The sequence below is a fragment of the Camellia sinensis genome, chromosome 12 (assembly GCF_055761805.1).
Source record: "Camellia sinensis isolate YWXY chromosome 12, ASM5576180v1, whole genome shotgun sequence".
Taxonomy (NCBI): Eukaryota; Viridiplantae; Streptophyta; class Magnoliopsida; order Ericales; family Theaceae; genus Camellia; species Camellia sinensis.
The window spans coordinates 74,738,137-74,810,225 of NC_138972.1; the positions used below are offsets into that span (position 1 = coordinate 74,738,137).

At 36.5% G+C, this 72,089-nt stretch overlaps 3 protein-coding genes and 1 long non-coding RNA gene across 4 annotated transcripts; 3 read left to right on the forward strand and 1 right to left on the reverse strand.

Annotated features, from left to right (window-relative positions):
* Positions 1 to 3,937: 3,937 nt before the first annotated feature.
* Positions 3,938 to 16,026, forward strand: LOC114266773 (conserved oligomeric Golgi complex component-related / COG complex component-like protein). The gene is made up of 13 exons (XM_028207692.2): positions 3,938 to 4,171; positions 5,926 to 6,168; positions 6,271 to 6,423; positions 7,755 to 7,903; positions 8,033 to 8,110; positions 8,221 to 8,314; positions 8,440 to 8,514; positions 8,654 to 8,950; positions 10,627 to 10,694; positions 13,171 to 13,225; positions 13,426 to 13,564; positions 15,153 to 15,337; positions 15,427 to 16,026. Exons 2-13 carry the CDS (start codon positions 6,037 to 6,039, stop codon positions 15,721 to 15,723), a joined length of 1,722 nt encoding a protein of 573 aa, XP_028063493.2. The 5' UTR covers positions 3,938 to 4,171; positions 5,926 to 6,036; the 3' UTR covers positions 15,724 to 16,026.
* A 1,928-nt stretch (positions 16,027 to 17,954) lies between these two features.
* LOC114266774 (HSP20-like chaperones superfamily protein) lies at positions 17,955 to 36,440 on the forward strand. Its single transcript, XM_028207693.2, has 6 exons — positions 17,955 to 18,496; positions 32,775 to 32,958; positions 33,310 to 33,472; positions 35,404 to 35,432; positions 35,523 to 35,568; positions 36,099 to 36,440. The coding sequence occupies exons 1-6, from the start codon at positions 18,492 to 18,494 to the stop codon at positions 36,131 to 36,133; spliced, it is 462 nt and encodes a 153-aa protein (XP_028063494.2). The 5' UTR covers positions 17,955 to 18,491; the 3' UTR covers positions 36,134 to 36,440.
* Positions 36,441 to 38,350: 1,910 nt separating this feature from the next.
* LOC114266775 (ArgH (DUF639)) lies at positions 38,351 to 46,094 on the reverse strand. The gene is made up of 10 exons (XM_028207694.2): positions 45,990 to 46,094; positions 44,426 to 44,654; positions 43,448 to 43,549; positions 43,025 to 43,194; positions 42,062 to 42,195; positions 41,753 to 41,930; positions 40,620 to 41,178; positions 39,908 to 40,020; positions 39,520 to 39,763; positions 38,351 to 38,798 (listed from the first exon to the last, which is right to left on the reverse strand). Exons 1-10 carry the CDS (start codon positions 46,046 to 46,048, stop codon positions 38,571 to 38,573), a joined length of 2,016 nt encoding a protein of 671 aa, XP_028063495.2. The 5' UTR covers positions 46,049 to 46,094; the 3' UTR covers positions 38,351 to 38,570.
* Positions 43,415 to 50,278, forward strand: LOC114266776 (uncharacterized). Its single transcript, XR_003630766.2, has 3 exons — positions 43,415 to 43,512; positions 48,779 to 48,862; positions 49,868 to 50,278. It is a non-coding gene; the product is annotated as an uncharacterized LOC114266776 (long non-coding RNA).
* Positions 50,279 to 72,089: the final 21,811 nt, after the last annotated feature.

Here is a 72,089-nt window from a genome sequence, read left to right on the forward strand (position 1 = left end):
GAGCGTCGATTCCCCCGCTCGAGCGGACATCATAAATTCTGAGTTTTCCATAATGGTTTCTTGAGTTCAATTTTGACATTTCAACCACATTTCTTGCATATTATGGTTCCAACTTCAAATATATTTATGCTATCATGATACAAACACCCATTTACATCAATATGGAGCTCAATTTCATAAATCAAACACATGCATGTCCCAATTGACACCAAACTCATTCCCAACATGCAAATTCATGCAATCAAGGCTCTTATAATTTGTACATGCATGTGATGTATCACTCTTATTCTCAACTTAGATGATGCAAATGGTGTTCATTCTCATGAAACTCAACAAAAACATGTTTGCATGTACGATTTAACACTCATATTTCCATATTCAACTTAATACATGCTTGATTATGCAAAATCATGGTGATCCTATACATGCATGTGCATTTCAACTTCAAATTCATCAATTAGAGCACAACTCTTGTTCTTGATCACAAATTAATCTTTAATTCACAAAATCACAAGTTTAAACTCATGAATTCATAATCAATCACTTACCTAGAAGCTCAATCTTTCCGATTTATGGTTAATTCTTGAGCTAGGCTTCAAATTTCCAAGCCTTCAAGATCAAATCTTCAATCTCCTATACTCTCTCTCTCTCTCTAACTGACCCTATCTTCTTTCTCTCAAGGCACAAAATCTGATTTTGAGTCCAAGTCCCTCAATTAAGTGCATAGTGACTCTTTACATAAATTCCCACTAGCATCAATTTAATAATAACAAATAATAAGGCATTAATTCACCAATTTAATCGACTTGATCTGGTCCGAATCAATTTTTCAATTAAACTTCATCGTAGGTTCTAAAAATTACGCTAATCACAATATCGTAGTCAATTTCGGGTTCTGTGACCGATAAGGCCTTCAATTTAATTTCCAAAACAGATAATCAAATAGATATTTCTATGGTGAACAGATAGAAATTCAAAACCACATGTTTTCACATAAAAGCACACCAAATAATATTAAACACATATTCATACTCACTTTAAGGACCAATTAACATAATACAGAACAGAGGTCTTACACCACGGGTTGATTTGATCCATAGTTTTAAATTTGTAATTTCCTTTCAAGACCACCCCACCCCACCATAGTTAATACATATATTTCTTTTACCTCCAATATTACCTCCAATGAAATATCAAAAGAAAAATAAGTGTGCGAGATATCTAATATGTGAAATTTGTTATAAATTAGTGTTTATATATATGAAAAGTATTATGTAAAATCAGTTAGTTTATATATATGAAAAATATTATGCAAATTAGTATTATATTATATAGATGTTTGATAATAGTTAAAATTACTCTTCAATCAACTAACAAGTTAAAACTGTCCAAACAACAGTTTAATTACGAATAATAAAATTTTCAATCTGCTATCCATGATTTTGTTATATTTTATTCTCAAATCGCGCTGCACACATCTTTAACTAAGGATGCATAAAATACCCAATAAACCAAAGAACTTAACCAATCCAACCTCTTTGGACTGGGTTAGTTTGGCTTTGAGTACATTGGTTCGATTATAGATTTTCAAATCATCAACCCAATAAGTTTTGGTTGATTTGGTAAGAATCAACTCAAGAACCGAACCTATATATACATATATATATATATGTATATCTTATAAAATTCTATTTATGTTGACAATGCCTTATCTAATTGGATTATTATAATGGACTTGATTTCATATCAGCCAAATGAAAGTTAATGAAGTATTGAAAGGTTGAATTGGATTTTACAGTAGATGATTTTATTTTTTTTACTATATTACTCGATTTAATTTGTATTTGTTGTGTTTAAACTTTAGTTGAACGTTATATATTATTCATAGTTATTGGTTTCCATTAAATAATACATTATATTTTATTTGTGTTATGTTTAAACTCAAGCCTACCCAAGTTACAATTGATTGTATTGATTTATTCTAGTACATAATTGGTTTAGTCTTGGTTTCAAAGATTTAGAACCAATCATAATTAGACTAGTTCTAAATTTAGCCCAAACCAATTTAATCCACGCAACCCTTTACCTTTTAACTACCACTCATCTCTTATCACCACCGATCAGCATGGTCGCTTCCACCTCTAGCCGTCATCATTGGTAACTTTATTTGGTTATTATTAGTGGTAACTTTCTCCAACCACTTTTTAGTGGATAACAATTCATCTGATTATTGTCGATCACTTTTTACTGACCGCAATAATCTCTTATAAAAATCACTTTTTGGTTACTAGTTCACACTGTCAACAATCCATTTTTATTGTCACTTTCTTGTTTTCTATTTATACAAAATGACAAACGAAAAAATTGATTGAATGAAACAAAAATATAAATTATAAAATCATTATCAAATGAGCCAAAATATTAAAATTATTTCACTTAAAATGGTTAATGACATTATTAATTTTTTGCCGATAAATTTAAATTTGCACTTAATTATTATACTTATGTCATTTCACTATTAATTTTAATAATTAACACTTTAAACTATTTATTTATTTATTTTTGCAAAAAAAGTTAAAAAAAACTTTATGTGGCTTTATGAAATTGATTTTTGATCTCACTATTCATCAACTTTCCTTTATTTGTTTTGTTTTTTGAGTTGTAGTGATTTTTTTTAAAAATATTTTAGTCAAAATTAGATTTTTTTAATTCACCTAAATTACAATCATTATAAAGTAAAATGTTTGTGAAAAAAAAAAAAGTTAACTAAAACAAAAAAATACAAAAAATGTATTCATTTATTTATTTATTTTGTCTTTTATGATTTTTTTTCTTTATTTTTTTTTATAAATATTTTACTTTTGGATAAATTACAAACACATACATTGAAATTTATTTAAAATATGAATTGTCGAATATAGTTCTAAATATTACAAATATCCCATAGTTATAATTTTTTATTTAAAAAAAATTGAAAGATTTATTTATTTATTTATAGCTACTCTCATATACAATAGTAAAATCATCAAAATTATTAATTAAAATATATTTTTGACATCATTAAAAACTGTTAATTGATTTAACGATTTATTAATAAAATGGATTGTTTTTTATGTCATTATAAATTTGAAAGAACGAACTGCAATTTTTAAATTATAAGAAACAATTTATATTTTAAACAAATTTAAGGGAGTGTATTTGTAATTGGGCTTGGTTTATCTAAAATTGTTATCTCAACTTGAGAGAGTATATGGGCTTGGTAGACCCATTTTGAAATCAATTTAGGCGATCTAAATTGTTCACTTTTTTGGATTTGCTGAGTAAAATATTCATGTAAAAAATTAAAATGATTAGATATCAGTAGCTATATTGACAAATGTAATTTAAATAAATGGACGACAAATGTAATTTCAAGAATAATCATCTATTTTTTGTAATATAAATTTGATTCAAACATATAGTTACCGATGTCTAATCATTTTTACTTTTTGCATTAATATTTTACTCAATGATTCTTAAAAAGTGAAAAATTTAGAGTATTAAAACAAGACATGTAAGGAGCTCTATGGACCCTTCAAGTTCTCTCACGTTGAGATGTTAACATGAGAGAAGCATGACACTTTGTAATTTACCCTTTACTTTTGAAGTGCATTAGATAGATGTTTGGGACACTAAGGGGTTGTTTGGGATAACCTAAATAAGTACACTTTTTGTCTTTTTACGAAAAGATGTGTAGAAAAGTAGAGGGGTGATGTGATAGAAAAAAGATAAAAAGATGAATTATTTTGATGTTGCTAAACTTGACCTAATTTTTGGTTAAAATAATTAAAAAATCAAAATACCTAATTACGTTACGCTCTATTTTTTTATAGTCTTTTTGCAAAAAAATAAGAAGTGAACTAAAATAGTCGCATCACAGACCAACCCAAGGGAAAAAAAAAAGAAAAAAAGAAAAAAAAAAGGGAAGAATAAATATGGGGGCCAAATTGAAATTTTATAAAATGCATTGGGACCGAATTGCAAAAAAAAAACACTTACAGTCCATGTCTCCCCAGTTGCACTTCCGATTCTGGGATCCACAACCCCATTCCCTCAACACCATTCTGTTGATTGTGCAAAACCTCAACTGATTAGTGAACGACGGCGATCTCACGGCGATCTTCGGTCTCCGGTGAGTGCTCTCTCTCTGTCTCTCTCCGCGACGACAAACTAATTTGCAATCCATGAGATTTTATGAATCATCTCTTCAATTTACAAATGGATCTAATTCAATGTATGTATATGCATATGTTATATTTGTGTATTTATGTGGTTGAATTCAGTTTCTTACATAATACTCAATTGAATATTTCAAAATTTACGCATCAATTTCAAATAAGCTTGATTTTTCATTAATTTTCTGACTTGTTACATATTTGTAATTCTGTACAAATTGGGTTTAGGGCTTGAATTGGGTTTAGGGTTTGGGTTTCTATTCTGTTTGTTAGAGGGCTATGGGCTGTGGGGTTGATTCATAATTTCACTAAAATCATTTTCTTAACTCTTGCTTCCAAGTTTGGTTTAGTAGAGCTGAGATTTGAAGAGTTCTTTATTTCTTGCACATTTTGGATTGTCTATTTTGGGTTTGAAGTGAGGTATTGAAAGGTCTTGAGATATTTTGAGTTTTCACTTTTAGATTTGGTGAAGTTGAGGCAAACAATTGGGGACCTGTATATAGAAATAATTATTTTCTACTAAAATTCATTTCTTGATGGGTTTGTTCATAATGTTCATATGAAGGTTGTGTGTTTAGAAATCAATGACATCATTGGATATGGTATTGTGGAAGAGAGTAGAAGAACAAATATATTTACAAGGATTGAGGACAAAATGGAAAGCATTGCGGGAGAACTATATGAAGAAATAGCTATTTTTTTTATAAAAAAAAAAATTGTACTTTTTAACTAGTTCTTTTATCTAAAACTGCTGGAGATGGGTTTGGTTTTCTCTGTTGCTTTTCCCTTGCTAGAGATCTGATTGCATAAAAAAAAAAATTCAGAGACCGGAGAGAGAGAGAGACAGAGACAGATCGGATTGCCTAAAAAAAAAAAAAGATCGGGGAGAGAGACAGAGACAGATCTGTTTTCCTAAAAAAAAGAAAAATCAGGGATCCGAGAGAGAGAGAGTCGTCACGGGGAAAGAGCTGGAGAGCGATGGGTTTGGTTTTCTCTGTTGCAAGTGAAATATGAATGTCCTGCTTCTTTGTTTGTTTGTTTGCTTGTTTTGTTTTTGTTTGTTTGTTTTTTTTCCCTTGTGTGTTTTATGCACTTAGAGGGGATTCACCAAAGTTATCGTCGAAACGGATGTGGAGCAAGTAGCCCAATTGCTAAAGGAAGGCCCAGGCGACAACTTCCCATTCCGGGGACTAGTGGAGGATGCAAGAATCATTCTGAGAGGATGCGAGTGTGAAGTTAATCATGTCATGCGGGAAGGAAATACTTGTGCTGATGCGTTGGCGAAGCCAGGGGCAGAATAACATTAAGATTTACTAGTAGTTAACAAGCCTCTGGCTGAGATTCGCAGCCACTTGGTTGCAGATATGCTAGGTGTTGGAAGGGTGAGGGAGTAGCCCACCTTCCCTGTTTTTTCTTTCTGATGTATCGAAAAAAAATATGAATGTGCTTTTTGACATTCTCAAAAGACACTTCAGTTGGGGACTTTCGGGGACCCTAATTTGGGGGATGCAGCGGGACTGTTTTTATATTTTAAGTTTTTTTTAATGATTTCTATATGTCTTAATATGTTTTCAGTAAGTTTAGTATATAATGTTGGTAATTATGTATGGAAGCAAACTTTGTGTGGGTAATAGGCTAATAGCAAATAAAAAAAATTGTAGGTATTTATCATTTCATCCACAATTTTTTTTTGGTGTGATCATGTATATAGGGAGTCATTCTAGGAGTTTGCCTAGTCCCCCAAAGAACTCAGGGCCGGCCCTGTGTGCGGATCTGTATCTTTCTCTGTGCATAGGTCCAGAAGGTTCATTTCAGCATTCAGATGGCAATCATGGATTCAGAAGTTCCCACAGATGAGACGGAAACTGTTGCTGGTTTCATCCCACTTGCTTCCGTCTCCCAACAACCTTATGTTTCTGAACTGCTCTCGTTCACTCTCGATCGTCTGCATAAGGTCTTTGCATCTCTTCTTACACATACATCTGTACACACACACACACACATATATATATATGTAATACACTTATCTGTTTGTTTTTGTAATAAATATTTACAGGAGCCAGAGCTTCTACGGGTTGATGCAGAGAGAATTCGGCGGCAAATGCAAGAAGTGGCAGTTGGAAACTACCGTGCATTCATTTCAGCGGCAGATGCATTGCTTGAGATTCGAGAGGAGGTTTCTTCTATCGACAACCATCTCGAATCCCTGGTAATTTTACACATCTTGGTAAAATTGGGCCGTTTCTTTGGTTTAATTTCGAATGCAGCATAATTGTCTTTTTAGTGGAGTTCAAGAAAGGCTTAAAATGTAAGAATTTAGAAATCTGCTTAATACCCATTTCAGCAATTTGATTGTGTTGCTTCCGATACCAGTTTTTTTACAAGGCTTATTGTTGTTAAACAATATAGGTTGTTTTGATTTTATGAACTGCATTAGTATGCATTGGCTGACTAATACCTAATTCAGCAATGCAGTTGCTTTGCTTTCCATACCACTTTTTGCTTGGCTTATTGTTTGTATACACATGAGTGTGCATTGTGACAATAAAGTTTAATAACCAATTAGTGTGAGAATATGTGAAGGATAAAACTAGTGTTTTCTGCTGGCCTAATACACTACGGTCCAATACATCTGTTTCCATTTCTTTTAATCCATTGACATTTCAGTCTCCACCACATCAACCCCACCCCCCATAATAAATAAATACTCCCTCCGTCCCATTTTGTTGGTCCACTATTCCATTTTGGGATGTCCCAAAATGATAGTCCCATTTGAAAAGTTAAAGTAAAAAACATTTGATTTTCCAAAACTACTGCTTTTGAGTAATTATAAATATATTAAAATTTTGAAAAGAGGGTAATTAGTGGAAAAAAAAATATTAAATTTAAATTTAAGTGCAATGATTGCATGCCCCCTTAAAAAGTTGGAATCCCCAAAAGGGGCCGACAAATTGGGATGGTGGGAGTAAATAAATAAAAACACACACACAGCAAAAGGATCTGTTAATGTAATCTGAGGAGATGGTGAATATAGATATGCTATGTTGGTGATTATCTCTTGAGGCAGTAAATTTTCATCCTTGGATGAAACTAGTTATTTTTGCTTCTTGTGATTTTATTTTTTATCCTCTGAGAACTATTGACGGCTGTCAGAACCTTGAAAGAGGAACCGATATTGATTCTAGATCAGAGTTGTTAGATATTGGAAGGCAACCCAACAAGCCTTCCAAATTGGCTTCTAGAGACTAACCTCACCAATTACTTCTATTGGCACATTCCACCCATCCTCAAATTAATCTATTGCCATATAGTGCCTTACAATTTCCAACTTTCATATGCTTCTGAGTTGTTTACTATTTGCATGAATTTCAGCAGTGATGTGAACGAACTGATTTATGGATCTTCTTAGTTTTTTTTTTTTTTTGGTATCAGCTTCTAAATAGAAAATAATAAATATAGGTCATGTTTTATACCATGTAAGTGAGCATTAAGGATTTAATGAATGCATGTATATTGATAGTTAGCTTTCTTTTGTTTCAGATAGCTGAAATTCCAAAGCTAACAACTGGCTGCACTGAGTTCATTGACTCTGCAGAGCAGATTTTGGAGAAGAGGAAGATGAACCAAACATTACTAGCCAATCATAGTACTTTGCTTGACTTGCTTGAAATTCCTCAGCTTATGGACACGTATGTACTTTGTTGTCATTACCATCTGTTTATTTGTATATTTACTTTGGAAGTCCATGCTGTATATATTTTGTATTTTGGATGTGTTTCTTAATATAGAAAGAACACTTGACTGTCATCTCCCTGCAGATGTGTGAGAAATGGAAATTACGATGAAGCTTTGGATTTAGAAGCCTTTGTTTGCAAACTTTCAACAATGCATCCAAAGTTAGTTTTACTCATCTTATTTTGCTGTTTAGGCTAAAGGCAGCTTACTGAGATTTTCTATTTTTTTTTTTTCCATTTTGCTCCCCCTTCCTATCTTGTTTGCCTTCAAGGTTGCCTGTTATTCAAGCACTTGCTGCGGAAGTTAAGCAGACCACCCAATCTCTTCTTTCTCAGCTTCTCCAAAAACTGCAATCAAACATTCAGGTACTTAGGCCAAATCTTATGAAATAATATGCTGATGATGTGCACCTGGTTTGACACGATTCTTCTAGAACTATGATTTCTGAAGTTTCATTTATTTATTTTGCATAAACCCTTATGTATTGCAGTTGCCAGAATGTCTCCGCATTATTGGATATTTACGTCGAATAGGAGTGTTTAGCGAATATGAAATGCGCCTACAGGTGAAGTTTATGAAAGCTGTCTAAATCAGTATTTGGTTTATGTGCATTTTAATCTTCCTTGTGCTTTTTGTTTCTGGTTGACATGTTTATCTGTTTCAAATGTTACCTGTTTCTGACCTGGATTCTTTTTGTGGTACAGTTTTTAAGATGCCGAGAGGCATGGCTTACTGGAATTCTTGATGACTTAGACCAAAGAAATGCTTATGATTACTTAAAAGGGATGGTGAACTGTCATAGAATGCATCTTTTTGATGTTGTTAACCAATACCGAGCCATATTTGCTGATGATACGTCAGGAAGTGAGGAAAACTATGATGGTGGGCTTCTCTTTAGCTGGGCTATGCACCAAATTACCTCTCACCTTAAGACACTCAAGGTCATGCTCCCCAAAATAACTGAAGGCGGGTCCTTGTCGAATATCCTGGATCAATGCATGGTAAGAAATTAAGGATTTACTACTATGTTGTTTTATAATTCCATGTCTTCAGCATTTTTTTATTTTTTTTATGCAAGTTCATAAAATATACGTTGCTTGTCTTTTAGTATTTTCCCCTCAATTATGTCATTGTCATTTTTAACTTTTTAGTTAAAGCCCCTGAATTTTATTTTATTTTTTTAAAAAAGGATCATTTGAAAAGGTCCACTAAAAGCCAAGAAAATTTTGTTTTGTTTTCTTTTATGTTTTTTGTCTTTAGGCCCCGTTTGTTTTGAGAGATAGAATGGAGGGGATTGATAGTGAGGGGATTAATAGTGAGGGGATTGATAGTGAGGGGATTAATAGTGAGGAATTGTTAAATTATTTTTATATAAAATAATAAAACAAATAAAAAAATATAAAAAAATAAACATTATATTTAAAAAAAAATTCCCAATATATAAAAAATAAAAAAATTTCTAATCCCCTCACTATTTTTCTAATACCATCTCTACCTCTTCCTTACCAATCCCCCTTCCTCCTCCTTACTAATACCAAGGGATTACTAGTCCCTTCCCTATCTCTCAAAACAAACACTCCATTCTCAATCCCCTCCTCACTATCAAACCCAATCCCCTCCCCATAACCCTAAACAAACGGGGCCTAGAGGACTTTCTACAAATTTGATTTTAGAAAAAAAAAAACAATTTGTTTAGGAGCTTCTAGTCTAGAAGCCCCTAAAGAGTAAAATGTTTTGACAAATAATCGAAAAGGTTCATTAAAAAAAAAAACACCCCCAGATCAAGAGTTCCTTTTCATTTGAAAAGACATCCGTGGACACACTTCACAAGCTTACATGTTAGTGCAAGAGTTAGCAATTTGATTTAATATGTTTCATGTTTTACAAGCACAATTTCTGATTGCACCTTTTCAAAAAAGTGAATGAAGTAATGGCTGATGGACAAATAATTGTGGGGATTTATTGGAATGTATATACGAGGAAAACATGATATTGGTGTCATTTTAAGATGGATGGATATGCATAAATTAAACTATAAAGAAGTACACCCAGTTTGGTCCCCATTAATGGGGTTTTTGGGAGGGGTAGTTTGGGTACAAACCTTGGCATTATTTGCGCCTAGTGGTTACCCTCAGGTACTCACAACTTTAGCATTAACAACCAGAGTTTTAATAATTTAACCAGTGGCCCGTTTAAATTTTAAATGTTGTTTTAATACAACATTTGTAATTTATTTACATATAATATATTTCCTTTCCTTAGTCTAAAGAGAAAAAGTGAGAAGTGATGCTAATGGCAGATTTATGATGGTTTGCCCTTTTTCTTTTGAGAAGTGAAGTGATGCTAATAGGAATATATTTACTTGGAAGCTAGTTTGGGGAAGGAAGTGGAAACAATTTTGATGCTGATGACTAAATAAACACAAATTGACATGATTGGTTGGCTATAATCAATGTTATTGCGGTTGGATAGCTATTCTGTCTTTTTATAGATATGCCTCAGACTGCCGAAGTGTGTTTGCCCAAAAGCTGAGGACTCTGCTACTCAAAGTTGGACCTTGTCTGGCTGTAGCTTCTTTTTGCTTTCTTTATTTTATCCTGTCTATCGTTGTAGGAGTATTACTCATTGCATTGCATGCTGAATCTACTGATAACATTCTCTCTTGTTTGCTTGACAGTATTGTTCCATGGGGCTTGGTTGGGTTGGATTGGATTTCCGGGGCTTGCTTCCCTCACTTTTTGAAGAGTAATACATATTTAATTTATCTTTAAGATGTTTTTAATCTTATGGTCTATGAAGCATGGAAACTTTTACGATGGAGATGTGTCCATATTAGATACTGATACTTCTTAGATAGTCACAGATATTTATCTGATACTTCCCAAATGCATCCACAATTAGAATTTTCTTTTAAAAAAGAAGTATTGGATACATTCTGGATACCACCTATCTTGAATTTAAGAGGTGGCATTTCTTGTGTAGCATAAAAGCATAATAATTTCCAATACTTTGCATACTCCTTAAAATATAAAAATTGGGAAATAGTGCAATTAAAATTTGTCAAATTTGGTCCAACTTCATGTCCACAAAACATAGGTTTAATATTTTTTATGCGAATAAAAAAAGGGCAACCTAGTGCATTAGGTTCCTGCTAAAGTGGGGTCTGGGGAGAACAACCTTACCCCAGTTTTGGAGATGCTGTTTCCATTACTCAAACTTGCGCCACTAGGGACACTAACAGTTAAAGGAGCAAAATTTCATTTTTTTTCCATCAAAATGTTTCATTTCGTTTTTTTGGGAAACCGTAACAAGGCAGTTGTGGACAAGGTTTTAAAAAGCGGCCGCAACTGTTATGTAACGCTGTTACGTAACAGTTGTGGTAGTTACCGCCACCCGTTATGGGCACTTTTGCAGTGTGATTGAGATTCACAGGTGTATCAGCCGTAACGGCTGCTATAGCGGTCGTAACGGCCGTAACGGCCTGTTACGCACCGTTACGTAACGGTTCCGAATTGCTTCTTTCGAAAAAACACAAAAAAACACAAAAAAAAAAAAAAATGACGTTGAAAATGGGGGAAGAGAGATAGAGAGAGAAGAGGGAAGATGGAAGAACAAGAGATAGAGAAAGAGAATAGGGAAGATGAAGAACATGTTATTGATTTGTTGAAATTGTAAGACCTACGCTATTCTATTCAGCTGCTATCACTCAACTATTTTGTTTGTGTGTGTCTATTTATATATTATTTGAAAATAATAATAATAATAATAATAATAATAATAAGTGTGGTCATTATCTATTTGGCTTGATTAATATATATTTATATATATTTAGGCTTTTATTTATTATTTTACTTTTGTTATTGTTTATCTTATATATAATAGTTAGTGATTGATTTTTTGTATAATATAAAGCCATTAATTATTAAAATAAAATGTAAAAAACTTAGTTTATAGTGATTTAAAAATATGAAATATATTGGATCAAACTTAAAAATTTATAAAAATTGATCAATATTTATCTTAAAACTCAATAAATATGATCATGGAAAAAAAATGTGCATATCGGTAAGTTTTTTTCAAATTGTGTGAAAAATACAAAAATTCACGGTTCCGGATACCGCAACCGTTACGCTACGGCCTTTACACCCCATAACCGCAACCGCGCTACCGCCACCGTTACGGCAACCGCAACCGCTTTTCAGAACCTTGGTTGTGGAGTACCAAAACTCTAATGTTTCCACTGAACCACATAGAAATGCACCATAATACTATGAAACATACCGAAATAACAAGCAGTTTCTACATCTATTAGGAATATCCGACAATAGTAATTTCCATTGGCCTTTATTTTGTCGAAAGAAATGATTTGAGAACAACAAAATCTTATATTCATTAGAAACTATAAGAAACTAGAAAGTAGAATGAGAGAGAGAGAGAGAGAGAGAGAGAGGTTATGTGTAAACAAGATAGTCAGTATGATAGACCACAAGGTGTAAAAGGGATGAGTACCCCTCTAGACTGCAAAGACCTAGAAGAAATGAAAGAAATTAGTATAGTATGCGAGGAACTTTCTTGGCAGAGTTAGTGAGCCGTGTAATAGGCTACCATTTTATGCTTCTTTCCAACCGTACCCCCTCTCCAAGGCTCCAACTGTGAAGAACACCCTCTACGCTACCTTGTTGCACCCAAACGATGCCAAACACATAAAAGATCAATACCTAAAGCTGGTATGCCATAGAGCAATGAGGAAGAAGATGAGTAACCAATTCTGCATTCCCATGGCACAAGCAAAATGTATTTACTTTTTTATATATGTTTTAGTTCAATTTCCAAACATTTTTATATGCTTCCAATTTATTTAGTAATTTTTCTTATGTATTCGAAATATTTCTGAAACTTGTCCTAAATGTTTCTGTTTTCAAGCTAACTGAAACAACATACCTAAAAAAAAATTTGATCCTTCAGCAAGCTTTACTGTTGAGAATATTTGATAGATAATTAAAGACAAATAGTTTGTTACCAAAAAAATATATAAAAATTATATAGATGCATACATACACACATACATACAGGATTTAAATATACACATATATCACCATATACTTAAACGTATCCATATCCTATACTTATTTACAATTTTTTGTATCCTGTATTTGTATCCATGCTTCATAGCTTCTGGTGAATTCCTGCTGTAAATATCTTGATTTGGTCAATTATGCAGGGCTGTTCTCAACTTATTCTCGAAGAACATGAAAACAGCTGTTGAGAATTTTCAGGTATGCTGACAAGTGGTTAAAATCTTTCATTTAGTTGCACAAAATTTTATGCTCTTTTCTTCTTCCGAACTGAGGAAAATATAAATGTTTGGAATTCAGTTTAGCAAATGAAATAGCTTGTAGGCCAGAAAATTTTCTTGTAGCAAGCAGCCTCTTTGTGGTGGTGTGCTTGGTAATTGATATTTCTTACTTCATTCCAGTTAGTCTTGGATTCACATCGGTGGGTCCCATTACCAGCAGTTGGTTTTCCAGCCAATAGTATAGGTGAAAATAGCCGGGAAGACGTGACTCCGCCTTCAAGTCTAATGGAGCATCCACCTCTTGCTGTGTTTGTGAATGGTAAGTTCAACAATATCTTAAACATATAAAATGAACCTGCTGTCTCCATCTCCCTTTCCCTCTCCCTCTCCCATAATATTTCCTTGCTGTCCTACGAACTCTATCATGCAGTTGGAATGTTTTCAAAGTAAAAACTTTGTTGAAGAAATTTGCAGGATGAAAATTTACTAAATTAAGATTGCCACAAAATATATTGTTAAATAATATCCTGGCATAGATTTTGAAATTTCTTTTGCAATATTTGTATTGTGCAAACATGTTTGTTGGGATGTGAAGATGAAGTACAAAGACAAAATAGAGTGAGAAGGCTTCCCAAACTGCAACAGTTGCTGGCTTAGTTGTGTCAAGTAGTAGTGATCTTTTGTTGGAAGTTATTTTAACTTGTCCATCTCCAAGTGAAGTGACCCCAGTAATGGGGAGACGACTAAGGAGAAAAATAGAAGAAAATTCAAAGAGAAACGTCATAACTTGAAAAGTGCTAGAGGGAAATTTTGAGTCCTCTTTGTTGCGAAAGTTGTTTTATATCTTTTATAGGCTTAGTTTTGTGTACTTTGGTGGGAGTAATTTGGTTTTGTTTATTTTTGTGCTCCCTGCAAAGATGTGTGTTGAACTTCATTGTATATCCTTATTTTTTGGTTATAATATTACTTATCCAAAAAAAGAGTTTGTGAGATAACTTTTGGATTAGGTGCTTCCTAAAATTGTTTGTCCTTATTTGTCTAATTCCTTGATGTTGCACCCTTGGACTTGGTTTTAAGTTTCTATTGTCAGTTGCTTGTTGAGGAACATCCATTGCCAAGTTTTAACTTTTGAGACTTCCCAATTCCCCCTTATGCTTGCGAATGGTATTAAACACCAAATTTTAGGTCACTGACACTGCGCTAATGGATGGATTTGGGAAGGTTTAAAACAAGGTGGGTATGGATTTTGGGTGTGGCATCAAAACTGATTCGGGTTCATGACACGATTCAGTGTAGCTATGAAGGTGGCCTCATTCCAAATATAGTCAAATGAAATACATTCGTGTTTCTCAAAAGCAGTTCTATAGGTCTCCTATGTATGAAATTGTGTTAACATTTTCCATCCTTTTTAATTGTGTCATTCTCACCATGTCCATGACAAACCCGAACTGTTGTCTGTATCATTCCATTTCTGACGCCATTTGCAGTTGCCTCTTTCAGGAAATCTTCCTCTCCATTAAAAATATTTTCTTGTTTTTTTATTCAGTAATTAACAGTAGTGTGTTTCCTCCTGGAGTTTAATATCTTGATTCAGTATATATTTGAGTGAGATCAATGCAGTGTGGGCAGTGTGTTCGGAGTGTAAAATTGGGATCAGGGATCGGATGCAAGGGACATGTCAGTTGTCTAGTGTGAGGTAGGGGTGCAGGTTTTTCTCGTCAGGGTAGGGTTAGAAATGTGGGCCATACCCGCCCTGTCCTCATTGTTGTAGGGCTAATTACATTCTTCAATCTTTTTAGTTGATAATTGTTTGTTGCTCATTCTAATAATATTGTGGTTAAATTTGATTTCTGCAACGATTAGTGCTAATAATCTGGTGTCTGTCGCAATCTTTGTCATGCTTGCAGGTGTATCTGCCGCAATGAATGAATTACGTCCCTGTGCCCCAATAAGCTTGAAATACATGCTTGCTCAAGAATTAGCCAAGGGGTTGCAGGCTGTTTCTGATTCTTTACTGAGGTACAATACAACTAGGATGCTCAGAGAGAACGAGTCTGTACTTTTCCTTTCACTTTGTAGAGCATTCATCGAGGTAAATCCCCACTAACTTGTGCTGTTATATCTGTAAATTTTGATTATCCATCAAATTAACGGCCTAGCATTCATATGCATCCTTCTCAGGTTGCTTATCCACATTGTGCTACATGCTTTGGTCGATGTTACCCTGGCGGAGCTGCTCTTATTGCAGATGCCAAGAATTTATTTGATGGCATCGGGCGTCTATTAGCAACTTCTCGGTCAAAGGAATTGCCGAAACCAGTCCAACATACGGTGGAAAAAATTACTTCAGAAAATGGAAACATGCCCGTGGTAGAAAATGGGGTTATGCCTGATGTTGAACAGACGGGGAGTTCCAGCGTGGATGAGAACGAACAGAATATCACTCCCCAAACTGAGGAAAAGCTTGCCGATGCATGATTTGTGAAGCAGCTGTATGTATGAGCCATAGAATTATAGTTTTGCAAAGTCCACTTGTTCTTAATTACAAACTTGTAAGCATGACTGTATCTCATTAGAGGCCTATAATTATAAGATTAAAGGACGATTGTCCATTTTCCAGATGGGATGGGATAATTTTTTTTAATATTTTTCAAGTGATTCAGAGGCAAATTCTTTATGTACCTTGGAGACTGTTGAGGCACACATTTTTTCTATTGAGGTGACAATTAGCTTGTAATAATATTACGTTATAGTGAAATTCAATGAAATGTGGTTGCAAAATGGTGTTAGTGAAGTCATGTAGTTATGGGTTCTAAATATCCACCTTTTTTGTTTTTTGTTGCAGGTTGTTTTTCTTTTTCTTTTCTATTTATTCTTTCTTTTCTATTAATTACACTTTTCAATCAAAATATTGAAAAAATGTGGTCATCATAGTGTTCATGAGAGCAAAAAGGGCCATGAATTGCCATTCTATGCACACCTTCAAATGATTTTGCTATTTTTTTTTTTCTTTTTTAGTTTTTTGACTTGGGATCAATTATCATGCCCCAAACATGCTTTTCTTATTGATTGTAAATTTATAAAAATGCTTTGAGAATAAAAGTGCTTTCTAAAGTGTATACAGGGTGACCAATTGGACTAGTTAATTGGTTTATGCATTTGGAATTAATTCAATTTTTTTTTTTTTTGGATTTGTTCGAAAAATGGATGAGTTCAATTAAAATTCACAAATTTGATTAAACTAATAAAATTCATTTGAAATTTGAAAAGTCGTACTATAAAATAGGAGTTCAGATCCTCTCCTACTCTTCTCTTTGGCCCTTCCTCTGAGAAGTGGGCCAGATTAGGCCACATCACCCCACAGAAAATCTATGACTCGGATTAGCTCAAAAAAAAAATGCCATTTTTTTGGCACTCTGTATCTCCCACGTCCTACCTCTCTCTCTCTCTCCTAATAAAAAAATGAAAAAACTATTTTAATCTTTTTGATTTTATTTTCATAATATAATAATTTTTAATATAAAAATTAATTTTTATAAAATTAATATCATTGAAAATATACCTTTAAAATGAGACTAATATTAAATATATTTAATAATAAAATAAAATAAATAAAAAGTAATTACTATGTTTAGTTTTGTTTGAAATTATTATTTTTTAAATATAAAAAATTAATTTGATGAAATAAACACACAAAAATCATATATTTTTGAAATTCTCAAAAACAATCTTCATTCCAAAAAAAATTATATGAATTTGGATCCCACTAAAAAACTCATGTGTTTTTTAAATTTTGTTTATATTTATTAGGGATTTTTTTTTTCTTTTAAATTTTGTGTCAAAAATTTTTAGCATAAAAGGATTTAAAAAGTAAACCTAAAAAAATTCACTAAAAACTCAAAAATAAAAGTAAAATTTTAGAAAAAAATGATAGAAACAATTTCAAGATTTAAGCCTTATAACAAAATAAATTTTAAAATTTGTGAATTTAAATTCTAATATTTTAATTTCTTTTCAATTTAAACTATCTATCTATTTTCATTAAGTAAAATTGTTAGAAAAAAATATATTTCAATTATTAAATTCAATGAAACAGATATTTTATATATTTTTCGTATAACTAAATTGAGGTTAATGAATTAAAGTACACATTTTTTTGAGAGTTTTACTTAACAAAAATAATCGAATGATTTATATTTAAAACAAATCAAAAGAATTTGTGGTGAGAAAAAATATGAGTCCAGGCCCAAACCTAATCACGTTAGCCTAAAACAAAAATGAGTAACTCCCATTTCTTGAAGCCCATAGAAGACAACTAGCAACAACTGGGCATCCAATCAAGGCTTGTGGGGGACAAGCAAATATAAAAGATAGCCTTCTAAAAGGCAAATTTGTAAAATAAATGAGAGATGTCGGATTAGGTTGACAAACGTAAAAACAGACAAAACTAAGACATAGGCTGGGCATAGTAGAAGGAGGGATTGTTCGAACAAATTGATCCTACAGACGTAACGTTTGACAAGTTGGCCACTAACGTCTAACAGCATCTAGGCCATCCATGCGATAAAGATCTAACGATCAAAGACTAGGCAACCTAGCAAGTTGCCCGACCAAAACCAGGCGTGGGGAGAACCCTTCGATCAAAACACGATCCAATGGATGAAATTTGAGCCAGAATAGTTATAAATGGGTAAGTAAGCAAAGTATAAGGGGACAAGAGAATGACTCTAATTCAATCTAATTCTATTAAATCTTGATCAACTTCTACTTCAAAAATATTTTCTTTTTAAATATTTATGTGTTATGATTGATTAGTGTACTGACTTGTTTATCGAAACGACTTTCTACCTACCCTGATCGGAAGTGATTACTGACGTTTGATTTTTTTTACAAAGTGCAAAGGATTGTGTGCATCATCTCGCATTTCCTGTGAAGATAATCTCATCTTTCACATATTCAAATTTAAATTGACAAAAATAAAATTTACAATTTATTCAAATCCCGATATTTTTAATTTTTGTTTTTGTGTATAATTTTTCAAAATATTTATTTTTAAAAAAGAAAAAAATTCACTAGAAAGACTAATCCCAGACTCTCTCACACCTGGGATTCTATAGTGTAGTATATTGGTGGTAGTATTCAGTTGGGTCTTTTTCTATAGGAGACTGCCCTGTGGAACTGGTGCGAGGGTTTCATATCCGCTCCTCAATAGCAGCGAGCGAATCACCATTCTGATTTCAATAATAATGAGGTAATCTAATCCAATCCAATCAGTCAATCAATCCTTCGTCTTCTCATTTTCACTTCACTCTCTTCCTCTCAATTTCACTATTTGTTTCAGATTTTATTTTATTTTTTGTTTTTGTTTTTGTGTGGGCATCAGCTGATTCTGAAAAAATAAACTTGTCAATATCTATCATCCACTTTTTAAATATATTATTTCAAAAAAAATAAAAAATAAAAATATATGGATTTCTACGATTGCTGTCGGCAGGTCATACAACTCATACCTAGTCTTGATGGAGCTTGAAGTCAATTTTTTCAAATTTCGTCTCCTAATTCAACATAAGCTTTTTGGTGTTTTATTTATTTATTTATTTATTTTAAATGTAAGAATAGTTTTTATTTTTTTAGGATTGAATATAAAGTGTATAGACTACATATCATTTTGGGTATTGGTATATGTACCTCTTTATGGACGTGTAGAGATTCTGATGAAGGTATTACATTTACAATTGAAGTTATTTTGAGTCGGTTGTAGGATGGGTGTGCAATATCTAGAGTGGGTGAGTTGGTGTTCAAGATTTGTGAGATAAGTATTCAAAATTTGTAAATTTGTGTAGGCAAATTATGAAGAGTGGATTAATTAATATATATATATATATATTATCTATATATATACAATGAAAAAGAAAATTACGGTATTCAATTGAGTGCCCTTTCCTTTCTGTGCCGCTGCCACTGGATTTGAGCGGATTGGATGATTCTATTTTGCTAGTTGTCTCTTTTGAAACCAACACATGGTTTAGCAGTTCCAACGACGAAGCCCATTGTAGGGTTTCAACATGGGAATTCATGTCCATTATGTCTTGTTTATTAATGGAACAAATACATGCATACCTACATTGTAGGCATGCAATATATACTATCTATATGTATACATATGTATGCATTCATGTTTCTCATTATTTTACTTTGGGTGAAATATTAATTTTGCCCAAATTCACAGAATTTGTGTCACATATATGATATGACTAATTTGAGAGTTTGACATAGCAATGTAAGAAGACAAATATACCTTATCCTACTAACCTGATCATAACCATTTTCTTTCTTGAAAACCTAACCCTAATCGTAAAAAACCCTAAAAGGACAAACTTAGTCACCCCAGGCACCCTTTCTGCCTCCTCTCACCTTCCCATCCACCTCTTGCCAGCCCTGCCTCCACCCTGTCCCAACTCACTTGCACCCCACCACCCTCTTCACCCCCTTCACAGGGCAAAATGTTTTTGTAAATTTTTTCGGGTTTTTTAGTAATTTTATGTGAACATGAATAGAAAAACAAGAAAATGCAAAGGGATTGGGGACGTAATGGAGAGAGGAAGAGACTATATGTTGAAATTTATGTATATGTATACGGAGAGAGAGGAACCTTAAAGTCTGAATCGGTAAGGGACAAATGGAAAATAGTCAACAATACACAACTTGTGAAAATTCATACAAAAAGTGGGATTTTGTAGAAACATAATCTTGAGAATGTGTTGCCTTTTCAACTTTGCAAGCTTTTGTCAGATCAGCCGACCCTCTTGATTTTTTTCCCAACATGAGCTTGAACCTATCAAAATCATAAAGAGAGGGACCTTAAACGCTGAATAGTAAGGAACAAATGAAAATTAGGACACAATACACAACATTTGAAAATTCATATTAATAGTGGGATTCTTTAAAAACATAATCCTTAGAATGTGTTGCCTTGTCAACTTTGCAAGATCTTGCTAGATCAATACCCTTTTGATTTTTTACGTCATTAGTTTGAACCTATCAAAAATCATTAAGACAAGCCCCTCTTTTTTGGACAATTTGCTTTCTGCCCCAACAGCTATTCTCCCACTTGTTCTTAATACGTGCGACTTCCATTCCTGCAATTAGTGTTTTCTTCTTTGGGATTCTTTTGATGTCGACTGTGATGTCTGTTAGAGAGAGCCTCTTTAAGTTCATTTGGCATCTCACCAGTCAGCTTGTTTCTGATCGATAAGGTCGATGAAAAGCTTCCATAGTCCTTGCCGTCATTGTTGTCAAATTGCAACTTGATCTTTGAATCTTATCGAAGTGTGGAGAATACAACATTTTGTCTGCTTGTTGCTCCTACAACAACTTTCTTTGCTGGGGTTTTCCAAGCAACCTTGAGCTCATTAAGGCTAATGCTCTAGGATTACAATTGCTTAGCTTTCAATTCACGTTTGACCATCAACTGAAATGTGAATAGCCCCGTCTTCCTCTCTTCAAAACAAGGGGTGCTTCTGGTTTTATTGGTGCTTGAAACAATTTTGTCTTTCCCAAATATTACTACATCTCTATGAGTTTTTAGTTTTTATGGGATTAGTTCTTATATTAGGAAGTGTAGGAGTGATATTTGGTAAAGTAGGCAAATGAACCACTTTAGCTTTGCCTTAAGATAAAGCAGCTTGACGTATTGAGCTGTAAGGGATACAAGGGGATGAAGGTTTTGCAATTTTTTTAATAGAAATGTTGAGTTTTCGGTTTAAACAAATAATTTCTTTTTGTAGATTCGTCTATAATTCTATGATTCCTCATAGAAGTTGACAATAACATATGAATAGCAGTAGCCTAAGTAAAATTCACTTTATTTAATAATATATAATTTTTTCATATGTAAATATAAAAAACACACAATGTTTTTGAAATGGAATAAATATCAATATAGCTAAATTGTATATATATATATATATATTTATGAATATAAAATTATGTGTATCAATATAACTAATTAATATATTTTTATTTATTTATTATTTCTTGATATAGAGGTGAAAACAATGATTTATGCATTGTGCAAACAAAAATAAAAGCATAACTATATCGTAGTGATAGTGAATCACATTGAACACTGGTGAATCATAATGAATTGCAGTGAATCACATGATTCACTCAATTTCCAATTCAACAATTTGATTCAAATTGTTTTTGTTGAAACTTGTATAGAATTGTATAAATTGAATCATGAATCGCACAATTTTGGGTTTTGAGTTTCAGTTTTTATTTTTATTTTTAAAGGGTTTTGGTTTGTTACCTAGAAAAAAAGGAGTTTATGGTGGAAATAGATTTAGTGCAGGAAGCATTCATGGGGAATAGTGATGGAGGGTATAAAAGTCATTTTACTGGTAACATTAAAGAGTTTGGGTTGCAATTTAGTCCAAAATCACATGGAAAGTCTTTGGCTATTTTTAAATGATAAAGGGGGCGAAGTGCCACAAAGCCATACCATAGGGGGTAAAATGGAGTTTGCTCTTTTACTTTTTATGTTAAATGATGGCAATTTAATATTAGTCTATAGTGTCAAATAAGGGGCTTTTCCCAAATCAAGCCAAATTAGCATCTTAATTCCCAAACTAGGCCTAGTTTGGACGGAATTCCCAAATTAGGCTAAAGCGCTATTATAAACCACGCTTTCACTGTTTCTAGGACTCTCCCGCGGAAAATTTGTGAAATAGTAAAAGCGTGGTTACAAACCAAGCTTTTAATTAAGAAAGCGTGGTTACAAACCACGCTTTTAAGTAAAAATTTTTTTTTTTTTTTTTCCAGAAAACGTGATTGCAAATCACACTTTTACTGTTGGAATGCAAAAACGTGTTTTCAAAACACGTTTTCCATACAAACCAAACCAACTCACACTCTGACACACACACACACCCACACACACCCACAACACAACACTCACGTACATCCCACAATATAATTGAAACAATATAATTTTTATGTATAATAATAATTAAATATATATAATAATAATTTATAATAATAAATAATAATCAACTATATAATTTTTATAATTTTTGTAAATATAAATCATTTTTAGGTTATGGATGGTTTGATTTATAATACGTATGTAAGGGTAAAAATTTTTATAATCAAAAATAATTTTGCAATTTTTATAATCAAAAATAATTTTGCAATTTTTATAATCAAAAATAATTTATAATACGTATGTATTATTTAAATCTTTACATTTTTTATTTAAAAATTTTTACAGTAAACCCATCTTCACATTTTATAATACGTATGTATTATTCAAAAATAATTTATAATTAATACGTATGTAAATAATTTAATACGTATCTTCACATTTACATTTACAGTAAACCCATCTTCACATTTACATACGTATGGTTTAAGGGTAAAGATTTTGATAAATGACTTAAATGATAAATCAAACCATCCATAACCTAAAAATTTTTACCCTTACATACATATGGTTTAAATAATTTATAAAAATTATTACCATACGTATGTAAAAATTGATTATAAAAATTGCAAAAATTATTTATAAATAATTTATAAAAATTGATTATAATCTTTATAAATAATTTATAAAGATTTAAATAATTTATAAAAATCTTTTGATAAATAATTTTTATAATCAAGCCATATCAACCATACGTATGTAATTTTTATAATAAAAAATAATTTATAATTTATAATAGCAAATTTTTACCCTTACATACGTATGGTTTAAGGGTAAAATTGTTTAGGTTATGGATGGTTTGATTTATCATTTAAGTCATTTATCAAAATCTTTACCCTTAAACCATACGTATATAAGTCATTTATCAAAAGATTTTTAGGTTATGTATGGTTTGATTTTTAGATTTTTAAAAAAAAAAATTAAAATTTGATTTGGTTAAGAAATAAAAAATAAAAAATAAAAAATACTTATCATTTAAGGGTAAAAAATAATTATCATTTTAATTTTTGGGCAGGTTATATACATACGTATGGTTATTTCAATTTAATTTGTAAAAAAATATTTCTAACCACTCGAAAGATAAAAATTATATAAAAATGATTTATATTTACAAAAATTATAAAAATTATATAGTTGATTATTATTTGCTATTATAAATTATTATATATATTTAATTATTATTATATATAAAAATTATATTGTTTCAATTATATTGTGTGATGTGCGTGAGTGTTGTGTTGTGGGTGTGTGTGTGTCAGAGTGTGGGGTGGTTTGGTTTGTTTGCATTTCAACAGTAGAAGCGTGATTTGCAATCACGTTTTCTGAAAAAAAAAATTAAATTTTACTTAAAAGCGTGGTTTGTAACTACGCTTTCTTAATGAAAAGCGTGGTTTGTAACCACGCTTTTATTATTTCACAAATTTTCCGCGGAAGGTTCCTAGAAACAGTGAAAGCGTGGTTTGTAATAGCGCTTTAGCCTAGTTTGGGAATTCCGTCCAAACTAGGCCTAGTTTGGAAATTAAGTTGCTAATTTGGCTTAATTTGGGAAAAGCCCCTATAAAATGGCATATTAAAATTTAAATTGACTTTTGGTTGTACTTTATAGGTAAATGGACAAAGCATGATGATGTGGCATTTTTCGTTTGGTTTGGGGTACACTATATAAGTACACTTTTTATCTTTTTATTTTGAAAGTGCTAGCTATCCCAAATAATTTATCAAATGTTTTACCAAACCACTCACATGGATGTGGGACTCACACAAATCCACATGTGCGTGGGTCCCACACCTGAGAGGTTTGGTAAAATATTTGGTAGATTATTTGGGGTCTCTAGCATTACTTTGAATCACATTATCTCTCTATTTTTTTTGCACATGAGAGCGTCGTTACGCCTGTATCCAGCCATAACCTTCTGGAAGTGGCTCACGTGCATGTATGGACCGGTTTTTCTGTCGTAGAGTATAAACTTGGGCTGGTGGAAGCCCGCAGGGAGCAGTGTGGTCTCTATCTCAAGGGAGAAGGGGGTGGCACTCAGCCTTGCCAAGTCTCTGTCCAAAAGGGCATGTGCAGCTGGACGTGGTGGAGGCATTGTGACTTCCTTACTGGCACGACCTCTACGAGATAACCGTTGCAACGCCGGCACCCTTTGTGCCTCCCGCCAGTGCGCTCGTTCTTCTAAGACGTCCCTCAGGTCCTTTGGATTGGCGGAGTAGGAATATCTTGACGTTTTCGACGGACGTGAAGGATGATAACTGCTGTCTTGCGCGTAAGACTTTTCTGCAGGCGGGTTAGAGGCACCAATCCCATAACTTCTGGTGATGGAGGGGGAGGGTGTCCGCCGCTGGTTCTGGCTACCTGAGCGACGGGGTTGGATGCGCTCACTGTGGTTACCCACTCCAGCAACACCCTTTCCCTTGACCTGCCTCTTCAATGCCTCCATCTTCGCCGCCATCCTTCGAATGATGGTGTCTTGGGCTCTCAGCTTATGCTCCAGGCGCTGAGCGTGTGATTCTTTTCGCCGCCGGTGCCCGTTAGGACTCTGTGAGTGGTCAGTGCTCCCTGTACGCTTGTCTCGCGCATCTTTGGGGAGCCCTCTAGAAGAGGTCTCCAAACCAGCCATGGCAGGGATGGCGGAAAGACTATCTCTTCTCCGAACGGGTTCCGAAGTGATGCCGTCGATGGCGGACAGTGGGACATCGTTGTTGTTCGCCATGGAAGATGATCGGAAGAGCTTAGAGGACAAGGTTTTGTCTATTGGCGATATTCCCACAGACAGCGCCAATTGTACGGGAGCTAAATATCCGATGTTGTCCGTACTCCTCGTGTCCAAGCTGCGCTTCACTTTGATCGACCTGAGAACACAATGGGGGTGAGCTACCCGGTGGTGTGCTGTCGGAAAATCCCTCCGATGATCAAGTTCGCACACTTAGAGAGAGAGAGAGAGAGAGAGAGAGAGAGAAGAGAGGAGACAAAGTGGTAGTTGAATCTGACCAAAGGATGTTCCAGCCCTAAGTATGGAGGCGTAGCTTCGTTTATATAGTTTCTGCCCGCGCTTTTGCGCCCATTCCTCTTGGCACGTGTAGACGTGCTCTCCTCTCACATTTTCCCACGTGTCAGCGCTAATATAGCTAAACACCACCTAACGAAACCGTCAAATGGTTGGCGCGTACGGACAGTGGGATCTCCTCGTGCAGACTCGCAGTGCCACGTAATACTCCCCACCGAGTTACACTTAGCGTAGCGCCATGCTGTCACCTCACGCCCGCGCTACTTGTCCGGTTTTAATCGATGGTTCCGCACCGTGGCTCGACCGAGCTTCTTAGCCACGACCGAGCCCTTTCTCGGTTTATCCTGACGTTTTGAGGACTAATCCCATCCAACCCTGTAGAGCGCGCACCCTGTCCGGACCGGCAATCCAAAGTTGCTCCAAATCAACCGAACTAAATCCTCGGTCCAATGTGCCCCCAATGTCTGACCGAGCAAGGGCTCTTGACTCCGGCCCAAACCGGCTCGGCCCAATATTAGGTCACGAACCTCCCTCTCATAAAGTATTTCAAGTGTAATTTTTTAGAAAATGTATAAGTTTTTTCACAAAAGGTGTAAGTAATTTCACAAAAGGTGTAAATTTTATGAAAGAAAGTATTTCACAAAATGTGTAAGTTTTCACAAAAAAGGCGCAAGTTTTCATAAAAGGTGTAAGTTTTAACAAAATGTGTAAATTTTCACAAAGAAAGTATTTCACAAAAGGTGCATCACAAAAGGTGTAAGTAAATTCACAAAAAAGCGTAAGTTTTCACAAAAGGTGTAAGTTTTCGTGCCTTTTTCTGAAATTACTTCGCCTTTTGTGAAAACTTACGCGTTTTTCTGAAATTACTTACGCCTTTTGTGAAAACTTACGCCTTTTGTCAAAACTTACACCTTTTTGTGACAACTTGCGCCTTACGCCTTTAATTTTATTAATTTTACTTGTAAGTGACCTGCTTAGCAAGGTTACCAATGTGTAAATTTTAACAAAATTTGATATAACCCAAAACATAAAAGGTGTAAGTGCAAAACAAAAAAGGTATAAGTGCCTTGCTTATGGTATGCAAGGCACACTTAAGAAAAATCCAACAAAAATTATTGCAAGTTTGGCTTCCCAGTTCTAATTATAGGTTTGAAACTGTTTTATGTTGGTCGTGCCATGTTAATTCATTTTTGGAGATATTTTCAAAATTATTTTATCTCTGAAAGTGCTTCTATTAGAGATATTTTCAAATTTTACATTTAAGGATTTTTTAAACTTTTTTTGAATGGACATTTTGTAACAATTCATAAACAACTTGAATTGTTATCATAATTTTTTAGAGCAAAAATTCTTATAACAAAAATTAGTACTTTTAACAAAAATTTTATTTAGCCTTCATTTGGAAATAACTTCATTAATTTTGTGATTTTTTAGTTATTTTAACTTGATTAAGAAAGTTTGGTTTTTTGATTTTTGTGTACTTTTGTAATGAGAGAAAATTTGAAATGATTATGACTTAAATGTAATATTTTGTCTCATTAATTTTTTAACCTATTTTATCTTTTAATGTGTTAAATTAATTCCAACTATCTAATCAAAAGAGACTTTATTTATTGATTTTTTTTCAAAATTTCTATTTTTATTTTTTCGGTACTCTAATCAAGATCAGGTGCATGTGCATTGGCCAGCTTTTGAGTCTGCATTGTGATATTACTATTAGTAGTCCACGTGAAGTGAGTCTTCAACAACACCCTTAAAATGAAATGAAGGGTAATGACTATACTGTTGTTGTTGGTGCTTTCTTTGAAATATACATATAATAATTGCATGAAAAAAATGATAAAGGTGCAAATAATATGACATGTGTGCCCACCGACCTTGCTCTTCTTTAGTGAAGTGTAGCATATTTCTCGTTTGGTAATTTTTAATTTTAATTAAAAAGATTTAAAATTATTATAAATTAGCATATCGTTTTTTCTATTTTTTTTTATAAATAATAAAAAACAAAAAACTAAAAAAATATCAAAATAGCTTATTCCGAAACATAATAATAACTCTAATGAATGCAGTTTTGTCTTGGGGGGGGGGGGGGGGGACAAAAAAAAAAAGTTGAAAAACCTACCCACCTTGCAACTAGAGAGAGAGAGATTGGATGTATGGGTGAGGTTAGTGAGAGACAGTATCAACATGCTCTCTCTCTATATATATATATACTAGCTAGCTAGCATTCCTTCCCACATTTTACTTTTGTCCATTGTTCTTCTATCTAATTTATCTATATTTTCTTTTTATAGGTTTTTTTTTTCTTCACATGTATTCAAAATGGTGCACAGTTGGGGACACCCTTTCTCCTCCTGGAATTCCGATGGTTAAAGATTGTTGGAGTGGCCGGATAGATGTAGTTCACAGCCTCGTCTCCAGAAATCAAGTAGGATGACTTGTCACCACCACCATCGTCATTGTGGCCATCATTAGACAAAATTGTAGGGCATTCGATCAACCGATTGGAAGTGCATTTTGCGGATCTTGGTTGGGGTTGACGACTCATCTGATTCAAACCTACGGAATGCTTCTCGATTGTGATTGTGCTTCAGCCTTAGGGTGCATGTTAGCTCTGGATTGCCCCACTTCATACCTTCAAGCTGTAACAATAAAGAAAGTGACAATTGATAGAAAACTTTGCGGAACATAAACTAAAAACCATTAAGGATTCAATTCTATACATGAAAACTATATGAATTTCTACTATACAAAATAAGTGAATACATACCTTGATCCATGATAGTATGAAATTCTCTTGTAAGAAAGAGAAACCTTGAATGGAAGACCTTGATCTTTAAATTCTTTACTTGTCTAAGATCTTCAAACCACTTCTCTCTCTCGAGGCGATGGGAGCCTTCTTGTGGTGACAACTTGAGTTTTGTGATGGAGAGTGTGGCTTGGGACCTTACAAAAGAATCCATTCATTCAATGAACTTCATTAAATAGATTAATGTATCTTATACATTCATGATACATAATGCATCTTCTATATTAATGAATTCATTAGATAGATTAATGTATCTTACATATTCATAATAGATACATAATGCATCTCTAAGATTCATTCATAATGAATCCTTTCACATTCAATGCATTGACATTATCTCCATTAGTCTTCTATACATTATGTATATATAGGTTACACATTTTGTGAAATACTTTCTTTCATAAAATTTACACCTTTTGTGAAATTACTTACACCTTTTGTGAAAAAACTTACACATTTTCTAAAAAATTACACTTGAAATACTTTATGAGAGGGAGGTTCGTGACCTAATATTGGGCCGAGCCGGTTTGGGCCGGAGTCAAGAGCCCTTGCTCGGTCAGACATTGGGCGCACATTGGACCGAGGATTTAGTTCGGTTGATTTGGAGCAACTTTGGATTGCCGGTCCGGACAGGGTGCGCGCTCTACAGGGTTGGATGGGATTAGTCCTCAAAACGTCAGGATAAACCGAGAAAGAGCTCGGTCGTGGCTAAGAAGCTCGCTTGAGCCACGGTGCGGAACCATCGATTAAAACCGGACAAGTAGCGCGGGCGTCGCTAAGTGTAACTCGGTGGGGAGTATTACATGGCGCTATGAGTTTGCACGAGGAGATCCCATTGTCCGTACGCGCCAACCATTTGACGGTTTCGTTAGGTGGTGTTTAGCTATATTAGTGCTGACATGTGGGAAAATGTGAGAGGAGAGCACGTTTACACGTGCCAAGAGGAATGGGTGCAAAAGCGCGGGCAGAAACTATATAAATGAAGCTACGCCTCCATACTTAGGGCTGGAACATCCTTTGGTCAGATTCAACTACCACTTTGTCTCCTCTCTTTTCTCGCTCTCTCTCTCTCTCTCTAAGTGTGCTAACTTGATCATCGGAGGGGTTTTCCGGCAGCACACCGCTGGGTAGCTCACCCCCATTGTGTTCTCAGGTCGATCGGAGTGAAGCGCAGCTTGGACGCGAGGAGTACGGACAACATCGGATATTTAGTTCCCGTACAATTGGCGCTGTCTGTGGGAATATTGCCGATAGACAAAACATTGTCCTCTAAGCTCTTCTGATCATCTTCCATGGCGAACAACGACGATGTCCCACTGTTCGCCATCGACGGCATCACTCCGGAACCCATTCGAAGAAGAGATGGTCTTCTCGCCATCGTTGCCATGGCTGGTTTGGAGACCTCTTCTAGAGGGCTCCCCAAAGATGCGCGAGACAAGCGTGCAAGGAGCACTGACCACTCACAGAGTCCTGACGGGCACCGGCGGCGAAGAGAATCACACGCTCAGCGCCTGGAGCATAAGCTGAGAGCCCAAGACACTATCATTCGAAGGATGGCGGCGAAGATGGAGGCACTGAAGAGGCAGGTCAACGGAAAGGGTGTTGCTGGAGTGGGTAACCACAGTGAGCACATCCAACCCCGTCGCTCAGGTAGCCAGAACCAGCGGCGGACACCCTCTCTCCCCATCACCAGAAGTTATGGGATTGGTGCCTCTAACTCGCCCGCAGAGAAGTCTTACGCGCAAGACAACAGTTATCATCCTTCACGTCCGTCGAAAAGGTCGAGATATTCCTACTCCGCCAGTCCGAAGGACCTGAGGGACGTCTTAGAAGAACGAGCGCGCTGGCGGGAGGCACAAAGGGTGCCGGCGTTGCAACGGTTATCTCGTGGAGGTCGTGCCAGTGAGGAAGTCACAATGCCGTCACCATGTCCAGCTGCACATGCCCCTTTGGACAGAGACTTGGCAAGGCTGAGCGCCACCCCCTTCTCCCTTGAGATAAAGACCACACTGCTTCCTGCGGGCTTCCACCAGCCCAAGTTTACACTCTACGACGGAAAAACCGGTCCATACATGCACGTGAGCCACTTCCGGAAGGTTATGGCTGGATACAGGCGTAACGACGCTCTCATGTGCAAAAAAATAAGTGCATTTTTGACTTAATAAAAAAATAGAGAGGTAATGTGATTCAAAGATTTGTGTGAGTCACACACCCATGTGAGTGGTTTGGTAAAACATTTGGTAAATTATTTGGGATAGCTAGCACTTTCAAAATAAAAAGATAAAAAGTGTACTTATATAGTGTACCCCAAACCAATTGAAAAATGCCACATCATCATGCTTTGTCCATTTACCTATAAAGTACAACCAAAAGTCAATTTAAATTTTAATATGCCATTTGATAAGGGCTTTTCTGAAATTAAGCCAAATTAGCAACTTAATTCCCAAATTAGGCCTAGTTTGGACGGAATTCCCAAACTAGGCTAAAGCGCTATTACAAACCACGCTTTCACTGTTTCTAGGAACCTTCCGCGGAAAATTTGTGAAATAATAAAAGCGTTTCATTAAGAAAGCGTGGTTACAAACCACGCTTTTAAGTAAAATTTAATTTTTTTTTTCAGAAATCGTGATTGCAAATCACGCTTCTACTGTTGAAATGCAAACAAACCAAACCACCCCACACTCTGACACACACACACCCACAACACAACACTCACGCACATCACACAATATAATTGAAACAATATAATAGCCCTGTTTGGTAGAGCTGTGGGAAAGTGCTTATAGCTTATGCCTAAACAACTTATAGCTTATAACTTTCAGCTTAAGCTGATTTCCAGCTTATTCTTAAAGCATCTCCTGCCCCACTCAAAGAATAAGCTGTTTTCTGACTTCCACAAAGCTATAAGTTATAAGTTATAAGCTAAACCAAACACATCAAAATAGCTTAAATTAAGCTGAAAGCTGAAATAAGCTGAAATTAAGCTGTACCAAACAGGGCCAATTTTTATATATAATAATAATTAAATATATATAATAATTTATAATAGCAAATAATAATCAACTATATAATTTTATATAATTTTTATAATTTTTGTAAATATAAATCATTTTTATATAATTTTTATCTTTCGAGTGGTTAGAAATATTTTTTTACAAATTAAATTGAAATAACCATACGTATGTATATAACTTGCCCAAAAATTAAAATGATAATTATTTTTTACCCTTAAATGATAAGTATTTTTTATTATTTTTTTTATTTCTTAACCAAATCAATTTTTAATTTTTTTAAAAAAAAATCTAAAAATCAAACCATACATAACCTAAAAATCTTTTGATAAATGACTTATATATGTATGGTTTAAGGGTAAAGATTTTGATAAATGACTTAAATGATAAATCAAACCATCCATAACCTAAACAATTTTACCCTTAAACCATACGTATGTAAGGGTAAAAATTTGCTATTATAAATTATAAATTATTTTTGATTATAAAAATTACATACGTATGGTTGATATGGCTTGATTATAAAAATTATTTATCAAAAGATTTTTATAAATTATTTAAATCTTTATAAATTATTTATAAAGATTATAATCAATTTTTATAAATTATTTATAAATAATTTTTGCAATTTTTATAATCAATTTTTACATACGTATGGTAATAATTTTTATAAATTAATTAAACCATATGTATGTAAGGGTAAAAATTTTTAGGTTATGGGTGGTTTGATTTATCATTTAAGTCATTTATCAAAATCTTTACCCTTAAACCATACGTATGTAAATGTGAAGATGGGTTTACTGTAAATGTAAATGTGAAGATACGTATTAAATTATTTACATACGTATTAATTATAAATTATTTTTGAATAATACATATGTATTATAAAATGTGAAGATGGGTTTATTGTAAAAATTTTTAAATAAAAAATGTAAAGATTTAAATAATACATACGTATTATAAATTATTATAAATTTTTTTATAATACATACGTATTATAAATTATTTTTGATTATAAAAATTGCAAAAATTATTTTTGATTATAAAAATTTTTACCCTTACATACGTATTATAAATCAAACCATTCATAACCTAAAAATGATTTATATTTACAAAAATTATAAAAATTATATAGTTGATTATTATTTATTATTATAAATTATTATTATATATATTTAATTATTATTATATATAAAAATTGTATTGTTTCAATTATATTGTGGGATGTGCGTGAGTGTTGTGGTGTGGGTGTGTGTGTGTGTCAGAGTGTTGGTTGGTTTGGTTTGGTTTGTATGGAAAACGTGTTTTGAAAACACGTTTTTGCATTTGAACAGTAAAAGCGTGATTTGCAATCATGTTTTCTAAAAATAAAATAAATTTTACTTAAAAGCGTGGTTTGTAACCACGCTTTCTTAATTAAAAGTGTGGTTTGTAACCGCGCTTTTACTATTTCACAAATTTTCCGCGGGAGAGTCCTAGAAACAGTGAAAGCGTGGTTTGTAATAGCGCTTTAGCCTAGTTTGGGAATTCTGTCCAAACTAGGCCTAGTTTGGGAATTAAGTTGCTAATTTGGCTTAATTTGGGAAAAGCCCTGTCAAATAACCTATCATAGTAATTCGTTCAAAGATCCCATTGACTGGCTTTCGAGTTATTTGTAGCTTAAAAACTAGATTAATATTGGATTGGCCACATCTGATTTGACTTGTGCAATGATGCAGTCGACATCCGGAGGTTCTTTGGGCTCAGCGCTCTGACAAAGTTTACCTGACCATTGCTTTACCTGATGCAAAAAATGTTTCTCTGAAATGTGAGCCTCAGGGGTTATTTAGTTTCTCTGCAAAGGGTGTCCAAGGCGAGTCATTTGACTTTAGTCTGGAACTATATGGGAAAATAGTACCTCAGGTGAGCTCCCTAATCACTTTTTATTCTTTAATTTGACATATATGCATTTGTGTGCATGTGTTTTGTCTGTCTGTAGATTAAAGAAACTTAAAGTACTAATAACAATTAAAAAAAAGAAAGAAAAGAAACTTAAAATAATAAATTGATATTTTAAGATTGAATAGAAGTGAGATGCTCTACCCATTGTTAATATTCTTATGTTGATGTAGTTGTGAATTAATATTCAGCATTCATGCCACTAGCTTTCTCTGTTGTGCATCATTTGAAGGTTCTTTTGGTTTTAACTTTATTAATTGATTAAACTTTCTTTTTTGTAATGCTTTGAATTGGGTGCTATATTCTCCGGTGCAGGGCTGTAAATCAAATGTTGGGTTAAGGAACATACTTTGTTCAATCCAGAAGGACCAGAAGGGTTGGTGGAAAAGACTATTGAAGTCAGAAGAAAAGCCTGCACCTTATATTAAGGTGGACTGGAACAAATGGTGTGATGAGGATGACGAAGAGTCAACTAGCTGTAAGTTCGTGTTCACATGATAAGCTTTTCTCTTATGTATTGAAGATTGGAACAGGGCAGGTTATGTAAGCTTATATTGTAGTCATATCATATCCTAAATTGTATTTTGCCTTCTCTCTCAGACCAATAAACTTCCAGTAAACTTACATCCTGCTCCTATGTGATCCTTTTCTATGTTACTTGATTCTGTTTTTAAATTTTGTGAAACCATGACATTGATGTGCTTCTTTGTTTATTGTTGAAAGAATTTGATCTAGCGGTAATTGAAAGAATTTGCTTTCCTACGTAGAGTAACACACCTTTTGCTTGTCCTATAATTTCTATCATGGATATTTGCTTGTGATCACATGTGCCCTCTAATTATTAATTTGTCTTTAACTGCATTTTAATGGTAAGAAAACCACTCTTTCCTAGAATTTAGTTTCATTGTATGCTCTTTTTCTATTTAAGTAACTCTATCTTGTCTGAACTGTTACAACTTTGGTAGAACTTACATCTCCCACCTTTTCTGCTATTTAATTGAATGATGAGCTTCTTATATAACCAAACCAAGCCTTTGTGTCCCAATCAGATGTGATCGGCTACCTGCATCCGTTTTCACCATTTCGCTTTGTCAAGGATTATATGCTCAGTTGATGAGGGGAAAATTTTAGTCTACCTAATGCCCTTTATTTTCAATATAATTTGTCAAAAACATCCTTGGGGTTGGCTTGTGTGTGCTGAAAACCTATTAACAAATTTGTTTATTTCCCAAACCTTAAAGGATGGACATCATCTTTCTGTCCAAAGAAGAGATAAAAACACATTTAGAAGACTTAATCAATCCTCCTTAGTTGCTTTCTCTCTCTCTTAATCAATCATCTTTTTTTGTTTTGTTTTGGTGGTTGGGGGGGGGGGGGGGGAGATAAAAAAAAATCCTTGCTTATTGTTTTGTCTAGAGATAAGTACTCCAATTTTTAAAAACTTCAGAATTCATCAGCAAAATAAATAAATAAAATTCAGAATTGCTTTGCCCTTGATGCTGATTCCTCATCCAACCAGGACAAGCTTTTGGTAATTGATCTTACAAAGTAGATTATTTCCCATTCTCACCAATAACCTCCCTCCCCCTCTTACGAAAAAAAAAATATGTAAAAGAAAAACTTGTTACAAAAAATTTCATGGTCAGAAAGCTTTAGACATTTAACTAATGTGTTTTATTGGAGCATATTTAGAGCAAGGAACAGGTTGCTGTTTGTGAGGCCTACCCATGAGTTGAAGAGGACCTTGTCGAATGCTTTCTAGTTTTAGTAGAGCTACTAGCCACCTTTTTAAACTTCACTTTATGATGGCAAGAATTTTAGGGTTCCACAACACTACATAAGCATCTCTATCTTTCCATTTCTTCCATCTTTTTCTATCCTATGAGTTAATTTGTGCTTGCGAAACAAGACAAACGGAGATAAAGATTTTTTTACCATGATTTGTATCCCACACTGAGCCTGCCTCGCATTGCCTTTAGGACTATTTTGGAATAGCTGTGGCTGATGCATAATACTACGGAAGACTAATTTATTTCTTCTATTCTGTTTTTCATTTCTAATTTACTGCAGTTGGTGGTTATTGTGTTATTGGTTCTATATATCAAGCTATTGTGAATGGCCTTTCTCCAAAATAGATTATTTGAATTAGTAGGAACAATGATTTCATAGTACTGGTTATGTTTCACCATAAACAAAAATGTGTAGCAATCCTGATTATACCACTATTCATAATGTTCTTAGTTTTTGCAGCTTTCACTGTTCCAAGTTCAACGACTGATTGTATTTGAAATACCACATAGGCTACATTAGCATCTGCATCTCCATAGATTATTTTTTGTGTGTGGTAATATGTGTCCTGAATATTAGCAATTCAGTGGATTTGACTTCAAGATTTGTGTTTCTGTGCAGCTGACCTTGCCTCTGACAACGATGTAGCGGTAATTGGATCCCCCTTCTGAATATATTGATGATAGGGTGATTAAGTCTTGTCGTTCAATCATTTGATATGACCTTTTCTCTGTTGGCAGAATACTGGTGAAGATGATGGGAGTAGTGATGACGAAGGAATGCTCTGTGAGTTTCAAATTCTGATCTCTTCATTAAATTGAAGCTGTTATATTTAATTGCTTTCTGAATATATATTTGCTAGTTCTTATTTCATGCATACACCCATTTTGGCATTCCACACCTTGCACTACTCAATGGTTTTTTTCAAAATTAATTCTAAAATACATGCACCTAGTTTCTGGAGATCATCTACTTACTGACCAACATTGTTGTATGGAAAGGAGGGATTTTATTCCAAAATTTACCACTACTACTTGAATTGAATGGTTTCAGTTTTTACATTTTCATTCATTCATTTCATTTTAAAGTAGAAAAAGAAAAGGAAAGAAAAACAAAATAAAGGGAAGAGATAACTCAGGACCTCTTCCCTCCCTTCTTACTCGTATTTTTTTTAAAATACTGTTTCTCTCTTTTGATTATCACTGGGCAGTCTTGAACAATAGTCTATCTGAAAGCATTTTTTACTGGATTGCAGTTCATTTTTTTCCTAGGGTTATAAATTTTGAAGTCATTTTTACATTTATTATGTGTTGCAGATCTTCCCGACTTGGAGAAGGTCAGAGGAAACTAGCAGGAGCTTGAATACTAACAAGTAAACACGAAAATGTAGCCTCTGTGAAACCGATTTACTTAAACTAGGTATGCTTAGTTTCAGACATTGTGGAGTCATTGTCCTCATCATTACTGTACATGGTATAACTTAGCTTTGAATATTTGGAGGTTCAGTTTCCTTCTTGGCTGCCTAACACAATCTCCGATTAACTGAATGTACTTTTGAGTATGCTGGGGGCCAGTTATTTCAAGTTTGATATGCTATGATGCATAATGGGCCTAGAAATTACAATAAGAATTGTTTGGGTTGGTTTGAACTTTCTCAATACTATCCCCATTTTGGTTTTGTATGTATTATCTGCATTGACCAACCGATTTGTGACTGATTTGGGGGAAAGAAAATATTGGGTGTTATGTGACCTTTCTAGGTATTTTTTGTTCCTTTCAAACTTATTGTTAAAAAAAAGATGTGAAGTCATAATCTTGGGACTGAACTACTTGGCATACATATTCAAAACCTTAGACCTTGGATAGTTTAGCAGTTTTTTCTAACACTCTCAACACTACATTCATCTTGGATGGGTCACGTTTTATTAAGGTGGTGTTTGTTTTGCCATAATAATTTCAGAAGAACAGAGTTAAAAAAAATAAAATAAAAAATAGAGTAATATAACTGCACAACAGATTTTTGCAACTAAATTTTTTTTTTTTAAAAAAAAAAAAACCTAGGAGAAGCCATGTTTGCTAGAACAAAAGAACACAAACGAACACCAAATTTTGTTGAACAAGAACACACAAGAAAAAAAATCTGAGGAAGCAGCTATGTTTGCTGCTGAGAAGATTTTTACACGGAAAAAATTAAATAAAAAATTTGTATATAAAAGATTTTGAAGGAAGAAAAAAAAAAACAAAAAAAAAAACAAAAAGAAAACCAGTTCGTCGGTTGTTTTGCCTAATTTTGTAGTCTCATGATGATTGAAACACCAAATTTGGAATAGTAAATTTTTTTTAAAAAAAATAAGGGAAAAAAAGTTCATAGGTGCAGATTGGTGAAAGTACAACAAAATACCATCAACAAGGCCCAAATCACAGTGCAATCTAAAACAGCGGTATGAAAACTAGCAAGAGCAAGTTGGAAAAGGAAGAAGCACAAAAATCGGGTCAGTATACCCTACCTGTCGCAGGTCTTCAACGACCGGCGAGTAAGACAGTCGGCTGCGTGGTCTTATGCGACAGATCTGTCAGAGTGAGATCCGCCAGAGAGAGGTACAATGGTGTTCTTCAAACCCTCTGTTCAATGGGTGGACAAAAGATAAAGATGGGAGAGACGAAAGCCTCTTCATCAGTTGTCACTCTAATTTTTGATATGAGCTAAACAAAGGGTAAAATTATATTTTTACCAACATAGTAACATCCAGTTGGACAGAAGTCCTGCTAGCTCAGCTATAGTGAGGCCACATAGCTTTTTTTCGTAAAAGAGGCTAAAATAGCCTCACCCACAGGTTGCCAAACACCCCCTTTATCATATAAAAAATAGCAAAATTGTTGACATCATCAAATAATTAGTTTGATGAAAATACTCAAATAAGCCTCAGTTTGTAGTTGAAAATGTAAACCTGCACACATAACTCAACAATCAAAGGATAAACTTTGGGACGTGCTGCGGCGGGAGGAGGTGGGAAGGAAATGCCGATGCTAGAAGGGGTTGCTAGTACTAGATTAGGATTTGCAGAGGGCAGGAGGAGAGGAAAAGAGAGAGGAGAGGTAGGGAAGAGGGTTAAGAGCAAAAATAGTATTTGTCACCTTCATTTTTTAAATTTTTTTTAAAAAAATTCATCCCTATTGCAATAGTTTTAGATTCCTATTGTTTTTGCAATTAATTATACTTCTTCCCATTTTTGTGCAATTTCCCCTTACTTTAATACAACTTGGACTCCACAGTTTCCCAGGGAATGATGATCACAGCCATGATTTTACTAACAAATAAACCTATCATTTTACCTTCAAAAGAGTGAAATAAATATTCAAGAAATACAAAAAAACAACACGAGAATAAGATGAATCCAACACATACCTGTTCTCAACACTATCTTGTACCCAAGTCCACGTAACATAAGAGCGGGAGAAAAAGCTTGCCATAACTCACACATTGTTTATTCTTCCTCAGAGATGATTGGAGAGGACCAAGATTTGGTAAACGAAACAATTTAACATTTGAACACAATATTTTTGAAGGTTTTGCATATAATCTTTTTCTGTTTTCTGTAAGTCTCACAGCGATCACAGTAACCAAAACATATATGTCCTATCTCGACTAGGAACCGTATAAATATATATGAAAAGGAAATAGTCTGTACTATCTTTTACGACAATGGTAGAGAAAGAGGACTAATAGTGCAGGAACAAAAAAGAGGATAAAACAAATGGAAATAACAAATATAACTTGGCTGCTTAAATTATGTTTGGGTATCAGGAACGTTGTCAATGACTTCAACAGGAATAATTGGAATCGAATCCCACCATTCCTTTAAGCGTCGGTTCCCTTGTTTATTTGCCGCATGCTTCCCCAGTTTTGATGACGTCGTGAAGCAACACAATATAAGTGCCATAAGGATATATTTGAAAGGAATCACTGCTAATATGATCGCCAATCCAGTCAAAGCCATCATTACCATATCTGTGTGCTGCAACCAATAAACAAAAAAAATCTTTGATATTTAAAAAAATATCATCAAAATATTTTGAAATCAATGAAACAACAATTTCAGGATAATTGAGATAAAACATGAAAGTAACAGAAAATATTTTGTTCTTGAAAATATTCTAACAAAGCAACTGAGTTCCAACAACTTAATGGTCAGGGTCATAAATAAATGGGCTATACTGTGCCTTGCAATTTCATTTGATACTTTATTTTTTTAATGACAAGGAACCATAGTTGCATGAAATGGGAGTGGGAGCTGGGGTGGGATGGGGACACAGGAGCGAGGGCCTTATAGAAGAGTTTCAAGGGTGGGAGTGGGAGTTGGAGTGGGGGTGCGGGCGGGGTCCATAGGAGTTTCCTGCTACTAAGCAAGGAACCCCTCCAAGGTAGGGCCACATTGGACCCATTTTTGCAGATTAGACCTTGGATACCTATAACCACATGCTAGCCACAAATATCAAATAAGACAAGGCATTGCCTGTGGTAGTTGAACTCAAGATCTCTGAGTTTATGGTTGGTCCCAAGCATAGGTCCTAAGCTCCCTTAAACCAATGGGCTACCTTGGTGGGTTTAATTATAGAATAGACAATTCTTTTCCTCCTGTCAACTTCTGCAAGTTAATGATCATTTTTGTTTTGTTTGGTTTCATTCTTTTTCCTCAAACCATGTTAGGGAGAAACATGAGTGGGTATAGTGAGTACCTTAGGGGCCTTTGAGACCAATATCGACCAGATTTTCAATATTGAAATGTTTGCCATCTGCACTATGTCCTGTGCGGTTTTCAATCCGTGTTGTGCCGATACTATACTCTCCATTGTTGTCTTGTCAGAGGCTGTGCTCAGAACTATCTTGTTGTACTTGTTTCGAATACCTTGTAGTCTTGCCTGAACCATCTTTGCCACCATCCATAATAAGCAGACCGCTAGTGCCTTTCCAACCCACTCCCTACATCACCAAAACAATAAATGTTTATGATATTTAAGAATTAATCATAAATCCAAGCTGTTATTGGCCCCCAACCCAAGCTCAATATCTCAAGCACGATGCATTTTAATGATGTCGAATAAAATTATTCATAAAACAACGCACTTGTAGACGATCAGTAGAGACGTGGCAATCACAATGACGGTGGTTGCTGGTTTTTGCCACGTAAGGACTTCTTCAAACCATGGTAAAACATTTTTAAGTGGCTTCAGCAGCTCCTACGCAACCACCAAATCAAGTGAGCAAAAACATTAAGGGCATTAATTGTCTGCTCAAAGACAAGCAAGTATTTCATACAAAAAAGCCGATAAGCTGGTGAATCTGAAATATTTATTGCCAACCGTTGCTTTTTCTTTCTCAAATAGCATTATTGAGATTCCTAAAAATTTATCCAGACCAATGACAACGTGCCAAATTGTGATCATAAGGCAGATATTGTCATCATCATGCTAAAATGGGGATAACTGTGTAATTCATTTGTTTCAGTTCTTGTGTGAAATGACAACAATGTGCTGTATAACATGCTGCAATCTACTACATTTTTGACCGCAGAATGAAGATTTGTATACAGAAACTGTTTTTTGAAAAGCAATAAAAAACTAGCTTGGCTAAAATACATCCCAAAAAAATGTTTTTGAATTTTCAAAAATCATTTTTGCACAAAAAACAAAAACAATATGAAATTATTGAGTGTTTTGGAATATTTCATTATTTTTTCACCAAATTAGTTTTTGATGTTTTTCAGAAAACAAATTCTGAAACGAGACCGAACAGAATGAAAAAGACATAATTAAAATTATTTTCCCCATCATCTTACCATGAGAACAAGAACACTCTCACTCACTCCGTCCTCTTTTAGCCCCTCGGTTGTAGCTTTGGCAGCTACAACTTCTTTTGCTTCCTGTCTGACTTGATCGATAGCACTCTCCAACGATGAGAGATTTTCAGCTTGGCCGCTCACACTTGTCCTTTCTCCGACTGCATCTTCTACCTCTAGATTCGAGACAACCAGTTGGGACACATTCGTACACCTTAAAATTGAGCTGGCGCTACACGGGTGCGCACTATCAACTTTCTTCAAACTCTCTGCAAGCTCTTCCAGTACATAGTCCCCCTTAGGCAACTCATCGAACAACGCGAAAATCAAGAAACTTTTGGGATTGGGAGGAGATATTCTTAGCATTTCTCTAGCTGCATGGAGCCTAATAATCCCGAAAATGGTCCTTGCATGCATCTCCCATGCTTGCGTGGGCAATTTCACATTGTATTTTGACAAAAATTGGTGCAATAAAATAAACTCCTTGATGAGAGCAAGCCAATGGTCACGTCTTGTGGAGCTTGTTACTTCTGGGAATTCCAGCACAACTGGATCTTTCCTGCAAATTTTCAAGCACACGTCGGATTTTTTCAATAATTTTCACTGCACACTAAAGTAACATAACTATCTACTAGCTTTTCCAATTCATTCGCAATATAAGATTTATCTTTAAATTCTAAGACAATATCTGCACAATATATAATCAAGTTGTTGATGTGGACAACTTCAAACCAGATAACACATGTTCCCCTACAACATCAATGTAGCAAATCTTCGTGGTGTCGAGCATGCATTACCATGTTCAAGTGTCGTCACCCTTGCTCCATATAACTATAAGAAAAGTGATTTACAAACAGAATTTGTAAACATAGAGAACATCCATAATGATGTGGCAGTGACATAGCTGTAATTATGAGCCATAGTGGTGGTTATTTTGGGTAGAAATGAAAGGACTATAAAAGATCATGTCATTCTGTATGAAATTTCTATACAGAAATTTTGTTTGTATAGCATTACCCTATATAAGAGAAATTCTAAGTTTTTGTCCAAGTACATATTCAATGAATAAAGTAATTTCATTGATATTATAATAACACCAATTATTCTGTCTATAAATAAGTAGGTATGCTTACAACTCAGCAGACTCATAGACTATGGCCTTGTCGAAAAGGGGAGCACCCCATGGGCCTGTAGCTGCTGGCTTCACTCTCTGTTCAATGTCCTTTGAAAGATCAAGTTTGAGCGCATCTTCATATGATACGACTCCCGAGGCCTCAAAGTAGAGAGCATAATTGGTTAGCGTGAGTCTACCTAGAAATTCCACATTCAATTTAAGTATAGCCCAAATAACAATTGTTGGAATAAATAAATGATAAAATTACATTCTATTGGAATCCTTGATCATGTAAAAATTGACCGAAGAATTAGATAGTAAGACGAACCAGGCCAACTTGTTCCTCCAATATGCCGTATTACCCTCTGTGTGCTTGCTGTTCCCTCGACGTGCAGTATAAACTCATCATCTGCTAGTTCCACGCCTTTCGGTTTTGCTTGCTTTTGTAAATGTTTCATGCATCTGATCAAAATATTCAATGCAGGAAATTAACACAACTTATTGCAAAATACACACAAAACACATAGGCATATTGTTTTAACGAGCGCTGCAATCTGACTCCTTCAAGGCAATGAAGGTAACGGGCGGATTTGTTTCATCTGAGACCTGAATGTCTTGATCTTCATTTATTGAACTGCCATGACACATTACCTAAATGGTAAACTTATGGAGACTATCTTTTTTTAGCCATCCATTGACAGAGAGAAGGACAGGGAGGGAGAGAAGAAAAGGAATTGATATGCACACTACATTGTCATACAATAAAGCGGTGTTTGGATAAAGGATTTGAGGAGGGATTTGTGGAGGGAAAGGAAAATAAATGTGAATGCAATCCTTTCCCTCCACAAGTCCCTCCTCAATTCCTTAATCCAAACACAACCTACAAGAAGCCACTAGTTGTTTCATTCTATCTAGAGGCAGCATTCATTCATCCAAGGTTGAATCATCCAAGTAATTGTCACCAACTTTAGATAAAGAGGATTGGATGCGAGAAAAAGTTGGGATCTAGCATAATATTTTACATCAAGCCAATTCATTCCACTATTGATACAAACCTCAAATTTGGGCTTAAAACTGTCGCTGTTTTTTGTTTTTTGGGTTAAGCTGCTAAATCTTTACCCTCCTAACTAACCCGAAACTATCTCTTTTTTCATTTATGTTTTCTTTTGAGGCCATCGCTATTTTATTTACTGAATGTATAGGAGGTCATTTACTCAGCATTTTAAATGGCAAGTAGGCTTGTTTTTATGTAAAAAGCAATAGAGCAAAAATAGATTGGGATAATAGTTACTTGTCGATTTCTTTCAAGTATTTGTCATAAGCAGGGAAGTAGAGTCGGTAAGCTGTACTTGAGGTCAGAGCTTCGAAAGTAAATCTCGCATTAACCATGTCAACAACTAACGGAACCAGTGTTCCCAACCACACAAACGCATCTTCTCTTACGCTTGGCCCATCATCAACCTACCAATTATACAACACACCAGTTGTTCGTACAAACAAAAAGAAAAAAAATTGCAGAGTCATAATGATGGATATTAAAAAAATTCATGTTATGAAATGGAATTATCTTCAATATCCATATTCTGTACAATATATCATTCTGTATGAATCTTACTTGTTTTTGTAAGGTAGTTTTTGGAGCAAAGGCTAATATTCAGTCAAAATATTGGTCTCTCCAATGTAGGGACAGATGATAATGATGACAGGAACTTACAAGGAGCGGCATGAGGTCTGAATAAAAAAGTGGGATATCATCTTGTTCCGGAATTGCTTGTGTTGGTATCCTCTTTTCCTCTTTCTCCTTTGCGACGCTCTCCTTGAAACAATAAGTTTTTTTTTGATAAGTGACAAATAAGTTTGGTACAAAATTTAAAGAGAAACTAACTTGAACTTGTTATGCAGAAATTTAAGTACAGATCCAGAGTGAAACAAAAACAATAGAACTCGAAATGGAGGCAATCAAATTGCTGATATCTAAAACACTTTCACTGACATACAAACAAACGGGGCTTAAAATTCCATATCTCACATTTCTAGAAACAAATAAATGAGTTCAATCCAACCAACACCTTAGACACCTTTGCTGAAAATACAATTAAATGTGTCATCAAACCTTGTAATGAGTCTCTTGCCAACTCAGTGCTTGATCTCTAAGTAATGAGTATAGTACAAAGTAAATGTTAATTTGTTATTCTTTCTTCCAAGTCACAATAATCTATCAACTAATAATGACTATCAAAATCCCCTTTCACACCTTACATTGTAATGCCTTTTTCCTTGAGCTCAATAATTATCATCTAACACTTGCTGCGTAGATGAGGCCACCAATTTCGTAGAACCAAAAATTGTGATATGTGATACAAAATTTAATTTATTGTTGAATTCATCTCTAAAATTGAACTGCATGCACGAAGCACTCATCTTGATTTTTTCAACTCTAAATCCTACTACCACTGTCTTACAAATTCATAACTTGGGGTGAATTACTGTTCTTGAAGTTTGCATGATTCCTAATCCATTGCAATTAAACAAGTAAACAATACTTTCACAAGTGACTTGAAAAAGAACAAAACATTCAAAATGCACAACTGCTCTCTCCAAATTAGCCTGTCATGATCAACCAACTTATACTGTGAAAATTCAGTCTAATCTAATTTGACAAAGTTACTTGAAGATGCACATTGCCACGCACCATATATGACTCTTCATCTGTAGAACTAGGCATCTCCCAAGCGAGCATCATATCAAATGTGAACCGGCTGAATGTCTCATTATTAATCAATTCTGCTATGTGGCAACACACGCTACGAAGTGCCTTCGAGCAGCAGAACTCGACTAATTTCCTTGAATATTTGCACATTTCTGGCTTCCATGATGCCTCGAATTCTTCCACCAATGCATCAACCGAAGTATCTAACTCCCTGAAACAATTAGATTTTCTCAAGAAAGTTGTGTTATGGTTAGGATAAAAATTTGTAAATCAAAAAATTGAGGATGTCTATTGCCTAAGTTATTTAACTAGGCAATATGTAGTGTCAAAACATTAGGGTTCTTCAAGTATGCCATCTTGAAATAACATAAATTCATACATGCTATTCTAGACACCCATGCCGGGAAGAAATGATCACGAGTCTGACATACCACGCGACTGTGTGCCCATCTACTTTTCTTATTTTTTGAACTATGTTAGCATTTGGCTCATGGTGAATGTGAATCGTTGAATTGTAGCGAAAAAAAAAAAATGTGAATTGTTGAACGCATGCTATACAAACATAATTTCTAAGGACATAGGCTTTTTCTTTCATTTCTAGTCAAAAAACACATCTATGCTACATCACATGTACAAAAAATCATGTTCATAAATCACATTCCCGAACTGTTTATACAGTGAGACTCGAGACGAAAAAAAGTTCAAATACAATGGTGATACACATCATCACCATCCAACAAGCTCGTCATATACCCTCCGATATATATGTGGTGGGATAGTTATATATAAAAAGTGGGGTTCACTTTTACTATTGATTGCCGAGTGAGTCATCAGTATCACTGTCACATTGAAATTGAATTTGAATTTGAATTTTTACTTGAGACGTAGACCCAGTGCTTTAATGTTGGGTATAACTGTTACATTGAATTTTAATGTTGGTGACGTGTCAATTGGCAATTGGTGTAGAGCCAACCAATATTTCAGACAATAACACATAACAAAAATGCACCTCCAAAGTTGGGATCCCATGACCCTAAAATGACGTGGACCAATCATGTGTTTCTATTTTTATGTTTACTTTTTTTTCTTCCCTTTTTGAACAAATCACGGGTGAGTAGGGTTGTGTTTTTTAGGATCTGTAACATTGTTCATGTCTTCTAATTTTTAGGACTAACTTCAATTCTCTTCTCCCTATTGAACACACGCTACCCAATCTCATTTATAATTTGAAATCGCGTCAATATGGATTTAAACAGGGCCTAAATTAAAAATAAGAAAATCAAAGAAAACAAATATGAAAAGTAAAATGGAGAATCCGCTAGTCTCTTAGAACAATTCTTGTTTGGCTCTTCTAGATAGGCGCCATGCATGGCCCCGATTAGTCGAGCTGCGCGTAAGCTGGCCGGTAATTTTTTTTTTCTTCTTTCTTGTTTGGCTCTTCTAGATCACTTTCAAAACCCATTGAAAGCTAGGAATTATTATGAATGAAGAACATACAGAGAGAGAGAGAGAGAGAGAGAGAGAGAGAGAGAGAGAGAGTACGTACAGGGCACATCTGTGAAGGACGTCGTTGGCAATGGCTGAGAGATGCTTTCTCTTCATCATTATTGTGAGTATTTTTTAATGTGATGTGAATCGCGGTTTGATTTTCACAATCTAAATGAAAATGCAAAATCAGAGCTCATTCTTTTATACTGAACAAAACAGGCTTGTGAGGTGCTTGTTTCAGAGCTTGCCAGGTGTAAGCCATGCAAAACACTAGGTCCATGCCACGAGCAACCGCTATGTCAATGTGTATATCCATGACTTATATATTTTATTTATAAAAAAATAAAAATAAAAAATCTACGTGATAATTATAATCAATTCAGTTTATTATGTTTATTATTAAAAAATTAATGATTTATTTTTAAAAATATAATTGTTATATATATATATATATATTTTATAATAACTTAATTTTAAAAATAAATTACATGAAATATTTAACAAAATAAGCAGTTTAAATCATTAAAATAGAATCCCCATGGGCACAAACAACCCCTTTCAATCCATATGGACTGGGGAGAATTCTCCTCCTTACAAAAAATCTTAACAAAATAAATATTGATTTTTTTATTTTATCAATTTAAATTTAAAATTTTTGATTTATTTTTAATTTAAATTATTAGTTTATTTTTGTTTAACAAAAAATAATATTTTAATAATTACATTCAACAAAAAAAAAAAAAAAAGAATTTTAAATATTTTATATATATATACCTTAAAAATTTAGAATTTATTTTGCAATGAGAGTCAAATCTTGAGTTTTTTTTTTTTTTTTTTTAAATTTCTTTCAAAAAACATTTATTTTATGGGGATTTAGATCTGTGTTAGAGGTTTGAGTTGCATATAATAAAATATTTTTATATCACATGTTAATATGTCATGTTTTGCTTAATTTTGAATATAATTTAATTTTAAAGTAACTTAGATTTAAGTGAATTTTGTTTTGTTTTGTTTTGTTTGGGTTTTTATGTAGTCTTAGACAAAATATGAATTCAATCCCATGCTTCATTGAGATCTGAGAGGAGATAATAACTAAAGGATTTAGTTGGATCAAAATTGATGGAACTTATTATGATCTGTGAAATCAGTCAAAATATAGGTCTAAGATATAAATTTTCAAACTGAAACAAGGAAAATGTATCAAATTAATGGGGAAATCTTGCCAAAAAATGATAGCTGTATATGAGTTCAAATTTCTATATATTAAAAACAGGTTGTCTTTTACATCCAGATACTTGGTTGGACTTGGACTGGTTATTCCAAAGCCCTTTTGGTGGTTTTGATATGCTATTAATTCATAGATGGATAGATGTATGTATGAAACGAGAGGTGGTGATCTTCCCTGCTACATCTCACTAGATATTTGATTGTGATCCGTTCCAGAATATCTATTACTACATCCATTGATACGTATGATGTGAGCATCGAGTACATGGATGTTAGTTCCATCCATGTTGATGAGCTATGGGGCTGTTTGAAGGGGATCAAAGCTTTGAACCTGAGAAGAATCATCAAACTAGTTTATATTTTTTCCCAAAAAAAAGAAAAAATAAAAGATATTTTAAAAGAAAACTAAACAGAATTTTGCACATTTTGTGTCAAAATCTGAAACTTTAAAGTGAAACTATTATAAGCGGGTTAACGGGTTGAAATGTGAGGATATGGTTCTTAAAGGCTCACACTTGAGAAATTTTTCTAGTCATAAGCCTAATGGTTATTAAACCACTAACTAATGTAGATATGTAACCATAAATCAGAAGTCCACAAGTCATTGAATTTTTTTTATTTTTTTTAGTACATCAAACCATTTGGTCCTAGTGAGTTTTTGGATTTGTAGTCTTTCGATTATTTAAGAATTCAATGACTTAGCCACCGGTGCAGTTGAGCATTAAGAACTTGATAACTCTTCAATCTGTCTACCTGAACTGAGCTTCATGTTACATGAAGGTGCAGCTTGAAAGTGATTCTATTTTAAAGATACAGTTATGCTAGTCCAATTATGAATTGAGATCAAAATGCATGAGTATAGCCGTTTTAAAATTGAACTTCAGGATGAATTGATGAGCAATGAGTGACTATTCTTTGAAATTTAGGATTGATGAACCCTTTTCCCCTTTTTCTTTCAATGTGGAAAACAACTTTGGTCTCTCTATTTGTTATTGAACTTAAAAGTGCCACTATATGGTTGTGATTGTTATATGCTTATGCTCTTTTGGCCTCTCTATTAGAGGTTGAATCAATAAACAATGTGTTAATATGTTTGCCCTTGTGTTTGGAGGGTGTGGTCTGAATATGTCTATTGATGACTGCTTGGGTGTATTTTATTTGTTTCCTTATCGTGTATCCATGATTGGGGGCTGTTAGGATGACGTGAGAGTAACAGGGTGCCAAATAGTAATATTCTTGGAAAAAGTGTAACAAATCCCACTGAGGGAAATAATTAATGTTCCTCTTGACTACATATTGATATTCTACAAATAATATTGCCTTATATTGGATTAACTTAAATAAATTAAAGAAATGATGCCAAATTTTATAAAGTCTTTGCAATATTTGCAACTAAATGTTGTTAATCAAGAAACCATCTTCAATGCATCTTTACTATAAAGTATAATTTTCAAATACTTATAGTCAAATGAAACAAACTAAGGCATCAATTAGCACTTCAAGCTTAAATAGGTCACATGAAACATCTCCTTTTAAACTGTTATATTTCTTGATACACTAGCTTTTTTCTAGCTAATAACGTATGATGTTTCTAGCTAAAATGAAGAAATATGGTGGCAGGTGTGAGCAGGAAGATATTAGTAGCATCAGCTAGGGCTCACACCAGAATACCAAAGCAGAGCACTCCTTTTTAACTTTCTTCAGGTGGGTTTTCTTCATTTGCAATTATAATTTGGTCTACATATAGTATCTATGTATAGATTAATTCAAATATACAATGAAATATGACCCATGGTTTTGGTTATTCTGTAACAATTATGTATATGCCTATAGGTAGTAAACATTATCGCTTAGATGTTATTTTGATGTATCAGATGAGCCAAAGATGAGCACTTTGGAAATCAATTTCCAGTAATTTATGGGGAAATTGTGATTTTTCCTTTTGGTTTAATTTGAAATTGGCACTTTGAACAAATGAGTAAGGGCTTCAAACTTATATGTGTACTCACTAATCAGTATGCTTGTGGACTTATATAAGTTCTTTTCACAAACTTTTTTGTTCTCAAATATTTTCTTTTGACAAAACTAGTAACAAATATAATTTTCTTAAAGTTCCTTGCTACTGTGATATGAACCATAATTTTAAGTATTCTTCTTTTGTCTCAAATTTCATTCTTGATGGAGATTTAAAATATTTGCATTTGTAATGGCTGTTACGAGTGTTTTCTCTGTTTTTGTCATGCATTTGTTGTTTCCTGACTACCTTTCTTTATTCAATTCACTGTTTAATAAATTATGTTTTTTCACTGTTGCTTGGTTTTAGAGAAAGTCTAACAGCTTCATTGGTTGTTTCCTTGAAATCAACATTTGTCTTTGGAGGGACATTCATCATAATCTTTATCCTCTTTGTTATGGTTTCTGGTAACTAGTAGTTTCATGATTTGTTTTCTGATATCTTTTTATTTAATTTCTAGGTGTACATTAAAATGTTGATTTTCCCCTCCATTGTTGAACTATTGATCATGTCTTTTTATTTTATTTTATTTTATTTGTTTTTATTTTTTGTTTTTTATTTTTTTTTTAAAATTCATTCTCATTAGTTATCACAGACAAAGTGAATTCATGGTAGCTCGTGTTTATTGGATTTTATTGTGCTAATTTTGTAAACCATAGCGTTATACTTATGGAATTTACTTTTCTTATGAACAGGTACCTGAGGATCCGAGCGATTATTTGAACATATGTATAAGTCATGCTTTTGCTCGTGACATTTTATATGTATGATGTCATGACAAGAAAGACGTATGGATAATTTCAATATTTTGGTTTTTTGACCTGACTGGGAGGTAAAGAATGCAAGTGCAACTAGTGTTGTGTTTTGTGAAGGGTTGGCACCCTCTTTGTAAGGGGTTCAATTTTGGCTTTTGTTGGGAGTGAGTTTTTGATTTTTGAATATTCAAAAGGGATACGTACGGACCAGATTTTTTAATGTGGCAGCTGAATATCTGAATTGTGAACTTAATTGTATGTCTAATATTTTCTTGGTGAGTTGGGTATTAACTACTTTATAAATGTTTGTATATCAATTATTTTATTGAAATGAATGAAATTTGTCTCAAATTCTTCTGAGTGTTTAAATATTACATTTTCGGGTGTTCATATGACTTCATTTTTTTGATGATTTCAGATTTTATTTTTTTGTGAAGAAGATAATTAGATTTTGTGTGTATGGATAATATTGGATGAAGGCCCACAATTGATTAATCTACATTTGCAATTTGGGTGGTCTTTTGTGCTCAATTAATTGCCATACTTGAACAATTTGGTTGGATGCTATTTTAAAATTGATTGTGTAATCGATTCAAAGTGAATTTGTTTGGCATTGGACATATATTATAAATGCACAATCTATTGTGGGTAAATATGTATGATTTGAAGTTGGTTGATATTGATCCATGATCCATTGTCCAATCGATTGGCCTATAATCTTGTAATATGAATTCTTTTGTAATCAATTGATTTTGCAATCGATTGGGAGTGAAATTATAAGAACATTTGCTTACCAATCAATTGTGCAATTAAAAGAGAATTATCTGATGAGTACTCGGGAGTTAAAAAAAAAAAAATCTAATAGGTACTTGACAATTTCATAACCAATCGATTAGGAGTGAAATTGTAAAACATTTGATCACCAATCAATTGTGCAATTGAATGAAAATCAATATAGGTAATTCACAATTTCGTAACCAATCGATTGGGAGTACAATTGTAAGTCATTTCATCACCAATCAATTATGTAATTGAATGAGAATGAATCAGATAAGTACTTGACAATTCCACATACAAAGATTTTTTTACAATAGCTTGACTTGCACGTGTTGCAGCATATATTCTTTTGCAGTTTAATCAATCTAGATTGGCATGCAAATATCAACAACCTAGACATATATAGTTGGTACCCAAATATCATATACATAGATTGGCATCCAAAATTAAATTACAATTTGGACATAGATCAACTTGAACATAGACGGATTAGCGAAATCAAATTTACATAATCCAAATAGAAATCATCCAAGTGTACATTCATCACACATAAAAACCATCCAAATTACATCAACCAAATATTGTTTACAAACCAATTTTAAATCATACATTACTCTAATTGTTAAAAAAAAATGTCACATTTTGTGTTCGGGGGTCAACCATTCATGTCCATTTCTCCCTACTATAGGAACCTCACATGTAAATTACTAGAAATCAAAGGAGACTAACATAGAGATTCCCCCCCCCCCCCTCCCCCCCAAAAAAAATAAAATAAAAATAAAATTGGATTTATAGAATTGTCCACAAAAAGAAAATATGGAATGCTTCCAAGCATAATGATCTTAAGATAGAGTTGAATCTCCTAAAGCCAACTACTAGTGTTTGAACAGAATCATCTATAATTGACATAACTCCTGCAATAAATGGATAACAAAATGTAAGAACATTTAAATGCAATGGAAGAACATTTAAATGGATAACAATTACTATAAACAAAAAGTTTAAATAAATGAAAAACAGGTACCTCATTTGTAACAAAAGCAAACTTTTCATTGGCAATTTCCTCACAACATACACCATAACCCTATGTATATAACGTTGGTCTAATTATACAGTTCTAGTTATAGCAAAATTGGGATGAAGTAAGAAATGCAATTCTAAAATAAAATATTTTAGGTTTTTAGCTAATATACTCTTCAAAAATATATGCCAACTTCCCACTTTTAGCGACACTAATACTTGTTGCAAATTCACCTATGCAAAATTCAAATCACATTCATTCAACCTTCAAATTTAATTAACAAATAAAAATCCATCAACTAATCCAAAATATAAACCAAATACATTCAACAAAACCAATTTCTAATCCATTCAACAAAACATATCTAAATATCTAAAAAAATTCAAAACAATTCAACCGAATTATTCAAACAAAATATAAATGTCAAAATACAAGTGTTTGATTGCAGATTACTATTCAATAATCTATATCAAAATATATCTTGTTCCATGTGCCCATCTCCATCATATATCTGTAAAAGAATAAATATAAGAAAAAACAAAGGATATTTAACATAACATCCCTCTCCAACTTTTAGTAATGGGAGAGGTCTACAATATTTTTTTTTGTAGCCTAAGGTCCCTCACCCACAATCATATATCACACCCACTCTCTCATTCTCTCTCCTCTCTCTTGTCTCTCTTCCTCTCCCCTCCTCATCAACACCCATACCCATACCCATCGAAATTGTTGTTGAGGCGGGTGACAATGGCCAACCCCAACATCGACGACAGCAGTACCATTGACAGTGAGCTTGTGCCGTCCTCGCTTACGGCCATTGCACCTATCCTCCGTATTTCCAATGAGGTCAAAAAGGACAACCCTAGGGTTGCTTATATTTGTTTGAAAGTCCAAGCCTGCTTTTACTCTCTGTCTCTTTGTTTGTCTTTGTTGATTTTGCTTTTGCTTTTTTAAGTGAATGTTGTTGTTAATCACATCAATGTACTTGGTGGTGATTCCAATGATATTTATGATATTTTGGAAAGTTTAGTTAAGTGTATTTGGCTGTAGAAATTGAATTGTTTTATTTTTATTTCAAAACACAAAGAAATTTCTATTCAGACAAATTTCAAAACACAGAAAATCAGAGAAATTGAACAAATTAGAGAAATTGATACGACACATGCATAGTAGTGCTCATGCTGATTAAAGTAGAACACACTTGAAGGCCTTTCCACTCTTTCACCAGATGGTCCAGCATCTAAAGCTGGTGTGGCTGCTGCTTGCTAAGGTAGACACGAGCAGTAGACTTAACACATACATAGAATATGAAGTCAAACATTGCAACATATACAAGCACTGACCCATTGTCTTGAACTGCCACCAATCTGAGGGGTACTTCAAAATTGTCCAATCAAATACATAAATTGATAGCATGCACAAGTATATCAAGGAATTAAATTTTAGGACAACACTCTTAAAGAATATCAATAAATGAAACAACCGATACAATTCCTCGTCTGTGATATATGAATTTGCCTCCTTGGTTTTCAAATTTCAATCCGATTTCCAATCCGTTCAATTTAAAATGTTAGTAATCTGAAGACATTGAAAATGTCCAACAAATTAATTGAAATGCATTTTTTTTTCTCTTTAATCAAAGTTCATTAATTCTCTGGTAAGGCACATAGTTTAAACTAAGTATTGAAATATTAGTTGATAACTTATTTAGTAGCTTATTTTTATTATAAAAAAATAATAAAAAGATGATTTAGTGTTACTCATTATTGCCTTTGTTGATTGATTCCTAAAACAGTCAAGGCATCTCTGGCAATTGTTTATTAGTAAATCTCAACAATCAGAATTCCAATTTACCTAATAATGAAAATAAGTTAAGAGTTTTGCATGGAATTTAATGATGAGCCCAATGCATGCCCATTGAATTAACTTGTATAGAACTCTGAATTGGTAAAGTAGTGAAAAAATCTAAAAATTCCCTAGATATTGATTTGTGATTATGTATCAATTTTAATCAGTAAATATCAATCCCAATCAAACAATCAAAGACAAATTGACACAACGATTTTACGTGGAAAAACCACAATTGGAGCACCTCCAATTGTGATAAAAAAAATCACGAGCAAAAGCCACAAAACAATCCACTAAGAAGACATAAAGGAATTACACAAGTGTACTCTCAATTACCTAGCGAATCCATGCCCGAATCGAACAGACCTCTATATGCCTCTTCCAGCCCTATCTTCACCTCGGAATTGTCTTGCCCAACGTTGAATCCACAACGCCGATGTCGAATCCATGACGATGAACCACTCCGGAATCTACCAAAGCTTTAGGCTCAAATTCCACGGAATCCACCGAAGAACAACTCTCTCTTTTGTATTGAATAAATAAAACAAACAAACCCTTTGATATAATCCACTCAATTCATGATTTAAACTCTCACAGATATCAAAGGAAACAAGCAAAGAAGCTCCAGATAAAAACCCTAATACTCAAGAAGAAGATCTGGAAAACGTCCCATAAAACCTGACTGAACTGCACCTTTTATAGCAAACAGATCCGCGATCTCCACTCGAGCGCAAGAATGGCCGCTCGAGTAGACTGACTGAAACGTGTGTTCAGAACGAGGGTCTACGCACGAGTGTGGGAATGGCCACTCGATCAGGAAAAAACAACTCCCAGTACTTTTGCAGGCGAGTGAAACTTCTGAAAGGTCGCAATCGTCGCTCGAGCGCAGGCATGGCTGTTCGAGCGGAAAAACAACTTCTATTGCTATTTTACTTTTTGCTTTGGGACGCTGTCCATCGACCCCACCTAGGCACTGCCCCAGACCTGCCAAGGGGAGCTGCCCCCTGGACCCCCACGAACTGACCGAGAAGCTTGATCCCCGACATAGTCAGCGAAGTGGCAAATATGAAAAAATTAACATCACAAACTTCTCTGCAAGGGCACAATTCGGGTTGGATTCGTATCTAAAACTCATAGCCTCACTGAAATAAAAGATCGAATAAAATTACAACTAAAATGAGTTTTGTCAAACGGGATTGCCAATAATAAAAACCTAACAAGTAGGAACTGCAGAAAGTATAGAAATGAAAGCGGAGACTCCTCTTAACCAATTCCTACATTGCCAAAGTATTTGCATCTCATAACAACTTACTTTTTTTGCAATAAAAACAATGATAGCGGTAATGTTAATAATAATGATAACAACAGCAATAACAAATCATCATAATAATAACAAATGAAACATAGCCCACTCACTTCATTCCAGAAGATCAAGAAAATTGATACTAGCTTTGGGATCAACACTTAAAGCAATATTTTGAAACTAGAACCCACTTAGTAGTTGGACAACCCAGAGGATAAACAACAAAGCTTCTACACATTGAACATCTCTAAGCCATTTTCCCCAAAATTTTATTTATACTTTCCTTTCTCTATGTTATGTCAAAGAGCAAATTAATCATTATACAAACAATAGTAACCAATGAAGAAAGCTCTTTGGAAGTCTTACCATTGAAAGGTGAACATTGCAATGGCAACTCTTGTCCTTTGGAAGTACCTTTTTACCTTAACCGACCACCAATCTTTTAAACAAACATTTTCATTTTTAAAACTTGAATAATGAGCAAAAGAATCAATAAATACCATAAAATTCACATATTAAAAAAGCAAACAAAAAAATAAATTAACATCATATGCTTGTTTTAACTGATAATAATTTATGAATCTAAAAATCCGAAACATTGTACCTGAAGATTTATAAATTGAATCGCAAGTCAATCCCATAATGAGCATTCACCAAGCAGTGTTCAGCAAACAAAGAATGATTGACAAGACATTTTGATAAATAATTATGCAGTCTGTCATGACCCAAACCCACCCCTATAGGTTCAGCATCGTAACCGGCCAGTAATCCTTGGATTACCAAAGGCCTTTGAACAGAATAACGCATAATCAAGTGGCTGCGGAAGCAATAATAAAAAATACAACGTCCATTGAGCTATGCAGACATACATGAGACAAGATAATTTTAAACTTAATAAGCATACTCATGACATCACATAGGTACAGTAATTACACGTCACCCCATATACAGATAACCAAAAGTGAACTATTCAATAACAAGGGAAAACAAAGTATTGAACATTCAAAAAGACATGGCCACATAACTTGACCTGGTTCGGAACCTCTTCGGGAGGCGCAAAGGGTGGCTGACAAAACAGAATCCTAGGCCATGGCCCAGATCACGTGCCTGGTCACCTACATACATAATATAAATAGTGAGCGGAAGCCCAGTGAATAACAATAGAGTAAAGGGTTTTAATGAATGAGGTCCATACCAGATTCAGAAATCATAATTCACATTCATATTCATATTCATATTTGTATTCTTGCTCAAATCATATACAAAAATCAGAGTTCATGCTCAATCATACGTGGTACATCCATTAGCACTAACAGAATAGATACAGAACAGATGCAAAACATATGGTGGTTATGAATCCAGTTCCATAAAGGAACCTCCGGATCCGGGTAATAGAGAATAAACATGCTGAGCCCTATGATGGAGCCTAAGGTATGGGTAACAGATTACAGACATATTAAGTTCCATGATGGAACCTCCGATACTAGGTAACGGCTAACATATATCACATGATGCTAAGGATGCCACGAATACATTATTAGAAATTAGACAATCATTCATTGTACAGAACATACTATTTCAGAAAAAGATCTTAATTCATCATACAGAAAATAAATAAAGTTGAATATAGCTTTACTAAGTTATTACTCACAGTTGGCTTCGGGTATCGACAGACAGAGCAGACTAATCAAACGGTTATGGCATGTGACCTAAATACACATTTGAAACACACGTTGGAATATATCTAACTTATTATGTTCTATTCATAGTGTGTTTTTTACATTTTACCCTCATTATTATGCATTAATCTGGGCCTAGGAATACCTAGGATGGAATGGGGATGCAAAAATACATTTGAAAATACTTGATCAAATTTCTGAAAATAGGGTCCCCGCTTGAGCGGACATGCAATGCGTGAGGGGACGCTCGAGCGCAACCTCCCACGCTTGAGCGTTCTACAAATTTTGAAAAAGTACTGGTTATGTGATTTTCACGCTCGACGAACGCTCGATGGTCGCTCGAGCGTGAGACTCATGTCCCCGCTTGAGCGCAACTCTCGCCGCTTGAGTGGTCTGCAAAAACATGAAACTTCTAAGAGCATGCATTGCACACTCGAGCGAACTTTAGGTCGCTCGAGCGGAGATGCAGAAACAAATGTGGCCGCTCGAGTGCATAATCTCACACTCGAGCAGAGAGCAAAATTCTGGAATTTTCAGATTGCTCTTCTTTGCTCAAAATTCGAATTCCACACCTCAAAACTCATCTTCTTGGGCTAAAATTCTGGAAAACATGTAGGAACTTGTAGAATATTATGATTTGAAGATCATTTCATGAAATCATGGCCTAAAAGTATATCAAACATGCAAGAATTCAACTTGAAATGTAAGAACATGATATGAACTTGCCATGCATAAATTCACTTGAGTTCCTAGCTTCCAAAACATGATCAAATGAAATGAATTGATGGAAAACAAAATGAATTCTCAAAGCTAAGGTAAAATGATAACATGCATGAGAGAATTCTTTGAAAACTTCCCCAAGATGCCATGATATAAACATGCATGCATGGAGTGATCTAAACTCCATTTTAGCTCCATTCTAGCATTACACAACTTAATTCTTTAAACCTATGTGCTAAGTGACTCAATCCCACACTAGAAGGTTGAATTTCTTACCTTAGATGATCAACTATGCTCTATAGGGGTAATTGTTTGAAGTTCCAAGCCAATCTCCAAGTTTTCTAGCAATTCTTTTGCTTGAATTCAACTCTCTCTTAGTCTCTCTCTACACATTTTAAGCTCAAGGAAGAGGAAATGAGGGTGCAAAAGTGTAATAGAGGTGTTGAGGTGGCCTTATATAGGCTTGGCTAATGGCCAAATTAATTTGTTGATTAATTAATCAATTGGGCACTAACTATTCTAATTTAATCGTTCCAAATCAAATTTCAATTAAACCTACCATAAAATTTTAAAAATTCTAACTAACACATAAATTAAGTTAATTTCTGAATTGGATGCCGATAAGGCCTTCAACTCGCAAATCAAAATAGAAACATGAACAGATTTTCCCACGTTAAATAGATATAAACACAAATAATGCAACACATATGTAATTAATTCAGAATTTGATCTTAATAACCTATTAGACATATGAAATCATGGATTAACGTTAATCATGGGTTGAGGTTGTTACACAGTCCTTAGACTTGAGTCCTGAAAATCCTTTCCTCTCTATTTGATTTTCAATTTTAGAACATTTTTCTACTCACCATGGCAAACATGTTGTTAACACTTAAATTAACAGAAATTAACATTGCAAGCGTTCAATTATGTAGATAGAGAGAGAGAGAGAGAGAGAGAGAGAGAGAGAGAGAGAGAGAGGAAACTAATACAAGTGATTAAGGGATAAATATTTTTCTAATCATTTTCAAAACATTTCTCAAATATTGCTAGCTTAGAAAGTAAACTGCTGTTACTAGTACTCATCAAAATAAATGAGCAAAAAATGGTCACATGGATTGTGTTGCAAAACATTCATAGTGCATGAGCCAGTCATCCCATTGGGAAGAGAAAATGTGTAGTTTTGGAGCGTTAGGATAATTTGACATACATTATTCAGAAACCCTATACTACACACCTAGTAGTAAAAATTATGCTAGGTCCAGATTAACAGCAAGCAAACAAATAATTTAAATTGAACTACTTAAACCAAAATAATCGAACAACTGTGGGTTCAATTCTAATGCCTCAAAAGAATGAGGACTTCTTTGGATCAATGGCAACAAAGCAAACAAGAAAAAAGAACACATTTGCTCTATCAACCGATGGTAACAAGGTAGATTGAACAAAAAGGAATCAACTTTAAATTATTGTATCAACGGATGGTAACAAGGTAGATTAAACAAACAAAAGCAACTTCAAACGAAATCACTCGTGTTCATTCAATGAGTACAAATTACAGTAGAAGAAACTACTCCTATGTTACAATATGGAATACTCCTAAGTCTAAAAACTAAGTAGTTATGTTGTTCTGGATGATGTCATCTTTCTACAAATCTCTGGCTTTTATAGCTTTCCTTGCTTCTCTAACCCATGATTCCATAATCCTCCAAGTCTGCAACTTGTAGCAGCGCCCGCGTGGGGCCTCGATGCTACAGTTCGGACTCGATTTGTGTCACGGTTCTAAATCTGAACCAAAGAGTCCAAATCTGGCAAATCATTTTGAGAAACAGATTTTTGAAAAAGTAGTGCCAAACATGGGCTGCTTTGCCAGATACAGAGTCGCCACCTAAATATTTTTTTTTATGGGAGAATTTAGGAAACCCTGACTCGGTGCCGAAGGCCACATGTCCGTCATCACCGGAGTTGTCTCGGCTCGGGAGCTTGGGTACGATCGGGGAAGGTCAGCTATGAGCACCCCCTTTCGCCCGGTCCGAAGACCGGCCTCTACTAACCATGATATCCGTTTTTGAAAACTTTATATGTTCTTAAACCAATTGTTAGCCTAGAATTACTATGTTATGCGCACAGCAAACAAGTATAGACTAGATTGCCTAATTTGGAAATAAACATTGCATATCCGTTTGGTTTGAAAAATGCTTTGGAATTTGCTACTCGCAAGTAGGCTAAAGTACGGATTTCAACGAGTTTTTCCAACTCAAACAACCCAACCTTCACCCACAGGCATTCAAAGCAGTTTAACACATAAGCATCTAGCCACATGTTAAGCGTGCTGTTATGGCAACATTCACACTCATGCGATATGCTAAAGCAGAAATACTTACATAGTACTCCGTGCCAAAACAAAGAACTTGTTAGCAAACATGCATGATCCAAGTCCATGTGAAGTGCCTAATGCATCGCATACAAAATGTTGCTGGAATAGGCTCGGCTATCCTAAACATGTCATGTGAAAATGCACAATTATCACGTATTCAGTTTGAAAATTGAAGTATTGATGCAATTAGCGTGATGTACCGAGCCTAATGCATGTAATACAAATGCATGGATGCACGCATGCATAGCATAAGGTATGCTAAAATAAATGTGACCTAATACTAACCATCAAAGCAGGTAAGTAAAAGGGAAGAAAGAAGTGGGGATTGGAAGACATTCACACACCCACACACACTTATTACAGATTTGCCCTCGCTCGGAGGGACCGAATAAATATTACAAATTAATTAACTACGCAAGCTAATTAATATTACAAATTAACTAATTTAATTAACAAATTAAATTAAATTAATTAAAGCAGGAAAGCGTCTCGGGAAACGCGCCACCATGCACAAGCTGCCTCTGTTTTCCTTCATTTCCTCCTCTGGAGGCTGTCAAAGCCTCAGGACTACATCCTTGGACAGAGGGGATCATCACCGGCTGAATGGAACTTCCACCGGCAGTGTGGTATGGCCATCGGCACAAAATAGGGTCTGTCGGCAGAGAAAAATGTGCCGGTCGGCACATTACACTGCCGGTCGGCAGAGTATTCCTGCAGAACCTGCAACTCATAGCAACAAAGGGCAAAACAAGGCATGGCAGCATATTTCAAGGCATGTATGCATCAACCATGTCTCTTATCATTGTGATGACTCAAAGGGACATGTTCCTCGGTTCTCGGACCACCAATCACGCATTTCCATGCATGATGGCCCAAGGAACCAAGTATGCAACTTTGGTTTCAAATGCATGCAAACCAATCAAACAAATTAGGCCCTATTCCTATCACCAATTCAAGGAACAAGGCATGCATGCAAGATGCAATGCAACCTAGGCATACAAGCTAGGGATGCAACATGGCATGGCAATCAACTCATACAAGCATACAAGCATGCATATGGCAATACAAATGAGTGCAAAGATGGACTTAAACATGAATTAGGCGGCTCTAAAATAGGCCTAAAACAGTAGCCAAAGTTCTATGAAATGAAGGCTAAATGGCATGCACACACACATGCACATAAGGGCCAACACTTAAGCACAAATCAAACAACATTCAAGCACACTTGAAAGGAGGAAACATGGATAATTGGCATGCAACACGAGCCCTAAAATCATGTTAGGATGGTGCCAAACCAAGCAACAAAATCAAGCCAAAACATGCAACAAATAGTCCAAGTGTTCAAAGCAAATCAATAAGGCATTGAACTACGCTTAACATAACCAAACATGGCATGCATTAAACAACTAAAAACAGATTTTTAGCATGTTAAAACAAGGCCAAAGGACTCCTTAGATGGCACCTAAGTGGCTCAAATTCAAAGGCATGCAAAGGCACCAAAACATGGAGCATTGCAAAACATGCTTTCAAAGCATTAAAGAGACATGCAAGGCAATCCAACAAGCATGGAAATGGGACTGAAATAGCATGTAGGATGATTCCAAATCATCAAAACAATGCAAAGATGGCATGCTACACATGCACACACTCAAGGCCAACAAGCCCAAATACAAAGGAGCTATATAATGCATGCAAAGATCAACCCAAACGACTATGGACAGAGCTAAAGCATGGCAAAATAAGCACATAAACTTCACAAATACAAGCCTAAAACATGCTCCAACTAAGGCTAACAACCTAAGGCACATTAAGGCATAAACAAGGCATTACATGGCAACTATGCTAAACATGCATAAGGTTCCAAAACCAACTTCAAATCATGTTATATCATGGATATATAAGCATGAAAAACAAACCAAACATGCTCAACACACACTCAAGCATAGGCTTCTTTAAGAGGCCAAAATGTGCCCTTTTCAAGGACAACAAGGAGAGGGGGTGGCCCTCTCCTTCTTGGGACTTCAAAGCATCATCTTCACCACTGAAATCCCTCAAGATTTCAGTGGTGAAGAGACCTCAACACCAAAATCCCGGAGCTAACACAAAATGGCTCAAAATGAGGCCTTTTGAGGCCTAAGGGTGGTCAACAACCCTCAAACAACAAAACACTCTTAATAAACAATAAAGAGGGCTTAAAAATAGAACTTTTTTATGTTATACAACAAGCACAAAAACAGCTCTAAGATAGGTATAAAATCAAAGCAAAAATAAGGAAAAAAGGGACTAGTTTCTTACCCTTGTAGTCCTCTTCAACAATGGTGCTCCAATGGCCTTCTTGAGCTTGAATCTAACACCAAAATCTCAAAACACACTCTTTGGAACCTCAGCTCCAAGAGGAAGGTGAAACACTAGGTGTTTGTGTGCAATAGTAAGGCACAAAACACCTAGTGTGCAAAGTGAGAGGGAAATAGAGATAGAAAGTGTATATCTAACCCTAACCCTAGAAAAAACCAGAGCTCTTCTCTGTATTTCTCTCCCTCAAAAATGTCTAAGCCCTTCTTCTTGCCTTAGAGAGAGCTCTCTCTATAAGCCTCTTGTAAAGCTTACCAAACAAGCTTTGCAAGAGGGAGATCCCTCCATACACGTGTATGGAGGGGAGCAAAAGTTATACAGCTGTCCAAAAATATCTGCAAAAGCAGATGAACAGCAATCGGCCGGCAAAAAATGCCATCTCGGCCAAACAAAGTGCCGACCGGCACAAAATAGTGCTGACCGGCAACAAATAGTGCCGGCCGGCAAACTATATTGCCGGTGGCAGCAAAAACCAGCCGGTGGCATCTAGCCACTGCCGGTGATGGGTGGGGATGGTCTACAAGCCCCACTCTGCCTCTCAAAGGCAAGATGCAAGTGTTTGGTGCAAAACCAGACACTAAACGGTCGAGTTCGGGGATCCTGAGGCGGGGCGCGCGAGCCGAGACCTCCGGAAACTCCAAACGAACACAAACATGGATAATCACCGAGTGTTCAAACGGTGACGTCCAAGTCTTGAGGACGGTCAAAAATGGGGTGTCTACAGTTGCCCCTCTTTGACAGAACTCGAAAGTCATAACAATGACGGGAGTGAATGTCAAAGCCCAGAGACGACCCATTTTTGACAAGGCCGAAGACCTAGACAAACATGCAATACAAATAAGATATGCGCCCGGAGGCAGGGGCAAAATGCAAGACAATGCACGGAGCCGAGCATAACTTATGATCATGCAAAGAAAGCTGTAATGAAGCAAACATGCGACAATTTTAAGCTAGCATACCAAACTACACTACAATGCAGAAAGGATGTAAGAGAATTATGGAATTCTCAATACGTCTCACTCGGGAGATACAATACCTGTCCGGCTCGTCTGGTTGCACCAGCTGCAAATGAACCGTACATACAATATCGTGCCTGAAAAGAAAACAAACTTAACAGGTGCAATATCGTTAGCAACATGCATGACAATGCAAAATGGATGCAAAACGAAATGCAATATATACAAAACAATGTATAAACAATGCAAATGAAGATGCAATGTAATTGAAACAATGCAAGCTACATGCAAAGCGTTTGAATCGTGATCCAATCACGAACGGTTCGAAACCACACCTATGTCAAATAGATTGATGGAGGTAACAAGTCTGTCTACCATAGAACGGTCGACTGAACTATGAGTATTGTAGACAGACGCAAGAACAAGTATTGGGTGGAATCGACATAAGTGGGGAGACAACCCGCTGAAGAAAGGACTACGATCCTAATGCCGGATGCAAAAATTACACTACAATGTAATGGATAGATATGGCACGCAGGCCAAACCAAATCTTGCCTAGGAAAGGCATGCATACATACAAGCCATGTGTAACACAGAAAAGGTGCCGCAACCCTCAACCAACATATCAACGTGGAATCGGCGCGATACACATACAGAACTGTGTTCTAACATGAAAAGTAAGGGCACATACCAGGCCAAGCTCAACATGGAAAGGCGCAAGCCAAAGGCGGAAGGTGATGCAATGAATGCATGCAATCTACAATGCAATATTTACAAATATGCAATGGAATGGATACAATGGATATGGCATGCAAGCCAAACCAAATCTTGTCTAGGAAAGGCATGCACACGTACGAGCCATGTGTAACACAGAAAAGGTGCCGCAACCCTCAACCAACATATCAACGTGGAATCGGCGCGATACACATACAGAACTGTGTTTTAACATGAAATGTAAGGACACATACCAGACCAAGCTCAACCTGGAAAGGCGCAAGCCATGGATGGAAGGTGATGCAATGAATGCATGCAAACTACAATGCAAATGCATGACAATGCACTATGATGCAATGACTATGATTGCAACTTTCCCTATCTTACCAACAGGGTGATATACTAGGTTGGTTCAGTATCCAGAACTGAGGCGTAGACATGCCGCCTCAACCTATGGGGCTTCCATACAGATTTCAAGCCGAGGGTAAACCTCTGGGTATTTAAACCAGACTTTAGTCTCGGAACTCCCGAACCTTTGCGTTCTAGGCATAAGCCGTTCGAACTCTAGTTTCCACCGTCCCAGTTGGTCTTCTAGGAACTCATCGCAAGCACAGACAGGTGGCTTTACCAGACCACCGAAAAGTCATTCGGGCACGACAAACACCGAAGGAATTTCACCTTCAGAGGATTTAAGGTCTCCTAGACCGGAATGCAAAATGTATGCATGACAATGCATGTTTTTGTTTTTTTTTTTTGAAATGCAAATGATGCAAGTGAAATGCATGTTGCATGGAATGCGCGACAACACGCGGCTCAAGAAGTGCACGGCAACGCGAACACTAAAGGTCTTACACCTTCCAAGGATTTAAGGTCTCCTAGACCGTACGTGTTTAAGGTCTCGCCAGACCATGCGTGTTTAAGGTCTCGCCAGACCGTGCGTGTTTAAGGTCTCGCCAGACCGTGCGTGTTTAAGGTCTCGCCAGACCGGCGGTATTGCACGACGGTATGATGCGCAAAATAGCGCAATGCGTTAGGCAACGCAAGTGCACAGGACAGTGCGATGGAATGCATGCAAAATGCAATGAGATGCGCAAAACAGCGCGAAATTTGAAATGCACAAAACAGTGCAATGCGCAGAACAGCGCGAAGTTTGAAATGCACAAAACAGTGCAATGCGCAGAACAGCGCGAAGTTTGAAATGCACAAAACAGTGCGATGCGCAGAACAGTGCGAAATTTGAAATGCACAAAACAGTGCAATGCGCAGAACAGCGCGAAGTTTGAAATGCACAAAACAGTGCAATGTTTGAAATGCACAAAACAGTGCGATGCGCAGAACAGCGCGAAATTTGAAATGCACAAAACAGTGCAATGCGCAGAACAGCGCGAAGTTTGAAATGCACAAAACAGTGCAATGCGCAGAACAGCGCGAAGTTTGAAATGCACAAAACAGTGCAATGCGCAGAACAGCGCGAAGTTTGAAATGCACAAAACAGTGCGATGCGCAGAACAGCGCGAAATTTGAAATGCACAAAACAGTGCAATGCGCAGAACAGCGCGAAGTTTGAAATGCACAAAACAGTGCGATGCCAAGTGTGACATGCATGCCACACGGAGTGTAAATGGGCTTAAATGCGCAACAACGCACGTATTCCGGAATGCATGACAATGCATGGAATGGAAATGCAATGATGATGCATGAGAAATGTGCACGATAATGCAAAGGGGTGCGTGTTGCAACGCATGTAACACGTGCATAACAATGCAAATGTGTGGCGCATGACAGTGCAATGTAATGCACCGAAGTAGTGTGATGAGTTCGTGCAACACACATGGGGCAACTTTTGAATTCAAAAGGATACAAAAAGGATACACCTTCCATGAATTCGAGTGCCACGCACTGGAGACACGGCCCGCGGTCAAAACGGAGGCCGGTTGAATGTCGGAGATGCACTTTCTTGCACTTTCTTGAGCTATGAAGACCCAAAACAACTCAAATGGCCTAAACAAGGCTGTGGGAACCCCACCGGCAGTAAGGGGAGGCCACCGGCTGGCCATCGGCACAAAAACAATTCCATCGGCACAACAAAGTGCCGGCCGGCACAAAACATTGCCGACCGGCAAACAGTTGCTGAATCGGGGCAGTTCTGTCTTTTCACCTCGAGTGTTATAAAATAGGGCTTCATGCCCTATTTCCTCATTTCCTATCGCCGAAAACCCTTGCTCTCTCTCTCTAGAGTGCTTCTCCCTCATTTTTCGCCCGTTTCTTCGCGTTCTACGCTCGTTTCGTCGTCGGATTCGCGATCCTCTTCGCGTTTCGGACATTTTCCACCGATCACATTCTCGTTTTGGTGCCTCGTTCGGCGTTCTCGCCTTTTCGGGGTTCGTTCCCCTCACTTTCCTCTTCATTTCCGTGCCTTTTCACATTCCGGCCTTCCCGGCCATTTCCGACCCTCTCAGGAGTTGACTTTTCGGTTGACTCTTCGCATTCCGGCTCGGTTTTCCCTTTTCCGACCATTTTCACACCACTCTCTACATGGCGGACGACATTCCACGTGGCGGGATTCCCCCGGACCACGAGATGGATCCCGGGCTCGAGCTCTTACCACTGAGCGAGCGCCCGTTCGACCCGGCGACCTACCGGCCGGCGATTCACGTTCTGCCCCCAGACGGCCTGCGTCAGTTCCGGAGTTTCGAGAGGTACGCGGCCCCTGAGCTACTGCTGCGTGAGCCTACCTCCCACCTTTCATTCGGCACTCCCGAGGTAACTCTTCGTCTTCTGCTTTACTTTCTGCAATGTAGGATACAAAACTGCCATAGTTAGCTGTATTCTTTAATTGCTGAAACCTGATATGCCGTAGACCGTAGTTGACTGTAAACATACATGCAACTGATATCTGCTTGAGACTGACACATGCACACACACTGCACTAGCCCTGAATTACTCAAACACACGGCACACACTGCATTCTACTGCACATACACTGGTACCCAGTATTTGTCTGAATCTGTCAAATTTGCACACATGCTACATCTGTTCTGGAACACCCAAACACGCTGACACAGCACACGTATTTTCTGTAAGCACACCGGCACCCGGTATCTGCCTGAATCTGACAAACTTGCATACATGCCATATCTGTCTTTTCAAAATTGCATTTTGAATGTTGTCTTGCCATTGTCGTTTTCTGTTTGCAGGAGGGTTCCCATACCATTCGCGGGTATGGGAATACTGGTGCACGGGAGTGGTATGACGAGCTCCCTGATGCGGTCCAGCGCATCGTGGATCGGGCGGGCTTCGGCACCTTCTGCCGAGGGCTCTCTAGGTTGTCCACCTGCAGACCTCTTCTTGCCGCTCTGGCGGAGAGGTGGTGGGACACCACCGATTCTTTCCACTTTTCTGCTGCAGGGGATATGACGATGACCCCTTATGACTTCTCGATGCTCACAGGCATCGGGGTAGGGGGTGATCCGATCCCCTTCGACACTGACATGGATGAGTGGACCGCCGCTCAGGTCCATCTACTGGGGGAGGCCCCACCGCTAGCTCGTCCAGGCTTTGTTCGATACTCCTGGTTTGGGGCACAGTTCAGGGTCCAGCCCGTATTGGGGGAGGAGGTGCAGATGACTCCGGAGGATGAGGAGAGGTGTGCGCGCGGCTTCCTCATGTTCCTGTTCGGGACTACTATCTTCGCCGACCGGGCGAACACCGTGCCTCTCTGCCTTCTCAGTGCACTGGTGGACGTCCGAGACATCTTGCACTACGACTGGGGCGGCGCTGCTCTGGCCACCCTCTATGGGTACATGAGCTCGGCTTCTCGCGGCAGCGGCCAGCTGCTCGGAGGTTACTGGCGGGCTTGGGAGGTACATTTCTTCTCTACTTTTCATTTCTGTCTCGTACTTTCTGTACTCTGTACACTGCACACACTGTAGTCTGCTTTACACTCATTGTATACTGTACACACGGCACACACATACATTCTGCTTTACACTGACTGTACACTGCTCACACTGTACACTGCACACAATACACGGCTCAACACCCGGCTCTGCCATTTCTGCTTCATTCTGTATATCCTGCTTTATCTGATGGTCATACTGACATCTGTTTTGCAGCTGTGGGTTTACGCCTACTTCCCTAGGCTTGCACCCGTACCAGTCGCGGAGCCTCCTCCGGCTGTTCCCTTCTCGATTCGCTTTGACGGGAGATGCACCCGGCGACCACGGGAGACATTCGGCTTCTTCCGCCGATATTTCGACACCATCACCCCCACAGAGGTATGCTTTACTTTCAGTTCGTTTAGCTTCGCTTTCCCACTGCATGTTTCAATAACAGTAGATAACAAACTGTCTGTTACTTTCAGATCACATGGCGGCCATGGGCTTCCTTGCCGTCGGCGATGCGGGGTCGGTTCCCTGGTGCTGAGGAGACCTCGCGTTTCCGGATCTTGCTAGAGGGCCCGGTCTGTCGGGCTTGGTACCTGGGGGAGCGTTTTCTACGCCAGACCCGCGGGTTACCTGAGCAGATAGTCCCGGTTCACCCTCCTGCAGAGATGAGGGAGACCGAGGGGCTGACCCCTGAGCAGCTGGATGATTACTCCATCGGCTGGGAGGAGGCCGGCTTCCGAGGCACCGGCGACTATCAGGAGTACGTGCGGACGTACCTGATGCGCCCCTTGAGCGGTCGTCGAGCAGAGGGGGCCAGGCCTGTAGCATCGGCGGCTGGGGCCGGAGCGGGAGCAGGGGCTGGATCTTCGAGGAGGGCCCGGGTCCGTGGCAGGGGCGGAGTGCGGGGAGGACGAGGAGTTGGCTGGCCTGCCCTGCCTGCTGTACTGACTTTCCAGGGGCAGGGTGGGGCGACCTATCAGATCCCCTTCGCCCCTCCACCGGCTGGGCATGAGTTCACTGACATTCCCGACCTTCCGCCGGTATGTATCACTGCACTTCGTACAGTTATTTCATTTCAGTTTACTTGATATTCCACAGAATACTAATGCATCTGATACCTTTGCAGGCTTCTTCTGAGTACACCCGTCAGTCGTTGGCGATGAATGCCTCGATGATGGGGATGCTCCAGCGGACATTTGACCTCCTGGCTGTCTACAGCATACCGGTACGTCCTTCTGACACTGGCCTCAAACCATTCATTCACTGCTTTACATAATCTGATGCACGGCACAACACGTGATACACTGATCTCACATCGTCTGAACACTGTATACACTGCATTCTGCACTGTACTCTGCACTGATAAACTGCTCACGGCATTCATACGCTGTACCCATACACTGCATTCTGCACTGATAAACTGCCCACGACATTCTTACTGTATTCATACGCTGCATTCTGCACCTTTAAACTGTTCACAGTGTACTGATGCATTTCCCTTTTGTGCACTTTTCAGCCTCCTTTCCAGATTCCCATGGCAGGAGGTGCTCCGGCCAGACCTTCTGTCCCTGCTCGGGGGAGAGATGAGGAGGGCAGGATATTTCCCCGTACCAGGGGAGGGCGTACTCACGTCGGGAGTAGCTCGCGAGCTCCAGTCCCGGACGATGACGACGACGAGGATTCAGAGGCGGAGGCAGAGTCATCGGAGGAGGAGACCGGAGACGGTTCTAGCTCGGGCTCTGACGACGATGCTGATGATGCTCCTGGACCCTCGTCCAGGAAGAGGACCAGGACAGACTGACGGCCCTTCGGAGTGCTCGACACAGATGCAGATTTTGCTATCTTTTCTTTTCTTGTACTTTTCCTTTTTGGTTGGTAGATAGATTACCTTGTACTGCCGCAGGCAGATTTTGTTTCCAAAACTTGTACATTTGAAAAGATATTGAAATGAAATGGACTTTTTATCTGAAAAAGTGTTTACATTTACACATCTCATGCATTGCATTGCGTCCCAACATGTTACACCTCAATGTAAATGAGATTGATTAGCTGTCTGAAAATTGAACACTTGCACTGTAATAATCAGATAACTTAAACAGCCAACAGCAAAATGCACCAAGCAACCCACTGCCTGATTCTTGACACCCAGCCCTTGCTCTGTTGGGGATTAATCTGCATACAGCCCATAACACAGCATTCGGTTCATTCTGCACACAGCAATTCTCAAACAAACAGCCCAATCTGACAAGACAGAGCTCAAAGATGGAACCGGTTGGAGTCGAGACACGTTCAAATGTAGAGAATGGCACAGCATTCTGAGCATAAGCGATTTTTGAAATCGAATGAGGGTTTTTCAAACCGGGATATCGAGCCTACCACTGAACATAGCGGGGAGGACTCAAACAAAGAGGTACACGACCTAAACACCACGAGACACGCTCGGGAGAGACTCAAAACAAAAGACGAGACCGTCAAATCAAAGAAACACGACACACAGATGCGTGAACGAAGATGAGAGACCTCGGACCACGAGGAGCCAGTTCAAGCTGGGTATTGTTTCCCACCCTTTCTTATTTGTGATTCTTACATCGCTCGGCCCTCAGGCTCGGATTTTCTCTCAAAACCCTTTTCCTCGCTTTTCTCTCAACTTACACCTCTCTATTCTTCAATCTCTCATTTTTCATCCCTCCCCGGGGTGATTGATGGATAAATAGAACGGTGTGGGTTCATGCTCAATAACGTTAGCTCACGGCCATTTCTTCCGGCGGGCAGAGTGCTCTTCTGGCCAGTACGTCGATGACGGGGGAAAGACAGAACGCCTGGCTCAACTGTGCCCCTAGTTCATCATTTTAACCTTTTTTCGTTTTTGCCTTCTACTAAAACGGTTTTGATCAAAACGAGAGTCGGATTAACGTACCTGTTCGATTTTTGATTTGAAAAACATGCAAGTCGAGCTGCAAGCACTGAAAGTTTTCCTTTTTGGGTCCAAGACAATGGTCCAGTTTTGGAAAATGAGATAGTTTTCGAGAAAATAGTCAACCTCAGTAAAAATTTTCAAAAACTATTTTTCAAACAGCTGATGCTCAACAAGCATGAAACTTACCCTTCGAGATGCGCAACCTCGGATCGGAGGCAATGGCAAATTGCCCCTGGTTTGAAGGGGATGGGAGGCAACGGAAAGTTGCCCCTAGTTTGAATGGCGGCTCACAGCGGCTCGTGGCAACGGAAAGTTGCCCCTTGTTTGGATGGTGCCGCAGCAATCCGCAGACAGTCTTCATTGGCGGTGGTCGAGCTCTTGGACACTGCGATGACGAAGACGGTCACAACAAATATATGGACACAGTCGCCTTTGGAGGGCGTTGGCCACTGGACTTTGAAGTCGAAACCATTGCATGGACTGGGACGCTTATGAAAGCGTTGGGGGCTGGACTTCATGATGAAGTTGCCTACGTATCCCAAACATGGGAATCAAGCCTTACGTAGTTCCGGTTAAGGTCCACTCGGGTATTTTAACCTTCACTTTGTTTGGCTCTCACTTTTGCCAAGGCGCCCAATGCGGGTTTTCGACCTTGCGAGCTTCTTTTCATTTTCTATATTTTCTTTTTCATTCTTTTTTCAATTTTCTTTTTTTTTTCTTTCTCTTTTTTTTTTCTTTTCTTTTCTTTTCTTCTTTTTTGTATTTTTCTCTTGCTCTAACTTTTGCCTGGGCCGCCCTTCCGGGTTTTCGGCCCAACGAGCCTCTCAAAGGGTAAAAGTGTAGCAAGTCCATGCCAAATGGTTTTTTGGGATTGAAGCCTCTCTATGTCCAGGAGAACGGTTGTTGCACTGATTTGCGGAGAATCCATCAGGGTTACTCTACGAGCTTCTTCCGGCGAGATCTACTCCTTCTGATTCGGCTTTAGTGCCTCTTGCTCGAGGGCTGCTTCAAAACTGGCCACACGGGCCTTTCATGGCGTTTGTCCATTGAACTTTCTGAACATTCTGAATGGGTTCAAAGTCGGAAAACAAATAGGTTGAATCTTGAGGCTGAGAGTGATCCTAGGCTGCGCAATCTCAAGAGCGATTCCACACAGGTCTTCGCAGGGCCGCGTAAAACATTTGCTTTTGAAAGTTTTTAAGAAGGCGACGAATCGCTCGCGCCGAAGATAGTGTGGAACCAATCTGGATCAGGCCAGGGTCCTTCTCAGTACTCACGCCGATAAGCATGATTTCATTCATAAAAAGGCTCAGCACGCCTCTCTTTCTCTCAAAAATGATCAAAATTTTGCAAAACACGAGGAATTCCTTCCCCTTTGTTTTCATCACCGCAGTGTTCAAAAGTTTTTTTTTTGAAAAACTTAGGTTAATGCTATGAGTTTGGTGCGCAGGAGAGCAGGCGAGATGTACTGTCAGCCCATTCAAATTCTCTGGTCCTTATGCTGAAAGCAAGCATGAAGGTTGAGATAGCAACAGCTGTTTCAATCGGCTTTGTTGGTGTAACTGGCCCCTCGGTAGAGACAGACTCAAAACAAAAACAGATAATAATTAC

Excerpts from the sequence above, each read along its gene's own strand:
- LOC114266773 (XM_028207692.2), top strand. The coding sequence starts at position 6,037 with ATGGCAATCATGGATTCAGAAGTTCCCACAGATGAGACGGAAACTGTT. Across the intron at positions 7,904-8,032 it reads ATTCCTCAGCTTATGGACAC|ATGTGTGAGAAATGGAAATT; the intron begins GTATGTACTTTG and ends ATCTCCCTGCAG. Across the intron at positions 8,515-8,653 it reads AATATGAAATGCGCCTACAG|TTTTTAAGATGCCGAGAGGC; the intron begins GTGAAGTTTATG and ends TTTGTGGTACAG.
- LOC114266774 (XM_028207693.2), top strand. Across the intron at positions 33,473-35,403 it reads TGACGAAGAGTCAACTAGCT|CTGACCTTGCCTCTGACAAC; the intron begins GTAAGTTCGTGT and ends GTTTCTGTGCAG. Across the intron at positions 35,433-35,522 it reads CCTCTGACAACGATGTAGCG|AATACTGGTGAAGATGATGG; the intron begins GTAATTGGATCC and ends CTCTGTTGGCAG.
- LOC114266775 (XM_028207694.2), bottom strand. The coding sequence starts at position 46,048 with ATGATGAAGAGAAAGCATCTCTCAGCCATTGCCAACGACGTCCTTCAC. Across the intron at positions 41,931-42,061 it reads TGGAGGAACAAGTTGGCCTG|GTAGACTCACGCTAACCAAT; the intron begins GTTCGTCTTACT and ends TGGAATTTCTAG. Across the intron at positions 40,021-40,619 it reads AGAGTGTTCTTGTTCTCATG|GAGCTGCTGAAGCCACTTAA; the intron begins GTAAGATGATGG and ends GTGGTTGCGTAG.